The 72,089-nt window shown below is 37.4% G+C and overlaps 6 protein-coding genes across 8 annotated transcripts in view; 2 read left to right on the forward strand and 4 right to left on the reverse strand.

The window, feature by feature from the left end:
* Positions 1 to 18,511: 18,511 nt before the first annotated feature.
* On the reverse strand, positions 18,512 to 21,066 carry LOC111776316 (putative ADP-ribosylation factor GTPase-activating protein AGD9). Its single transcript, XM_023655739.2, has 7 exons — positions 20,809 to 21,066; positions 20,593 to 20,711; positions 19,753 to 20,176; positions 19,384 to 19,653; positions 19,183 to 19,308; positions 18,983 to 19,084; positions 18,512 to 18,909 (listed from the first exon to the last, which is right to left on the reverse strand). The coding sequence occupies exons 1-7, from the start codon at positions 20,875 to 20,877 to the stop codon at positions 18,802 to 18,804; spliced, it is 1,218 nt and encodes a 405-aa protein (XP_023511507.2). The 5' UTR covers positions 20,878 to 21,066; the 3' UTR covers positions 18,512 to 18,801.
* Positions 21,067 to 27,344: 6,278 nt separating this feature from the next.
* On the forward strand, positions 27,345 to 29,690 carry LOC111811610 (transcription factor MYC2). Its single transcript, XM_023698545.2, has one exon. The coding sequence runs from the start codon at positions 27,572 to 27,574 to the stop codon at positions 29,432 to 29,434; it is 1,863 nt and encodes a 620-aa protein (XP_023554313.2). The 5' UTR covers positions 27,345 to 27,571; the 3' UTR covers positions 29,435 to 29,690.
* Positions 29,691 to 34,442: 4,752 nt separating this feature from the next.
* LOC147789169 (uncharacterized) lies at positions 34,443 to 35,019 on the forward strand. Its single transcript, XM_087118271.1, has one exon. The coding sequence runs from the start codon at positions 34,524 to 34,526 to the stop codon at positions 34,845 to 34,847; it is 324 nt and encodes a 107-aa protein (XP_086974397.1). The 5' UTR covers positions 34,443 to 34,523; the 3' UTR covers positions 34,848 to 35,019.
* Positions 35,020 to 36,680: 1,661 nt separating this feature from the next.
* On the reverse strand, positions 36,681 to 39,443 carry LOC147789170 (uncharacterized). 3 transcript variants are annotated; one of them, XM_087117809.1, is made up of 2 exons: positions 39,306 to 39,443; positions 36,681 to 37,629 (listed from the first exon to the last, which is right to left on the reverse strand). In XM_087117809.1, the coding sequence occupies exon 2, from the start codon at positions 37,547 to 37,549 to the stop codon at positions 37,028 to 37,030; it is 522 nt and encodes a 173-aa protein (XP_086973935.1). In that variant the 5' UTR covers positions 37,550 to 37,629; positions 39,306 to 39,443; the 3' UTR covers positions 36,681 to 37,027. The 3 variants fall into 3 exon arrangements, with proteins under 3 accessions (XP_086973935.1, XP_086973937.1, XP_086973936.1); XM_087117811.1 differs by lacking the exon at positions 39,306 to 39,443 and adding an exon at positions 38,360 to 39,264; XM_087117810.1 differs by lacking the exon at positions 39,306 to 39,443 and adding an exon at positions 37,786 to 38,350.
* Positions 39,444 to 65,455: 26,012 nt separating this feature from the next.
* On the reverse strand, positions 65,456 to 66,853 carry LOC111811932 (abscisic acid receptor PYR1). Its single transcript, XM_087118014.1, has 3 exons — positions 66,100 to 66,853; positions 65,656 to 65,736; positions 65,456 to 65,552 (listed from the first exon to the last, which is right to left on the reverse strand). Exons 1-2 carry the CDS (start codon positions 66,791 to 66,793, stop codon positions 65,672 to 65,674), a joined length of 759 nt encoding a protein of 252 aa, XP_086974140.1. The 5' UTR covers positions 66,794 to 66,853; the 3' UTR covers positions 65,456 to 65,552; positions 65,656 to 65,671.
* A 4,880-nt stretch (positions 66,854 to 71,733) lies between these two features.
* Positions 71,734 to 72,089, reverse strand: part of LOC111811551 (mitochondrial carnitine/acylcarnitine carrier-like protein) — a 4,094-nt gene continuing 3,738 nt past the window's right edge. Inside the window, exon 3 of the mRNA XM_023698453.2 lies at positions 71,734 to 72,089. This exon is cut by the window's right edge and continues 396 nt beyond it. Coding sequence (XP_023554221.1) covers positions 71,987 to 72,089 — 103 coding nt within the window. The 3' untranslated portion in view covers positions 71,734 to 71,986.

The following is a 72,089-nucleotide window of genomic DNA, read 5'->3' on the forward strand; positions in this document are numbered from 1 at the left end:
GATGGAAAAAACTATGAAGGATATGGCGGAGGTAAGCGCGAGGAATACGGTGAACACAGCGATGCACCTTGAGAAACACATTTTCAGTACTACCCTATGAACATATAGTAGATAATATCATGAAGGAATAAAAATGAGCATCCATGTTCAAAATAAAATAAATAACAGAGATGGGGAATGGTTACAATTTTGGGATGTTCAAATGTGAGCTCTTCTTCTTGTACTTTCTCTTGAAATAAATAAATAAGAGCTCTTCTTGTGAACAAATGATGTGACGATGTTACTTCTAACATGTAATCTAGCCGTAACCTATAAACATGTAGTAGAATTTTAAACCGATTCAAGAATGACTTTAGGCGCTACTTCTAACATATATACATACGGTCCACGTACATGCACATGAACCCACTAGATTGTTGATGTGCTCTTTTTTGCTTTCACCGAGTTCAGTTTGGTTGAGTCACTTCTTGCTCATTAACAATAGTGTCATTTGGATCTTCAAACACAACAACACTTGATCAAATGTGTGAAGTTTGCTCCCTCATCTTCTGTTGTAGAATGTCTTCAATGTTGTTCGAGTCTAGTAAGACTTTCTTTTGCAAGGACCACCACGAAGATGCTTCATCAAAAACTAATCTCTTGAAGTGTAGCATCTTTCACTTGTTGGATCACAACACTTTCATCTTTTTCTTTGATTCTCATATCCAGCAAATATACACGTGTTGTGTCCCATAAGATATAAAATGGTGAGATGAAACTTAATCTTGGCTGGGTGGGGAAGCTTGTTGACCATATAGTTCGCAGTTGGCATAGCTTCCGCCGAAAATTTTCTTGGAACATTCTTCACATGTAGTATGCTTCAACAAATCTTTGCAAAATGTCTGTTTTTTTTTTTTTTTCCTACTACACTATTTTGTTGTGGCGTGTTGGCACATGTAAACTGATGACGTATTCCGCACTTGTGTAAATATTGATCAAACTCATCAAATGTGTATTTTGTACCATTGTCTAAGCGTAGGCAATGAACATTCATTCCTACTTCTTTTCCGATCGTCATTTTGAATTATTGAAATTTATAAATGTGTCAGAATTTTCTTTCATGAAGAAAAATCACACATATCTCGAGTAGTCGTCAATGAACGTTAATATGTATCGCATTCCACTGATTGATGTTTGCTTGGCTAGACTGAACAAATTAGAGTGAATTAGTTCTAATGGTTTCTTTGCTCTTAAATTTGACCTTGTATGGTAATTGATGAGCTTTACCACACTGACATCCCGTGCAAATGATATATGTTTTGACTTCAAGTTGGGTAAGCATTTGTGGTAGCCAACATGTTCCAACTTTGATGTCATAGATCTACTACTTAATTCTTTGAGTCTTGCCTACATAGGGAGACTATAGGGAAACTCGGTAAATAGAATAACTCTAAACCTAAACAAGACATAGTTGCATAATGTGGTTAGTTGTGACATTAATAACAAGTTCTTCTTTATACTCAGTACATGACAGATATTATGTCGTGACACCATGTCAGAATTATTATCAGGCACGATCGTTATGTTGTTGATTTGAGCAATCAGTAACTGTGTTTTGTTGGTTAAGCATCCTAAATTAACGAAATTGACTAGTCCTTGTCTTGCAGTTTTCTTTGATCACCAGTCATGTGGTTTGAGCATCCTAGGTCAACGTTCTGGTCATTCTCATAATCGATATATTCTCCCACCATCACCATAAATGTTAGCTCATTTTCTTCTAAGGCACATAATACTTTGGCATCCCATTTATCTTCCATCTACTTTTTGGACGTTGCCGCATTACTTTCGATGAACTTTTTCTTGGATCCACAATTATTGGTCATGTGGCCCTTCTTTCTATGTTGTAACAAATGCCTTTAAGCAAATTGTGGGAAGTTTGATGTACTTAGCTTCAACAAGACAAAACATCATGTATGCAGTTAGTATGTTAAGTTGCTACATTAAGCATCCAACGGAAAAACATCTCAATGCAGCAAGAAGGATACTACGTTATGTGCGAGGAACTTTTGATTTGGAGGTATTCTACAAGAAAGGATATGATTCGAAGTTGGTTGGCTATACAGATAGCGACTATGTAGGTGATATAGATGATCGTAAAAGTACTTCAGGAAATATTTTCATAATGAGTTTAGAAGTTATTTGTTGGTCTTTAAAGAAGCAACTTATTGTAACACTCTCAACTACAGAAGTAGAGTTTGTGGCAGTAGCAGTATGCTCGTGCCAAGCAATTTAGTTAAGAAAGATGCTTGAAATTCTTAATCAGAAGCAACCAGGTATGACGATTATATATTGTGATAATATGTCAACTATTAAATTGTCTAAAAATCTTGTGTTGCACGGGAGGAGTAAGCACATCGATGTTTGGTTTCATTGCCTACATGATTTGTGTAAAGAAGGCACTATTGAACTCAATATTTGCCGAAGTGATAAACAAATCGCAGACCTATTCACAAAGCCCTTGAAACAACCATTGTTCGAGAAACTTAGAAGAAAGATGGGAATGTGCATAATCCAATATATAGTTCAAGAAGATGTCCTAAACTGATTTCTGCATAATTCAATTTAAGGGAGGGTGTTGAAGGGTCACTTGTAGATACATGTATGAATAGATACATGTGTTGAAGGGTCACTTGTAGATACATGTATGAATAGATACATGTGTTGAAGGGTCACTTGTAGATACATGTAAAGATACATGTATAAGGACATCTATGAATACATGTAGGTCCTTTAGTTCATAATTAATTAGGTGCATGACTTTTGAATAATGAATGGTATTGGGGAATATCCAAAATTACCTATAGGTAGGGGTGTACATGGTCTGAGTTGGGTTGAAGGATTTTTTTTGACCCAACCCAAAAGTTCGGGTTGGTTGGTCCGAAAAAACTTTAAAAAATTTAATTTGTATGACCTTAAATGATAAAGCAATTACTACTAAGTTGTAGATCAAAAATATCAAACTCTCTATTACATTCATATTATCATCTATAAATATGTAAAAAATATGTAAAAAAATATGCAATGAATCAATTCCAAAGTTACTCCATCTAATTAAATTATCTACATTTACAGTATATAATCATTCAACAAAATGCCTAAAAATTCACCTATAACTATGTAAAGAATATTCAATGAATTAATTCCAAAGTTACAACATCCAACAAAATGCCTAAAAATTTAAAACTATCCAACCTCTATTGCATTCTTAATTCCTACAAAAGAAAAATAGCATCTTGAAAGTTAGTACTGTTTTAAGATTGTTTGGATAAAGCATATTGTAACTTCAAATATTTTACTTACATTAAAAATAATTATTCTTGCATGACATTGGTGGAGCTTGAAGGTCTTAAATCATCTGAAAAATAAAATATCAATTGTGATATAACATTATAGAATACATCTTAACAAATAGACAATAAATAGATTTGTAGTTACATGTCTCAATCTTAGAACAAATCTCCAAATCTTCAAGTTGTTGAAGAATATCTAACGATACTGATCTTCTACCGATCCAATTTTGTGTACATATCAGAGCTTTTACTGTTTTAGGTGTCAAACAACTCCTAAAAGAATCAAGAATCCTCCAACCCGTACTAAATGTTGATTCGAAAGATACAGTCGACACTGGAACGGCCAAAACATCTTGGGCAATTTTCGATAAAACTCTATATTTAAACTCATTTGCTTTCCACCATGCCAAAACATCAAAATTATCATCAAGTTCTTCACTAGGGTCAGATAAATATCGATCCACATCATTATTTAACTCGAGTGAATTTTGCTCTTCTCTTCTTCGTTTGTATCTTGATAATACTAATATTGAACCACTCAAATTCTCTTCATCAATTGTGTCCATCTCCATACTCATGGACTTAGAAGTGAGTCTTGATTCAGATTGATGATGATCTTGAGAATTATCATAAAACTTGCAGTAATCATACAAACGAATTAAATAATTATGTATGTCATCCACCATCACTTTAGCCATAGCATCCTCATAAATATTCGAAAAGCAAAATGATATGTAATCCAATTTGTAACGAGGATCGAGTATCACTGCTATCAATATCAACTTATTAATTCTTTCCACTGAGCCCCAATATTTGTTATACTTAACTTTCATATTTGAACTCATGTTACTTAAAACAAAGTTCACATTTGTACTCCACTGAATTAAAAGTTCTCAAATACCCCAAAGTTCATGAAAATAAGAATTAGAAGTCATATATAAAGAATCACTTATCTTTGTAGTGACATCATAGAAAACCTTCAAAAACTTTACTAACACTCCAACATTTTTCCAATCATCAATGGTTGGTGGCCCTATTCTTTTGTTTCTATAATCTCCCTTTTTGAAGTAATCAACATAATCTAATTCTTCTTCCGCTAATACTTTGGAAGCTTTTTCAAATTTCAAGGCATGATCAAGCATCAAATAAGTGGAATTCCATGAGTCGCCACATCTAAACAAACAAGTGCTTTACATTTAATTTTTTCTTGTTCAAAACGATCTTTAAATTTTGTCAATCTCTTGGGGATGATCTAACATACCTCACGGCATTGCAAACACTAGACATGGAGTATGCATTTCTTTAAGCCCTTCATTCACAATCAAATTAATTATGTGAGCACAACACCTCATGAGTAATATTTCTCCATCTAAGACAAGTGAATTCCAACTTCTAAGCCTTCTCATAATATATGAAATAGTTATATCATTGGAACTTGCATTATCAACTGTGATAGAGAAGACCTTATCGATTCTCCATTCCAATAAACTCTCAATAATCTTGCCAATAGTCTCTCCCTTGTGGTTAGCAACTTGACAAAAGTTGAGAATTCTTTTATGCAAATTTCATTCTGAATCAATAAAATGTGCGATGATTACCATATAATTAATGTTTTGCAACGAAGTCCATGTGTCAGTGGTAAGGCAAACCCTCTTGGAATGGCTGACTAAAAAATCTTTCAACTTCTTTTTTCTTCCTGATAGAGCTGAAATATATCTCTAGCAATGTTACTTTTGACGGAGGGTCAAACTTAGAACATGCAATACTACAAAACAATTTGAAACCCTCATTCTCTACCAATTTAAATGATAGTTCATCCATAATTATCATCTTGGCACATGCTGCTCTGCATCTTGTTTGACTAATTAATGAAGTAACAATATTACTACCACCATTTCCATCTATTGAACGTTGAAAACTTAGAGTGGTTTGTCCTTTGTTCTCCACCTTATATGTGTACTTTCTACACTAATTTTTTAAGTGCTTCCATAACGTGCTAGTTCCACAAGAATTAGTATCACAAGCATACTTCTTAGAACAATAGTTGCACTTGCACCTCTTATTATTGTTCTCTAATCTTGTAAAGTGATCCCACACAGTTGATTTACTGGGTTTCTTCTTCTTAAACTCAGATTGTGCAGCCAATGGTGGTTTCGATGCATTATAATTACTAGAGCTACTTGCATATACAGTTGCGTTGTTGTTTTCCATCTATAAAAAAGTAAAATAGAACTATTATGATTCAAACATTTAACCCAATATGAACAATTATCATAAAATGCATCAAAGTTAAAATATACAATCAGTCTTTGCAAGGGGATATAACAAAAAGAGAAAAAATTTACCCGTTATAGCGTTCCAGGAGACTAAAGAGAGAAAGACCGCGCGCGAGAATGAAACAAGACAAAAAAACACGAGAGAATGCTATGGAGATCAAATTCCTTGTGAGAGACTAAGTATGAGAGATTTGTATTTTGACTTAAAGTTTGTATTTTGGCTGGCTGTGAAAGAGAGAAAGAGAGAAAAATGCTATGAAGTGAGGTTGTGAGAGAAGAAGATGAGAAAATTTTGTATATGGCTGAAAGAGAAGGAGAGAAAGAATCAGAAGAGAGAATAATCAAAGAGAGAGAGGGAGAGGGAGAGAGAGGTAGATTTCTTTAGTTTTATGTAGAACTTGAGCTTAGAGGTAGAAATGAGGCATAGAGATAGAAATGGCTTGAGAGGAGAGAGGTAGTGGAGAGAGCGTATGAATTTAGTGGAGAGAGCAAATGGATTTAGGTAAAAATTTAAAATAACAACCACCATTTCTCAAGAGAGAAAAGAGGGAGGCATTTCCCTCGAGCTAAAGGACGCAAAGAGCAGGGGAGGGTGCCTACCGCTACCGCCTAGAACGCAGAGCAGGGGGAGAGAAATTTCTTTCACTAATGAAGTAATTATTGGGTTTTGAAGTGTTAGGCTTAGGCTTGGGCTTCGATCAGATACTCTACAAGATTGTAGATTGGGCTTTGAGTTTAGGCCTTTGGGCTTTAATTTATATATATATATATATATATATATTTGGATTGGGTCGGGTTAACCCAATCATTTTCTTTTGGTACACAAACCCAACTCAAATCAGATCGGGTTAAAAAAAATGGACCCAACCCAAACTCGAAATCCAACACAACCCAACCTAACCCTTATATTTCGGGTTGGGTCGAGTTGGGTTCTCAGGTTTTCGGGTTGGGTGTACACCCCTACCTATATATATATATATATATATATATATATATATATATATATATATGTATGTTGGCATTGGTGGAAGAACTAGAAAATCAATTAAGCATTCCTCTACAATGATATAAAGTTCTCTTCTCCCAATAAATCCACCAAATTTCTCCGTTGTAACCAACGTATATATCCCCTTAGGCAAAGCTAGATTTCTCCGTTGTAACCAACATATATATCCCCTTAGGCAAAGCTTTAAAAATGTACTTTCTGTATTCTCTTTGTTCTCTATTACTGTACTGACTGAAATCATCAATATAAACCTTTAATCAAAGTTCCTTCTTGCATTTTCTCTTTTATGTTCTTTCTGTTTATTTAGTTCGAGTGTGTGTATTGTTGTGTGATCCTAACAGAGCATCCATAAGATACTCAATCCTGAAGAGGGTCATGTTACCTTGGTGTCTGTTCAAGGAGGCTCATCTTCAGAAGTATTACCCTATTGTCGCTAGGATTGCTTGTTAGACGGCATTCTTGGAACTAAAACAGTGGCACAGGTCAATTGAAGAATATGACCTAGAATTCAATAAGCTGGCAAGATTTACTCCAGAATTTGTCAGTACTGAAAAGATAAAGCGAAGACAGACCGCTTCATCGCAGGCCTCAAGGAAGAAATACAAGGTTTTGTCTTAGCGCGGGCTTCCTTTGAATATGCAGAAGCATTGTGTTTCGCCATTCTGATTAACATGCATAGACCGAAGGGAAAACAGACAGAGGTCACTCAAAATGTCAAGACACCCCAAGCTAAGACTAGATAGGAATGCCAATAAAATAGACCATAGCATGAAATTGAAGGTACACCTAGGTGCCCTAAGTACAGCCTCAAGCACAAAGGTGAGTGCTTGATGGGGACTGGAGTATGTTTCTGTCACGACTCGATTTTCGAGGCTTCCAAAATCAGACCATGACCCCAAAGACGAAATCGAAAACAAACAAAAAGAAAAGAAAAGAAAATAAGAGTAAAAGATAAAAATACCATTGAATTAAAACAAAAGAGAGAGTTGTTTTATTATTACAAAAGGAATTACAAATACAAAATGAAATACAAAAGACTCTAAAAGACTAACAAGGGACTGACGTCCGAAATGACCCCCTCTGTGACCGCACAGCTCTCGAACGCTCCACCTCGACCGCTACCTGAAAAAAAAAAAAGAGTAGAAAGGAATGAGTATAAATATTATACTCAATAAGCCACCTACGTGTAGACTCTCATTGTATACTAAGCTTAACAAATTTCCACAGACTTCTCTTTGGTTCTAAGACATTTGGTTCTGGTCTTATCTCTTTAGGGCATACCCCTTGGGACTTGTCCCTTGGGGCTTCTTTGGTTCTTAGTCCTTTCATTTAAACCCTAAGAATTCCCTTATGCAAACCTATGTATGACTGGTGTTCTATGAGTAGCTACCTCGGCATGGCTCTGAGACCACGTGGTATCTTACCCAAGAAGTGAGCTGCAACTCCCTAGGTCCATGTTAGTCCCCCTGGTCGGGGAGAGCTACCCCCCTTAACCCATCTAGCTAAATGGTCTATACGACGTGGGCACACGTTTCCCATGCTAAAACGGCTAAGAGCAGTCGAGTTCTGATCAGGAACCCCCTGGTCCCCCACGAAGCTATGACACCAATCACACACATGCAGCCTAAGGGTACTCTAGAGATGGTTCGTATGCCGTGGTGGTCTGTTAGACTACTAAGGGAAAGGTTATCATCCAGCATCATCATACAAAATTCATGCAAAATAACATGCTCAACGGGGCGATAACATCCATCAACTCCCGGGGCGCAGAGTTCACAAGTTCTCATCCTTCTTTCAGCATGAATTATAATATACATATAAAGCGGAAGCTTAAAACATAATTCCAACACTCAGATAATTCTCATAATACTACACATAATACATCCATACTCTTAACAAACAAATTACATACATTCAATCATGGAAAGCTACCACCTAAGGTAATAAAACTAGCATGCATGCAGAACCAAGCGACTCCTACAAGTATTTCTTCCTAAAGTTTCGTGTGGTGACTTACATGATTGACGTGTGTTCTTCGTTTAGTGTTTCTACACCAATAGCGTGTCTACAAATACTGATTTCTCCATTTAAGTCCTATTTCATATAAAAATTGGGTTAGAGTTGGAATCAGGAGGAAATTCGGGAAAACAGAAGTTGAACGGGCTCACACGCGCCTGAAAAAGTATTACACGCACACGGCCACACGCGCGTACAGACGCGCATGAGGGAAGGAAGACGCGCGCTAAGGTACTGCCACATGGCGCCCGCTGAACGGTCAACCGAGGTCGAGGTCGTCGGATCCTACCCGATGCGAAGTATTACTTTGATTTTCTTCGCCAATGGATGCTTGGCCCTCCTTCTCCGGCGAAGCAAAGCCTCCTCTGCCTGACACGTGTTCCATCGTCGTCTGCGTTCTCCTTTCTCCTACGATTTCTAGGATACGATTACTTTTTTTTTTCATTTTCTTTGCATTTTCATATTTCTTTCTACTTAACTCCGATCAACATGGTTCCTTTATGAGGCAGGTATTTTTCTTGTAATTTATTTATAATCCCCGGGATAATTATCTTAGTCCGAAGATGGCAAGAAACATCAATACCTACCTCTTTGACGAACGCCAGAACTCCCATTTCCGATCTGAATCGATTACAACTTCCTTCACAAGTTTTGAGTGTAATCCCTCCCTCGATTAACATACTCAAATTTTAGGTTCTAACTCTTACTATATCTCACAAATCTGAAGGAAATCCGAGAATCTAGATTTAAGAACTTTACTTTTAGATTTTTCCTCGTTTCTTGACAGTTTTGGACAATTTAAGAGTCAAGAATGTTCTCCTCTTTGTTTTGTTAAGATTTCGTGAAGAAGGCTCGACCGGAACCGGACTCCTCGTGGCCGGAGTAGCGGTTACCTCCCTCTCTCTCTCTCGAACTCTTTCTCTCTCTCTTCCCTTTTCTATTCTTTTCTTTTCCCCTCTTTTCCTCCTTTTTCTTCTAATGAAATGTCACTACCTCAATTTCAGGTGTTTAATGAGAATGGAGGGTATAATGTCCAAATTACCCTCTCGGGTTGACTTTGACCATATTTCTAATTTTCTATAATTTTTATTTTATATTTTTACTAAGTTCCTCTACTATTTCCAAGCATTTTTCTCTATTGTCTCATCTCCAAATTTGGTCTCTAAGACCCTCAATAAAATCTTAGAAGTTCGACATAAAAGAAAATTTAGATTTTAAACCTTCCATCGGGGCTCAAGTCTTACAAATTCTTCCCTCCTTAAAAATTTTCATCCTAAAAAATTGGCATCTCTCAGAAGAACTTTGAATAGACACTCCTCATGTCTTCTTCTTGTTCCCAAGTTGCCTCTTCATCACCGTGGTTACAGCATAAGACTTTTACTATGGAAACTAATTTGTTGAGCAAGCGCCTAATGTCACTGTCTGACACAATACAGACGGACACCTCTTCAAGCATACTATCTTTTGACGTATAATAGATCTTATCTATCTACTAGATATGTAGTCTCGCCGGGAATGAAGTAATCTATCTTGGTTGGTCTGTCCTCAACTACCCAAATGTTAAGTATATTTTATAGTTTACCATATATATTATATTTGATATTTTACTATAAGGAAAATATTAGATATTTGTCTTATTAGTGTAGGTATCTTTCCATTTATTGTTATTTCCATTTATTACTATTTTCATATCCTTGTAATTTATTTGATTATAAATAATAAGATAACTCTCACACCATTTAGGTCCGGTGGATTAATCAAACATTCACATGGTATCAGAGCCATTTTGGTTTAGCAACCTAGATCCTTTCTTTTCAATGGCTTTTGAAATCTTCTACGGTTCTTCTCCACCACCACTGCTGTCTTTGACGCTGCAGGGGCAGTCGTCATGGCTGCCACATGCAAAGCCGATTGATTACTGTTCGGCTCCACCCTTTTGACTTCCAAATCATCGTTCGCCATACTTTGTACATACAACCTCACCTTTTCCAAACATAGCCTCTTTCATTTTCTTCCTAATTTTTCCTTCATCTTTCATCCTTCATCCTTCACAGAAACCCTAATCTTAGAATCTTCATCAGCGTTCTCTTCGAAAATATATAGAATCTTGATAATCCCATAGACCTTATGCAGAGATTTACCTTTGGTTGGGCGCCGCACTGGCCTCTTCGCCAACCAAGTTGCCGCCGCCCTTCTCGCCAAAATTGGCTCATTCGCCCAATGTGGCGACTCTTCCGGCTTCAACATTGTCTTTGTCCCTTGCTCTAGGATTCCCCTTCTATTTCTTGGGGTTAGACATATTCTCACCAGAGCCAAGGTAGCATCATCGCTAAGCGACAATCCCTCTTCATGGGTTAGACATATTCTCGTCAAAGCCAAGGCAGCATCGCCGCTGAGCGGCGATCCCTCTGCAATTTTCGATGGTCAAGAAAGTGTTTTTCTACGCCTCCTCTGAACCAGGTTGTTGACATCTTCATGAAAAGTGTTTCTTAACCTCTTTGAATTTTTCAGATCCAAGCTTCACGTTCGTTCAAATCCGACGCTCAGCTTGCGGTGGGGTGTTAAGGATATTTAGTAATAAATTATAGTTTACCATATATATTATATTTGATATTTTATTATAAGGCAAATATTAGATATTTGCTTTATTACTGTAGGTATCTTTCCATCTATTGTTATTTCCATTTATTACTATTTCCATATCCTTGTAATTTATTTGATTATAAATAAGATAACTCTCACACCATTTAGCTGTGGTGGATTAATCAAACATTCACACCAAATCTTGTTAAAACTCTGCTTTGTCCTTGGCAAACTCGAGATAAAACCCATACACACTGCTTCCCATTTAAGGGGTTGTAGTAATCATGTTGGGCGATGTTTAGGGGTCTTCACCTACTAACAGGCCAAGCAACGTCCTGTGAAATTCATTATGTCCTTCATCCCTAGCCACTAATAGAATCCTTTCAAATTCCGATACATTTCGTATTTCCTTGGCAGAATATATAAGATATATCATGAGCTCGGTCATAATCTCTTACAAGATTTTCTCGTCTTGAGGAACTCTCAGGCGGTCTTGTCATAGCAAACTCACATTAGAAGAGTTTGTATACCCCTCTGGTCTCTCTGTTTCTGTCTGATTCTACACTTTACTGAGGTGCTCTTTAGGCTTTTAGGCGTCAACAACTCATTTTCGTAGGGTAGGTGCTAGGTGCACGATCATTTGTGCTATCATAGGGGTACCACCTTCACTACTTTATTTTTTTATTATTTTTTTTTTCTTTGCTTTCTTCCTCTTATCTTGTAAATTCTCTTGCTTGGTGATCATTGTAAAAGTACTAGCAGTCATCCTACTCAAGGCATCACTACAACTTTGGTCTTTTGATACAGAGTCTCGATGTCTTTCTCAATTTCAACCATCTTCTCCATCTCGTATTCAATCCATTCCGTATATGGTACTTGAGACTCTTGAGGTCAGTGTATACTTGCATTTTTTTTCCTCCTTACAGGTAATGTCGCCACGTCATCGAGGCAAACACTACGCTACTAATTCATTGTCATAAGTAGGGTAATATCGTTCGTGCTCCTTCAGCTGCTTTGAAACATAAGCTACTTACCCTTCTAAATGAGCACGCACTCTAAACCCTTACTTGGGGTGTCTCTATACGCTACAAGATTGTCTATTCCATCTGGTACTAGGAGGACTAATGCAGTCATCAATCTTTTCTTAAGTTCATATAAACTTTGTTCGCATGCTGGTGTCCCAACAAAGACTTGCCCTTCTTGGTTCCTGGTGTAAGCGATGCAGAGGTCCTGTAAAACCTATGTGCTAACCTTCTGTAATACCCCCATTGAGGAACAGAATCGAAAACGGAGCCATTTCCTTGGACTATGGCCGATGGATTACGCATGTCTTTGCAGCTAAGTAAAATTCATAGCCATCAACGAAATGGGTGTTCTGTAAAACAAAAATTGGAAGGATCCCACGCACAAGGCAGGTGAAAGATTTGCAGGAGAGTATCATTCCGAATTAGAATGAAGAAATTAAAAAGATGTTGAAGTTCATTAAGAGGGACCTTCTGCCTCTACTTCGCAGCAACAAATAGAAGGTGGAGCGAAATGTGGCGCTTGTGGATGCGTCTTTTGATTGCGCCAAGTTTATGCCCTTTCTACGCTGGGCATCAAAATGGCGCCTAGTTTTAGCATCTCTGCACTCCGCAATTTCGTAGACTCCATTGGAATGGAAATTGATACTTAAACATTATCGGATGAGGGATACGAAACTCACTGTAATCGCCAAGTCCACCGTGCAAACCTAAACCTTAGCAACACATTGATCAGGTCAAAAGACTTATCAATAATCCTTCCTTCCTCGTGATTGCTCCTAGTAGTTGTCTTTGCTATATCTCTCCCCTTGATCCTCATAAGAGGTGTCCTAAACTTTTCGAGACCCTTACAATCCTACTACTTCACCAAGAATGGTCTCGTAATTACCTCTCAATTGGCCAACATAGGTCTTTCCTCACAACGAGGTAACTTGTCATGTAGCTCACCTGAGTACTAATACTCACCCAAGCTAAATGCAGGCTCTTTTGAAGGCAAAGGTTCCTTGCGTAAGTCCTCTACATTCACCTAAGCCATCTCTTGCAGTGTTTTATGGTTGATCAAGTCACGCTTCCTTTCCTTTCGTAGTGATATCTCATACTGACTCGTGCATGTGCATCTCTCAAGTTCTTGTAAAGGATCCTATGAAACTCTCTACAAACTCCTGTTTGGTAGCTAGCCTTCCTCAAGCTCTGAGGATATTTTCTCTATGTCTAGGGTTTTCTCTAAGACACATTATGTCTTCTGCTTTCCTTGCTTGTGTATAATCACCATCTCACTAATCTTCAAGTAGTTTCCAAAATCACGTTATCTAGCATCTCTCTATCTCTGTTTGAGCATGCTTCAAAAGTATGGCGTTACACTCTTGTGTGAAGATAGAGTTCTACTTTGTCTTATGCTTCATAAGTATAACGTTACCAATCTGTTACGATCTAATTTTCTAATACCAATCTGTTACAATCTAATTTTCGAGATTTAGAGAAATTGGACTGCGACGAAAGACAAAATCAAATACAAACAAAACAACATCAAAATAAAGCAAAACATTTTGAAAATGTGGAAAGTGCAGTAAAATTTCGCATGATTTCAAAAGACATACAATGTCACTGTCAAACCTATTTACAAACGGGGAAAAGAGGTATGGGTTACATAAAAATACAAAATCAACTAAAAAAGAATACAACTGACTGACTCCCCAGGTCGACACCCCTCTGTGATAAAGCAGCTCTTGAGCATCTCCCCACCTCAAACGTTACTTGAAAAAAGAAAGGAAAAAGGTATGAGTATAAAAATATACTCAGTAAGCAACCTACTTGTAGCTCTCATCGCTTCCTTCTTCTAGTAGGTTTCCACGGCTATCCTTTGATCTAAACGATGTTCCAAGTGGTTCCTCATTATTCATCTACCTGTGTAGTCCCTAGCCCCTCATCAAGACTGGTTTATAGTGTCACGGCTTCGGCCTTGACTGTTTCTACACTCAATAGAAGTTGTTCATGCTAAACCACCTACCCGCATAGTCTTTGATCTATTCCAAGAGCGGTTTACAAAGTTGCATCATTGACCTTGACTCATTTCTACTCTCAACAGGGGCTTTCATCTTGACACCTACCCGTGTAGTCCCTAGCCCAACAAGGACTGGTTTACAAGTTCACCTGTTTCTACACTCAATAGTGTTCATGTCTTGAACTAACTACCTATGTAGTCCCTAGTCCTTAAGAACTGGTTTCATGGGATTAGAGCGTCGACCTTGTTCCTATTCTACACTCAATAGTAGCTCAACTAGTTTCGTGATCCTGTAGGCTACTTAAATCATGTTAATACACTGTGGTCTACTAGATTCTTAGGGGTATTCATGTAGTTTAATTTCCATTTTCTCAATTCCAGGTCGTTCTAGGTTAGCTTCTCAGCTTAGCCAATCCCTGGATGCACATAGGTATAAACCTCAATTCTACATGTAAACTGCACTATGTATAGCGCCCTACTCTTGATTGTGATCTTAATGCATGCTCTACTAGAATAATGTGTCTATCAACAATTTCTAACGAGTGTATCATGTCTATTCGTTCACATATGTTATTAAGAAGGTATTCTTACCAAGCCTTAATGCATGAAAACCATAACATAAATCATACAAACAATCAAACAAGCTGGGAGATAACATCCATCAATCGTCCAGAGCACAAATCAAAATATCCCTTCCTCCATTGGTAGAAGACATTAAAATAAGCATGTTTCTCAATTCCTTTGTTTCAAAGACAATTTCATAATTTTATCATGTACATGTAGTAATTATCCAAATTGTTCCTTTTATGTTCTAATCATACATATTCCAGCCACCTAGGGTACAATATGCTCACACGCTAGATTTTCCTAGTGATCCCTACAAGTATCGCTTGCCTCTTTAACACGAAAAAGTTTATATATTTTTTATTTCTTATTAGTAGAAAAAAATATATTAACCTAACATCATCTCAAGCATAAGCATGATCCAAGTTAGACGTTAATAACCCGCTTAGAATTAACACACAAGATTGAGTTTAAAGGATGAACAAGTGCTTTAAAAGACATAGCATAGACATTGACATATCAACACAAAAAGTGTTAAATTAGACATTGATATATACATACTACTTGGGATGATTGATTAACTAAAATGGGTAAATAGCAATAAAAATAAGAAATATGAAGCAAATGTGCAGATGCATGCAGATTTGAATGACTAAATTATGCTTTGATTTGAAGAAAATAGTTCAGAAAAGAAATTTGGTATTGTTCATATAACTTAGAATATCACAATGAGAGCTACGGAGAAGGTGAGGTGCAAAATCATGTGTATAAGATTGGTAGCCCTAAACGTAGATTTTGGGCCAAACCCATTTTCTGCCTTTTGCGTGTATTGAGTGAGGTAGTGATATTTAGGCCCCATGCTCTCCTTATATATACCTATTTAGTCTCCCACCCTTTCCACTCCAAGCATTCACATGCACTTGCAAATGGCTTCCCATAAACTTTCTTCTCTTGTGTTCTTTCTTTTCTTTGTTATAGGAATTTGTTCTGCAGCCAGAAGTTTGACAAGTTCTTATGAAGGATATGGTGTTGAAAATTATGGGAATCGATATGGATATGATGGAGGAAAACACGAGGGATATTATGGTGGAAACTATGGAGGATACGGCGGAGGTAAACACGAGGAATATTATGGAGGAAACTATGGGAGATACGGCGGATATAAGCATGAGGAATACGGCAAAGATAAGCACGAGGGATACGATGGAAGAAACTATGGGGGATACGGCGGAGGAAACTATGGGGGATACGGCGGATATAAGCATGAGGAATACGACAAAGATAAACATGAAGGATATGATGGAAGAAACTACGGAGGATACGGAAGTAAGTATGAGGAATACGGTGGAGGTAAACACGAGGAATATGACAAATATAAACATGACGGATACGATGGAAGAAACTATGGAGGATATGGCGGAGGTAAGCATGAGGAGTACGGCGAACACGGCTATGGCCACAGTGGGTATGCACCATGAGAAACATGTTTTCAGCACTACCATATGAACATATAGTAAATAATATCATGAAGAATAAAAAGGAGCATCCATGTTCAAAATAAAATAAATAATAAAGATGGGGAATGGTTACCATATTGGGATGTTCAAATGTGAGCTCTTCTTGTAGTTTCACTTGGAATAAATAAATAAGAGCTTTTTTTTAATCTTACTTCGAACGTGTGATCTAGTCGTTACCTATAAGCCTGTAGTAGAATTTCAAATCGATTCAAGAATGACCTTAGGCGCTACTTCTAACATGTATACACACGGTCCACGTACATGCGCAAGAACCCACTAGGTTGTTGATGTGCTTGTTTTTTTTTCTTTTTCACCGAGTTCACTTTGGTTGAGTCACTTCTTGCTCACTAATACCAGTGTCATTTGGATCTTCAAACACAACAACACTTGATCAAAGTGTGTGAAGTTTGCTCTCTTATCTTCCGTTGTAGAATGTCTTCAATGTTGGTCGAGTCTAGTAAGACTTTCTTTTGCGAGGACTACCACGAAGATGCTTCATCGAAAACTAATCTCTTGAAGTGTTGCTTTCTTGTCAAACGTGCTACATAGATGATGAAGTACAAATACTTGGAAGTAGTTAATTATAGGTTTCATGTTCCATAATATATCAAATGGTGAGATGAAACCTAATCTTGACGGGGTGGGGAAGCTTGTTGATCATATGGCTAGCAGTTTGCATAGCTTCAGCCCAAAATTTTCTTGGAACATTCTTCACATGTAGTATGCTTCAACAAATCTCTGCAAAATGTCTGTTCTTTTTTTTTTTTTTCCTACTACACTATTTTGTTGTGGCGTGTTGGCACATGTAAACTGATGACGTATTCCGCACTTGTGTAAGTATTGATCGAACTTATTTAATGTGTATTTTATATCATTGTCTAAGCGTAGGTAACGATCTTACTTCTCCTTTGATCGTCATTTTGAATGAAAATTCACATATCTCGAATAGTCGTCAATGAACGTTGATATGTACCGCATTCCACTGATTGATGTTTGCTTGACTAAACCGAAAAAGTTAGAGTGAATTAGTTCTAATGGTTTCTTTGCTCTGAAATTTGACTTTGTATGGTAATTGATGAGCTTTACACACTGACATCCGGTGCAAATAATATATGTTTTGACTTCAAGTTCAAATAAGCATTTGAGCATGGATTTTTCCATAATCACCTTCAACTTGTGATAGTCAACATGTCCCAACTTTACATGTCATATATCTACTATCTTTCGAGTCTTGTCTACATAGGGAGACTCTGTAAATAGCATGTAGATGGACTCCACTCTTCGCCCTTCCATCGTTGGCTTTCCCAATATCTTAACATATTCATAGACTTTTATATTTTTCGACCCAAACAAGACATAGTTGCATGATGTTGTTAGTTGTGACACTAACTACAAGTTCTTTATACCCGGTACATGATGAACATTATGTCGTTGTGTTGTCGATCTGAACAATCAGTAACTACTTTTTGTTGGTTGAGCATCCTAAATCCATGATATTGATTAGTTCTTGTCTCGCAGTTTTCTCTGATCACCGGTCATTTGGTTTGAGAATTCTAAATCAATGTTCTAGTCATTCTCATAATCGATATGTTCTCCCCACCATCACCATAATGATTGAGTGGGCCATCCTTGTACAACAAAAAACGAAGTTTCTACATTCTGGTCGCAATCCATTGATGATTATCATCTTCATTCAAGCTTCTCAAATGACAGATTTTGGATCTAGTTTAGTAATCTTCCGACAAATCGACTTAATCCTATGGAAGTACTAAGCAATCGTTATGTTGCATTGTAAGATTGATAAGAGCTCGTGTTTGCTTCTTTCAACGATCTCCCAAAGATCATGTCCTTTTAAATAGGACATCATGCATATTGCCCACGTGTTATAGTTATTGTTGTTGAGTTTCTTGATTCCTCTAACGACTTGAAGATCACACATTGTGTTGCCAGTGCTTAGTAAAATACCAAACAACCTAGTTTTTAACACATAACTTGCAGATCGAACTACCTATACCAACTTTGATCTAGTATCATATTGATGTACTCAACTCTTCTGTGAGAAACACTCACTCCTTTAGTAATAAGTACAATTAAAAAGAGATTACACGACAATTTATATGAACTACTAAACTTTACTTAGATTGTTTGGAATACAAAAACTTTATTACGAGGGATGTCTAGAGAAAGTAGAGAAGCTTTACAAGGAAGAACAAGTTTATTAATGTTTCGAAAACAATAACAACAATAATTTGTAATGCACAATTCTTTGCTAAGTAAAAAGGTACATAGTTCAGCTGGTTTAGGCATATGTCATCGATCATCCACGACTCCAAATATGGTTGAACTAAAAAATAAAAATGAAAAAACACTATGTGGGAAAAATATATATATAATTGGTAATTTGCAAAAGAAAAAAAAAAAACAAAGTTCTTCTGAGAATAATAGTGTAGTAATTTGCAGTCCCCATATGTCCATGGAGTTTGAAATCAAAGAATCCTGTCTTGAATATCAGTAATCAACGTTGATGCCAAGGAGCTCAGCTTCCTCCCTGTCTCCCCCGCCATGTTCTTCAACGAAGATATATCCTGCGAAGCCTGCATCAGATTCAAAAAAAGCTCACACACCAACCCTTTTAATGTTCTTCTTAATCGATTCTAGATCGTATACCTGTAAAGAAATCCGACTGATGAACTCGTTTGCAGCGAGATCCAGAGTCGAATCATCCATGCCCTGCCCGAACAGATCGGCACTCGAGATCGCCGATGAACTCTAGATTCCACAAACAAAAGTCCCATTCAGTTCATTCAACTCAACAATTTAGAACCAAATCAAACACAACAACAACAACGACAACAAAAACTTCGTACTGAAAACTTCTTCAACGAAGCCTTGGCATTGGACTCGGCAGATTTGTTCTGATCGCCAAAGAATTGAGCAGACGAAATGGATTTTGCATTTGAGAACTTCTTCCTCGCTTCTTCAGTTTCCTCCACCTGCAAATTCATACACATCGATGAGCATTCGTTCCTGTTCGGCACAAGTTTGAAGGCATTTTGGTGTGTTTTAACCTGGATTTTGGTGGAATTTGAGCTTGATTTCTTTGAATACCCACCACCATTGTGAGGGTCCATTCCAAATTCAGAAAAGAAGCTGGAGGCTTTTGGTGGAGCAACATGCCCCAACACAGGGGACCCATTGGAGTTCACCTCAGAAGATTGTGAATTCTCAACATAATCGAATCGAGAAACCGAAGACGAGACCGTAGTACCATTCGTCACCGACGACGAAACTGGTGTCGGGGGGTCTTCCGGTTTCTGATCATACAAATTCTCAGTTGGCTGCATTCACAATACAATCATTTAAAAAAAAAAAATCAAACCCAACAACCCCAAAAAACAGAGGGAATTCAATTCATTTCGAGACAGAGTAACCGTAACCTTAGAGGTAAGCTTCCGAGCGCCAAGTCCACCAGTCTTGCCCATCTTTTTGGCACCGAGGGGTTTTTTTATAACAACAGAATGAGAGGCTTTTGGAGAAGAATGGACGATTTCAGGGGCTTCTTGTTTAGTGGTTTTGATGAAGGAGAGGCCATTGCCATTGCTATTGCTATTGCTATTGCCATTGCCATTGGAGAGAGATGAAACAGTGGACGAGGGAAGGGTGGGTTCTTCAGCCATGGTTTTAGCAATCTCTTTAGAAAGGGTTTGTTTGTACAATTCTGCAGCTCTGGAAGTGTATTTGGCTTCAATTTTGCCATCGTCACTCCAGCCGTGCTGCTTGAAGAACACCTGAGCACGGTTGTTTCCGCCGTAGCTCATCATTTTCAGCTGCTCCGTTGACCATGAGTCCAAATTCGTTGACCTATTTAACAATGTGGTTCATCAATTACTGTGTTTTCTCTCTTTGGTTTAACACATTGAATTCTTATTAATCAAAAGTCAGACAATGAGTTTGAAAATTTGACTTATGTTTGAATTTCCATATTCGTTCTATTTTGGTTTATATTTTACTTTCATCTTAGAATTCAGTATGATACCATCACCGAGAACAAAAATTACTAGGTCTAACGAACTTTCCGTATCTACTCATAATTTCAACCCACAAATTTGAAAATTCAAGAATCTATTAGAACATAGTTCATAGATCGGATATGAAATTCGTAAAACCAGCCATTTGAAGGTTGACCTAATCCCCAAATTAGGAGGAACAAAAATGAAGATCCATGGAACAATAACGCGGATGAACGAAAACGAAGGTTTAGAAAGATTGAACAAAACCTGACGAAGCTTATATGAACGCCGAGGCTCCGATGAACGGCGGAGCAATCAATGCAAAGGAAGATCCCAAACGTAACCGACGCCCAAGTAGGGTTCTTCGCATTACAATCGAAACAGATCTGAACAAAAAAAAAAACAAAAAAAAAAAAAAAAAAAACAAAAACCAACTCAACTCCGATCCGAAAACCCCCAAAATGTCAAGATCAAGTCACTCACCTTGTTCTCAGGCTTGGCCTTCAACCTCCTGAAAACCGCGTTCTTGTCGGTGAAGCTATCAGACGCCATTGAAGCCGGAGAGAACGGAAGAGAGAAACAGAGAAAGAGAGATGGAAACTCGAAATTGAACTGGATTTCTCTCTGGAGGAAGAAGATTAGGGGATTAAGGAGAGGGAGGAGAGAGGAAGAGAGATGAAACGGAAACCACTAATTGAATTTTTGGGAATTTGAGATCTTACGGTTCTCTTCCTTTCTGCCATAGACGCAGCTTTTATTAGCATGTTAATGGCGGTACCGTACGTTTCATATATTTTTTTATGACGAAATTGCCCTTTAAGGTTCAGGTTGAACCGGGGGCTGTTTGGGAATTTAGAAATGTTTTTCAACGGTAGTTGAGAGAGGTAGTTCATTTGTACCCATCTCCGTCTGCTTATAAATTTCAGTTCAATTTGGTAACTTTTTTTTTTACCCTGAAAACGAAGTTACTTTCTAGTAAGTTACCGTTACGCGTTAGGTTAAAACTTGAAGTCGATTTACCGTTGACCTTGCAAGTCCGACACGAGACATCCCAATTGTTGGGACTTTTTTATTTTTTTTATTTAATTATTTCAACCGAATTAATAAAAATATTATTTTTATCTTTAAAAAAATTAAATGTAGTATTAAGGGGATTTTTTAACTTTTAATTCACCTTTTTTTCAAGAATTTAGGCCTGTTGACCTATATTTGGTCTCTCCAGTTCTCAACCCTTTTAAGATTACATGTTTAAACTATTTTATTTATTTATTTTCGGTACCTGAATCACATGGGGTTGAAACTTCGAACTTCATAGTACAAATCAATTGCTTTGTTGTAAAAAAAATTGGGACCTTGAACGGGCGTGCACGGTGAGTTGAAGAAAATGGTGATGTTTGTCCTAATTATCGGCACACTGTTTAAGGTCTCAACTTTTTTTTATAATTCTTATAGATTTCTACTCCCGTGATAGTTTTAATATTATAATTTTTTTTTTTAAGAATGATTATTTTTTTAAATCATTGGAAAATTTGGAAGGATTTTAAATTTTATAATTAATTTTAGGAAAAAATTAATAAAAAATACTTTTTGGGCCTGAGTCCAGACAAGTTGGGTTATATTTTTCGTTGGGCTTTTCATAAGGCCCAAAAGAAAACACAACTTAGAGCTTCAGATGGTCACGGTGGTAATTGGGCATTTTTTATATAATTTTCTTTTAATAAATAACTCTCTAGAAAATAATTAAAAAATAGAATTATATTTACAAAATGGATATTTTCGTTCAACATAAACTTTGTATTTTATCTAAAAGAAAATATTCTTAAATTTAAAAAAATATATATATTACCAATAATTTATTTCAAAAATTTTAAAATAGCATTAACATTATTTACCTTTATTTAAAAAATGTAGCTCATAGATTATCTCTAAACTTTTTATATTTAGACGGTAAAATTCAATATATTTTTATTAATTTAACATTTAATTAATAATATAAACTATATTCATATGATAATGACTTATCATGAGATTTAAGAGTTTTTTTTAATTTTTTAATTTTTAGTATTTAATTTAATTTTCTTTACTTTATAGGATGATGACTTCCCATCTTATCTTTATTAACTTTACAGCCAGACAAGATCGTCCATTCTGAGGCATACGAATTTAAATTCTTTTGTCCCTATCGATTACGACAAAAATAATTATATATATATATATAATATTAAATAAATAAAAAGGATCGTGGGCCGGCCAAAAGCCCTAATGTACGGCCCATACTGGCCCTAAAAGCCAGCCATCCACGTGGCAATATTCTTTTTGATTTAGTTGTTTTATGTTATTTTCAAATATTGGACCTCTCACAAATATTAATTCAAATATTTGGAGACATCGAGCACATATATTGAAGTATGTTGATTTGAACGTTATTCTAAAGAGATCAAAGGTGGTTACTTCTACGAGTATTTGTTCAAATGAAGTAAATGTCAATGAAGCTACTAATACGACAACAAGAATTGCTGATAATTTCATTACATTGGATACGTAGATACACTCATGTGCAAGAATTATGAACGTCTCGTCATAGTAAGAGAGTTATGAAATTGTTGGGAATGAATCGACTTTGAATTTATTTAGAATTAAATAAAACTAAGGGTTGAGAAAATTTACGTTGAAGAAATACGGAGAAAGTTTCAGTGAGTACCTTTAACTCTACTTGTTTCAGCTCCTCTAACGGTTGAATCTCCTCCATAAATATTATCAAAATGAAACCACATTCACTGTAGTCACATCCCTTTACTCGGGTTATACGTTAGCAAAATTGTAGTTATACGCATTTCCTCACTCGCGTTTTCTAAGAACATTTCTCTCAAACGTGACTCGAATCTCGAGCATACACCATTATTGCTCGCAAAGTCCAAATCTTGCATGGTTGGGTCGATTTGTTGGATGGGTTAGAACAAGTGTTGCACAATCGCTATCTCGTTGCCATGACAAATAAAATGGCAATCTATAAGAATGACAAGACACCAAATCTTGTTTACCATATTGGAGAAAACCATGAAATTTAACCTTAACTAGGTAGGCAAGTGTTTTGTTTTTTGTCTCATGCTATCCAAACAAAACCACTATTTATTATTATTTATTATTATTATTATTTGGGATATTAAATTATTTTTAAAGCATGTGACATTAAAAAACATTAAAAAAAAAATATAAAAATGTAAATGAAAGAGATAAGGCAAATAATTGAGTGCAATGATGGTTGAAAATGAAAATTGAGGCCAAGGAAGAGGCCCATCAACTATGGCCCACAAATGTATGGCCCTCATAATTTGTATTTTTTTTATAATTAATTTATTTATTTTGCTTGAATCCAAAGCTTGCACTAACCCCTTTCATTAATTATTATTTTTGTTAAGTTACTATTTTAGTCCTCGAGCGTATAATTGCCCTCGCTCGAACAGGTTTCAAATTATCGACTCTATCACTAATTATTTTCTTATGTTACGTACGTTTTGATGAGATTTAGTGATATAAACTTGTTTTGTTTGATAGAATAGCGTTAGGATGTAATAATAGTTCCTTTTAATAAAAATAATATATATTGTTGGTGAGAAGATTTGACCGGTCGGGTATGTATGATGTTGGCATGGATGAGTCAAATCATCTCTTGAGTACCTGCACGTCGTATCTACTCATACTAGTGTAAGATACCATGTTGAATACATTTCACATTCTTTGGCAACGTTCCTTTCCTTCTCTGGATTTGCAAGCTTGATGGGTCGTTTGGTCCTCATCCTTGGCTTGGGAGCCTTTAAACGGTTATCCTCATGATGAGCTAGCTTGGTACCTCGAGCTCGAGTCATAATTAACGAAATCGCTGTCGTGCCTTTTGAGAGGTGGTGATTTGCCTCTACACTTGAGGAGCGTAGATGGAAGTTGATCCAATGACCTAATAACTAGGCTCCTACTTTTTTTTTTTGCTTGAAGTTATAACTCACCATGGACGAGTAGTAGGTTTGTTTATCTTCTTTTGTTTTCTCTCTTTTCTTGTCGAAGCCTAGATGGAAGATCTCCACCCTTGATTCCTAATACGAGCTGAGGTGGTGTGGTCTGCCTAACCAAGCTTTTTTCAAGTGAGTTAGACCACACTCATATACGTAACATGTCTCTTATCCCATCTGTCTTCCATTATCGAGACGAGGGGAAGCAATCTAGAATCTACAAGTAGGAAATGTCGACATGTGTAAAAAGCATTTGAGGCTGGTGTCTAACTCCCACTGCTACATTGTCTAAGCGTCTTTCGAGTCAGCTCAAATTGGCTTAGTCACTCGAATTGGCTAGTGACTCTATCTTAGCCCATTTGTTGAGGTTTTCAACAACGATACTAACCTACGGTTGGTGAGTCAATGTGGTTGACTCTCCACTACGCAAAGGGCCATGAACTCAACACAAGGTGAGCGACTTGGTTGGCTAGCGATGCACCATGACAAGCTGTTTATGGTTCTTTGTGAAGTATAGTTTCCACATGGAATAAGACGAGTTTTTCACCTATTTAGCCGATGAAGATGTACCTTTTACTTTTGTCATCTAACTTTGTTCTTCTTTGATCCAATACATGCATATAGGCTACACTTCCGAACACTTTTAAATGAGACACTGCAGGCTTTTGTTCGCTCCGTGTTTCTTGCGGTGTCTGGTCTCCCAATTCCACATGAAGACACTGATTCTACACATAAATCGTACAAAATATTACATCAGCACGAAACTCCTACGACATTTCTTTACTCTTTATCATCAACTAGACCATGCCAAGAATAATTCGATTTTTCTCTCGACCACACCATTTTGTTGAGGCGAGTATGGTGCAATCAAGAATCGTCTAATGCCTTGTTCTTTGTAAAACTAAAAGTTTCTTCGATCTATTATTCAATTATCATCCAATATTTTCAGAAGTTTTAAAAGGATTAGGAAAATGTGAAAATCAAAGTAAAAATATGTGAAAATCATGGTAAAAAAAAATTCAACGACCTTCGTTAAAGTAAACTAAAAATCAAACCGAGTCTAAACTAGAAAAAAAAATCGAAAATACTCTTATTTTTAATTTTACATGGAAATTTTTAATATTTTATTAAAAAAAATATCTTCAAATATAATATATAATTTTCAAAATTTTCAAAAAAATTTAAAATTTTAAAAATATTTTTTTGGACGATATTTTATTTATTAATTTAACCTAAAATAATAATAATAATAAGAGAAGAAGGCAAGGATGACGTGGATTAGAGAAACCCTATCAGCATGAAAAACGTGTAATTTCAACTCGAAAATAATTAAATAAATATTTATTTTCAAAATAATAATAATAATTCTTTTTTCTTTTTTTAATTTTTTAAGAAAGAAAAGACAATTACCTTTTTTGGCTGTATTACGTGAAACCCATAGCTCGTCATCCATGTTTGCTTCTCCTATTCCACTGTCCCTAATTCATTTATTTATATATTTATTTATATATTTTCATTTTTCTTTTCTAGAAATAAATTTAAAATTCATCCAAATCAACCCTTAATTTGTAGGTCCGAAATTGGTTCGGAGAGTTTAAATAACCGAGCGTTCAAAGAAATGGTCGATCAATTCAAACAAGGGGATCTGATTCTGGAAGAGACCTATCGAATCACACTGAAAAGGAGATGAGCAGTAGACAACCTATTAGAAGGGTCTTCGGTCAAGGTCCAATCGGCCATACATATGCTAATATTTAATATGGTATAACCATTTGAAGGGCTTTTGAGTGAGGTCCAAACGACCATACATACATACTATTATTTGCCGATACAAAAAAAGGACAAAAAAGTCTCGAGCCAACAAACATATCATTAGATCTGTCGTGATATCGCTCTCATTAGCATTGTCAAACCCACGTAACTTACTTTCACTGCCAAATTAGATTAAGAGTATCATTTGACAACAATCACGTACTAATGTCAAAAAAAAACACACCATTATTGTAAATGATTAAGCTCTTTTAACACGTTCTTCACCGCATCGTCCATTTCAACTTTACATTATAATTCAATTTAATATTATTTTTTAAGAAACGATAAATTCAAGTTACTTAAATTATAATTTAGGATAATAATTTTAATTCAAAAAGTAATTTAAATGTGATAATATTTAAATAAATTTAGATTTGAAATTGTTTGCTTCTTAGGAAGTAGGTGGGAATTGGAATTTCATTAAACCAAGTTTATTATTTATTTATTTATTTATTTATGTATTTATTTACGGGTTTAATTATTGAACAGATCAGGTGTAATGTTTTTGAGTTGGTAAAGTTATGAACAGTGACAGAGGGAACACTTGGGTGAGGCCTTGTTTGACGAAATTTCATCACGGTCTCCAATTGGAACCTGCCACGTGTATAAGGTCACCATAACACCAACAACAGAATCTCCAGAAACATAACAGACCAATCAACGTAAGAGCGCGTGTTTCATCGCATTAATGTCATTCATCCACTCCAAATGAAGACTGCCTCGTAGGATGCCAAGTAATTCCAACCCATCTTGAAGTGTTTGTATATTGAATTAGGCTAGTTTGCAAGATTCCACGTCGATTAGAGAAGGGAACGAAACATTTTTTATAACAACGTGAAAACCTATCCTTAAAAAACACGTTTCAAAACATTGGGAGGTGCGGAAGGGAATATTCAAATAAGACAATATCTATTAGCGATGAGCTTGAGATGTTACAAATGGTATCAAACTGGGTTCGGGCAATGTACCAACGAGGAAGTTAAGCTCTAAAGAGAACGCTGGGCCTCGAGGCTCGAAGGGGGTGGATTGGGGGTCCCACATAGACTGGAAAGGGGAACGAGTGCCAGTGATGATGCTGGGTCTCGAGTAGATTGTGAAATCTCACATAATAGTAGCGGGTTTGAGCAACCTAACCATAAATGTTTTGGATTGAATTGGTTCGAGTTATTTGTTCGTTAGCCGGCTGCTATACGTCTCTCTCCTCCACTTGCCTTTGGTCGTACATTTTATTTTCTCTCTCTAAACTAAAATTCAACTAAAATAAATGATAATATCAGACGCAGCCCAAATTTTGTCTCCCTCCAATCCCTAGCACCATTTATTTTCTGCCTCTATCAGCTTAGCCGCGGGAACCGTACGGTAATTTCACCACTTCTCCGGTGACAATCCGGCGAATCTGATTCGACACTGGACTCCGATCAGTGTATGGAATGACAGACTACCGACTGCCGCAGGCGATGAATCTTTGGGCGGATGAGAACGCATCGATGATGGACGTGTTCACAAGCACCGATCTGAGTTCCTTATGGGTTACGCCGCCGCTGCCGCAGCCACAGCCACAGCCACAGCCGCTTTATTCCTCTGTTTCCACGGCGATTGAACCAAGTAAACCCGTCGGTCAAGAGCCGCCGCCGCCGCCGCCGCCGTCCTTGGCGGTTTTCAACCAGGAGACTCTGATGCAGCGCCTCCAAGTGTTGATTGAAGGCGCTCAAGAGAGCTGGACTTACGCTATCTTCTGGCAATCTTCGTACTACTCTGGTAGTAACCTCTTAGGGTGGGGCGATGGATACTACAAAGGCGAAGAAGATAAAGAGAAAGCTAAATCGAGCACCTCAAAAACAGAGCAAGAGCGCCGGAAGACGGTACTTCGCGAACTCAACTCTCTCATTTCTGGTTCCCCTGCCTCCGATGACGACGCCGTCGACGAGGTCGTCACCGACACCGAGTGGTTCTTCTTGGTGTCGATGACTCAATCGTTCGTCTCGGGTGTCGGATTACCGGGACAAGCGTTTTTAGATTCGAACCCTATTTGGATTAGCGGTTCCGATCGGCTTGCGAGCTCGTTCTGTGAACGAGCTCGTCAGGGTCAGATTTTTGGATTGCAAACAATGGTTTGTATTCCGTTGGTGAACGGCGTTGTTGAATTAGGGTCGAGCGATTTGATTTTCCTGAACTCTGAGCTGATGAATAGGGTTAGGGTTTTGTTTAATTTCAATAATCTGGAGGCGGAGACTTGGCCAATTAGTGGCGAGAATGACCCGTCGCTTTGGATCACTGAGCCATTATCAAACGCCATTGAAATTAAGGGCGCCATTGAAACTCCAAGTTCTTCTGTTCCTCCTCCGCCTCAAAAGAGTAACCGGCAGCCGCAGCCGGTTCAGAAACAGAGCTTCTTAACCCCCAAGGAATTGAACTTCTCTGAATTTGGGTTTGAGAATGGCAGCTTGAAGGCGGAATCCGGGGAGATTCTTAATTTTAGTGGCACCAAGAGGAATTCTCACCCCAACACAGACAACATCTTGCCTTCCAGCAACCTGGGCGGTGGCGGCGGCGGCGATGAGAACAAGAAGAAGACATCCAGTAACGAAGAGGGGATGCTTTCTTTTACATCTGGTGTGATTCTTCCATCCTCTGGCACTGCGAAATCGACCGGTTGCATTGTCGATTCCGATCACTCCGACCTCGAAGCTTCGGTGATACGTGAGGTGGAGAGTAATAGAGCGGTGGAGCCGGAGAAACGGCCGCGAAAACGAGGTCGAAAACCAGCAAATGGTAGAGAAGAACCATTGAATCATGTTGAAGCAGAGAGGCAGAGAAGAGAAAAACTAAACCAAAGATTCTATGCTCTTAGAGCTGTGGTTCCAAATGTATCAAAAATGGACAAAGCTTCACTTCTAGGCGATGCTATTTCTTACATTAATGAGCTCAAAGGGAAGCTTCAGACAGCAGAATCAGATAAGGAGGAGCTACAAAAGCAATTGGATTCAGTGAAGAAGTTCATATCAAGCTCAGATCAAGACGTAAAAGCATCGAATTATGGCATCGAAACCGATATCGACGTGAAGATAATCAGCTGGGACGCAATGATCCGGATCCAATCAAGTAAGAAGAACCATCCCGCTGCACGGCTGATGGCGGCATTGGAGGAACTGGATTTGGATATCAGCCATGCGAGCATTTCAGTTGTGAATGATCTGATGATCCAACAAGCAACTGTGAAGATGGGCAGTCGGTTGTACACTCAGGAGCAGCTCAGGATAGCTCTGTCGTCGAAAATGGCCGCCGCTCGGTAGCTCCCTAACTCGGTAGCCATTGTTGGGTTAGAAGAGCTCCGACCAAGCTCTGTAAAACACTGTTCTTTACTTGTTCTTAGGTAGATGATTCACATGAAGAAAGAAGAAGGTAGTGGCTTTGCTTGGCTCCATTCACGTGAACAGTTAAAACAACTTTCAATTATTGTATATATACAAAGCCATAAAAAATGTGAACTCAAATAAAACTCGATTAATTAAAGAGTTTAATTAATTTACTTTGTATCATTAAAGGTTATAGTTGGTTCATAATGTTTCGTAGTTAGCTCGTAACAACTCTAAGTGTCTATGTGGGTACTGCTATGAGTTTTGTTTGGTCGGTGGACATATCAACTCCGAGTTTACACTTTAGTCACTTTTGACTACACCTTCGATGCTCACATTTCAGTTCTATTGACATGGCTAAGTTTAAGGCATGACTTTGATGCCATGTTAGAAATCACGACTCTCCACAATGGTATGATATTATCCACTTTGAGTATAAGCTCTCATGGATTTGCTCTGTGTTTTCCCAAAAGGTCTCGTACCAATGAAGATAGTATTCCTTACGTATAAACCCATGATCTTCCACTAAATTAACCCATGTGAGACTCACTCCCAATAATCCTCGATTCTCAATAAGTTATGCATTAACGGTTTTGAGATTTTAATTAAGGGTATTAAAAAAAAAAATGATGACCCAAAAATGTCGATTAGTCCAATTGAACCCGAACCATTTATGAGTTAAGTTTGTTCATAAATTTCTTTAAAATTAGATTGGTTGAATGGAAACGTAACATTTAATTTTATTAAAAATAAAAAAATTTAGAGATAAAAATGAATGTTTGTGAATAAATAAAGAAAAGAAAAAGAAAAGAAAAATGAAATATAGCGTAATAAATACGACATTCACGAGTCAAAAATGAAATAAAACTTGCTGAATGTGTGTAGCATATTTGATTTAAACAATTTAATGTCAAATCATAATAAAATAATGTTGAAAAAGAACGCAATAAAAATAAAAATAATTTATTTATTTATTTGTGTTGATTCCCTTTATGAACTTTTAATTTAAAAAGGCGGCCCAACTCAAAGTGGGTGACAGAACATATTCAATTAATCTTTAAAATCAAATTCACCAGAGATGAATTGTTTGTTTAAGTGACCCGAGCGACTTAAATAGACTCAAATAGAGTTCAAAACTCAATTATTTATTTTCGGGTCGGGTTGAATTAAGTTGTTTTTTTAATTGTTTTAAAAAATTATACTTATCTACCGTAAAATCTCATACAACTCAAATATCAAACATTCACAAGTCACACGTATCACTAGCATCAGTTATAAAAGTACAGTAAGGTTGGGTTGGATTGCAACTCTATTATCGAGTTGGTTGGGTTGACCTTACAATAAAAAGATCTATCCCGCCAACTGATCCAATTTCTATTTATTTTTTAAATTCAACCCAATAATAAAAAATAAAAAAAACTTACGGTAGTCCGATTATTCTTTAGTCATATGAACACTTCTGTTGAACGAATATTTCTTTTTTTAGTTTGATTTAATAAGTTATTTATTATTCTTTTGAAGCATGAGACATAATTTCAGCTTTTTAGCTTCGAAATCTTTCGATATCAAATTCAAATTCATTTAATGTGAAAAAGGTAATATAACTTTTTAAATTTCTCATTAAACACATTTTTTTTTTAATGATGGGTATCATTTAATGTGAAAAAGGTAATATAACTTTTTAAATTTCTCATTAAACACATTTTTTTTTTTAATGATGGGTATCTAAGTCAATCGTCTGACCAATAAATTCTATTTTATCGAAAAAAAAATTAAAAATTTGAATTCATTAAATATTTTTAAAATTTTATTTTCTCCTCCCTGTCATAATCCCATGACCTAATTCAATATTGTTGCTTTTAAATATAAGTTATATATATAATTAATGTAGAGAATAAATCCTTAGTTATCTTTAATTAGTTTTAGGGAAAAATAAATAAATAAATAATTCAATTTTTTTCTTTAAAAATAATTTTGAAACCCGACCAACTGAAACCAAATATATTCATGAACGTACCCATTTTCCTAATTTGTAATTATTACAAAATCGGAAATTAGGAAAACAAAAACGTATACATATTTTCAATAATCGACCGAATTTCAAAGTTTTAAGGGTATTATTGAAACTTTTGAAAGTTTCGAAGGATATTTTTATTAATTTAATCTTAATTATTTAATGTTTTATTTGTAATTTAATGTTATTTATAGTAAGCATGAGTATAATCTTAAATAATACAGGGTTGATATATATAATGATCATGTTCAAGTAATAATTTAGAAATTTGGTATATGAATAAGGTTGAGTTTCTTATCCGAGTAATACAATGGAGACAGTCCTCTTTAAAATTGTTACAAATAATTTGGTCTAAATCGTTCATGTAGATATATGTGAATGGAAGTACCATTTAAGACTGGATTATAAAATAGTTAATCTTTATTTATAAATCATATTTTTACAAGAAGATCATACACAATTCGCTCTGGACGACGACGATAATAATAATAAAAATTATTATTATTATTATTATTATTATTCAATTATTTTTAGCTCGAAATTTTTGAGCAATTATAATTAATAATTTTATTCAGATTAATTTTATTAAATATTCTTCTAAAACAAACAAAATAATTTTTTTTATAATGATAATGCATCATCCTCGTTGAATATGTGATGTGCAATATTAATTTAATTAGGTTAGGTTGAATGACACTGTGATCTATATGGGTCATGACTGTATTTATAGATGTGTATTGTAACAAATCCGAATTACATGGTAACAAACCAGTAAATCATAGATTCTTCTTTAATTCATGGTAACAAGTAAATCAGTAAATTATCTTAAAATATGATCTATTCTACTTTTAACCAATTATATCCTCAAACAACAATCCAATAAAAAGTTTTACATCCAATAAAAAAAAGATTGATAACGAGACGAAGGGTTGTATGGCTATACTAAGTTCACGAGACTTAGATCGATCAAGTTCGTTACCAAGTTCATGCCGACATCATTTTTAAATTGAAAACGACAGAAAACAGAAAGCTCTATAAACGTATATGTTGAGTTTACAAACGAGTTAAAAGAGGGTCTAATACCGTTCAAAGTAAAATTACTAAAATTGAGCTAAATGGGAGGTAAATATATGTTGAAATTTATTTTATAAACACTCGTGACTAATAATAATTTTGATTATTTTATTTTCAATATAATATTATTCATTATATGAAAACTTTAAAGTTATTATTAATGTAAACATGTATAATCATAAACCACTCTAACAATGCATCATAAAGCAATCCTCCAAAATTCTACGATGTAGGACTTAAGATTCGTCAATGAAATGAGCAATGATTATCATATATCCTTTCTTCTCGTTACTTGCCGTCCACATGTCAGTAGTAAATTGTTGTAGAGTCTCAACAGACTTAAGATTCATTAATGAAATGAACAATGATTATCATATATCCTTTCTTCTCGTTACTTGCCGTTCACATGTCAGTAGTAAATTGTTGTAGAGTCTCAACACTATCCATTCGCAACAAAAATATATGTGCTTGGAGTATTGAACAGTGTCAAAAGGGGATAGCAACAACGAGTAATTATTCAACCTTTATCTTTGTAGCATTGAGACACTCATTTGTAGCACCATCCTAAACAAATTATAAAAAAAACTAAATTACCCGAGACATATAAATTACCTTAAAACCTACTCTATAGGACTTAAGATTCATCAATGAAATGAGCAGTGATTATCATATATCCCTTCTTCTGGTTACTTGCAGTCACCAGAATATTGAACAATGAACGAAGAAAGACATGAGAGAAAAACATATTGGCTAGTGATTGTGATGCCCCAATTCTTGACTGGAGGGGACACCAAAGGCCTCTGCTCTTCCATCCCTGGATAGATAGAGAGGGAGGGCAGAGCTTCGAAGAGTTGAACAATGAAAATAGATGGCAAGTGCCTAATCGAGTTGATCGGGTCATGTAGGAACAAGGTTCAAGTCTACCGGTCTGTTAGGATGCCTCAACTGCATACATCACTGCACTTCCACTTGACACCTATCGTGATGATAAACGGCTCATCTCGCCGTGACCTAGTAAATTATTGTAGTGTCTCAACATAAAACATACGTGTTTGGAGCATCGAACAGTGTCGAAAGGGTATCAACAACACTGAGCAACTGTTGAACAACCTTCATCTTTATAGCATTGAGACACTCTGTTGCATCATCTCGATGTTATAAATGTCCTCCACAATGGTATGATATTGTCCACTCTGAGCATAAGCTCTCATGGCTTTGCTTTGGGCTTCCCCAAAAGGTCTCATTCCAAGAGAGTTAGTATTCCTCACTTATAAACCCCATGATCATTCCCTAAATTAGCCGATGTGGGACTTCCATCATCCAACATCCTCAACTCATAGTTTTGCAGCGTTGAGATGCAATGTCCTCGACTAGCAATGTCCTCGACTATGGAGCCCATGCCAATCAATCAAATTAAAAATTACATATTGGTTTAAATCCTATCCATATTTCTACAATATACCCTCTTAAGATCAATAATGTGAGATCCCACATCAGTTAGTGAGGAAACAAAACATTAAACTTCTCCTAGCACGCCCTTTCAAAAACTTTGTACCAAAACAAAAAAAACTGACAGCACCCACAGCACAAAGAAGACAATATAGGGCACGAGTGGGCTTGAGCTATTACAAATATGAACCTGTGACGAGCATTTTTTTTTAGACAAATGGGATGAAAACCAAGCTTAAAATGGATAGCTATTTGTGGTGAGAGCTATAATTAGGGTTAGTCAAAGCAAAGATATCGGGTATGATAGGTATATGAACTGAAACTCAAACAAAAACTAGTTTGGTTGTTACCATTCCAACCCAAAACCCAAGCTTTGATCTCATGAGTCATGACTCCTTTCTCTCTTAATCTCTCCCAATCTCTCTCTTTGCTATACATTCCAAAGGAAGCTCCATAAACAAACAAACCCTTAACAAACATTGTGTAAACATGAATTGCCTATCATGCCAAGCCCTTCCAAGGACCCAATCTGATAGGGAGGATGAAGCTCACGAGACCTCGTCTAGCGTAGGCAAATCGTGTTGCCTACACATATCACGACGGTGGTCGACCGAACTCGCACCTCGGTCGTATGAGTCGATCAAGTCCAACAACAATATTGCCTCGTCTTTGCACCAGAAGGCTAAGAATCGTCGTATTCAGAGCGATTGTGGCCGGAAAGAACCGAGGTTGATTCGGTGCTCCGGGATGAGAAGGAATTGGAGCTTTGAGGAGTTGGGGTTGAGAGATCAAAAGAAAGGGAGGTTCCATTGAGGTCTCGTTTTTCCCCACGTTTCTTCTTTCTCTCGGTGTTTATATTTCGTTAATAATGTTCATACTTCATTGGCTAAACGTTCTAAATGTTTTAGGTATGAATTTCCACATTTTTAACTCAAAAGAAAGAAAATAATAATAAACTAATCGGGCACAAGAAATATCTCGTTCACCTTTCCCTTGTTTAACCAATGCAAACAACGGATTTTTCCATCCAATACAAACTAGAGTTAGCTTATCGAGCGTATAAGGAGTATCGTCGATGTATATATATACATATGTATGTGTATACATATGTATATACACATATGTATACATATACATATATCTATATATATATACATATATATATATATATATATATATTAATATTAATGTCCAACATCCTTAGATGATCTTACTTGAAAATTTCTATAGGGGAATACCTTAAAATGATGTATTAATACAACAATAATTGATATATTAATTTAATATAATTTAAATTTGTATAACATTTTTGTGTCTTTAATAATTTAATATTTTATTGTAATGAATTTAGTTTTATATGTTATTTTGTAAAACAAGTTAATTTATATTGCTTTTAATTTTCTTTTTATTAATTTCAATTTTAATGTAAAATTCTATTGGACTGATCCCAATTGGTTGTAAAATAAATTAAAATGAAAATAAGAAAATTTTATTATGCATTTTTTAGGTTAAAAATAATAAAATAATACTTTCGTTTCTATTTTTGAGAAAAAATTAAAGAACAAAAATAAAAAGTATTAAAAAAAAAATTGAGTTTGTTATTTACGAAATTTCTACTGAATTCGGGGAATGTTTATGCAAAAACGAGAAACAAGAAAACATAAAGATCAATCAATGTTCGCGCATTGAGATGTCAGTATCCAGGAGTAAATGTGTTCCTCGGTTTATCATCAACATTCTAGTGCAAATGTGTTTCGGGGTCTAGTGCAAATCATATCTCTATCCTTTTCAAAGCACATCAAGACCAAAACAATATGTCATAATCACAATGCTTTCATGTTCCTTGATAGTTTGGTTGGGCAAGGGCGGAAGATATTATTAAATGAGTGAATATCGATCTCTTCTAGAGTGAATATCGATCTCTTCTAGCTCTTCGTACTCATATTCCTTTGTTGTCCATGTCTCTTACAAAAAATATATAAAAAGCTCTACCAAAGTAGTTTGCATATCTCGTACCACGAGCACGGAAAATAGTTTGCATATCTCAGTCTACAACTGGATTTCGTATAGATTCTAAATGCTCATATAGGGCTACACGAAAAGCTCCCTTAAGACTGGATCATTATAGATTTGGTATCAATCGTAACATTTGAGAAACTTGTCTATAACTGATTGCGCCTTTTTCTAGTGTCTACAATTTGTTTCCCAAACATATTAATAGCCCAAGGCCACCGCGATATTGTCCAAACTTGTCTATAACTGATTGCGCCTTTTTCTAGTGTCTACAATTTGTTTCCCAAACATATTAATAGCCCAAGGCCACCGCGATATTGTCCTCTTTGGGCTTTCACGTCTATAGGGATAAGTTTCCACAACCTCATAAAAAATGCTTCATTCTTCATATCTCATAATCAATCCCCCCTTCAAGCCCAAAGTCCCCGCTAGCACTCATTCAGCAATATCATTTGTAACAGATATCGTTTCTTTGAACTTTCCTTGACTTCCCTCTCAAAGTTTTTAAAACGTGTCTGCTAGGATAGATCTCACTGTAACATTATCTAATAGGCACTCCATGGGAGACTTACATTAGACTAAAACAAACACAAACAGCTGATCACATATTGAACCAAGCAAGATGCTATAAAATTAGAATGAACAAACTGTGTGACATTAATATAAGGGATATCCATATTCAACAGGGATAAATAAACATGTATATCTACACCTCCAGAATTTTTACCCAATCACTCTTTAACTAATATAAAAACTTACACATATTTGAAAACGCTTCCGATCGCGCTCAACCCGGGAGAGTTCTACCTTCTTTCTCAACCCAACCTATGCATACAACGCCATCGTCATCGTCATCGGTTGAACGTTCGTTCCAGACGATACGAAATCACAGCAAAATCCCCAACTACAACAGCGAAATCATAAGAATAATGTCATACATGTTATCAATAATTTAGGAATGCGAACTCGAGCTCAGCTCTTTAATTCTTCTTCTTTCTCGCATCTGCTTTCCAATTTCTTCGACCGAGCACCTTTTTCGCTGTCTCTGAGACGAGCTGTTCGGTAGGTGGCTCCGAGTGTGATCGTGTTTCTGATTGTGGTTCGGGATTAGAGGGCTGGCACTGGATTTGACCCTCACTGGTTGATGATTTTGCAGCCATATTAGAACTATTACAAGAGGCTTCTTCTAACCCTCTTGATACACTAACACTTCTTGCTTCCTTCTTCCAATTTCGACTACAATGAACTCGAGTCAAGGGATTGTTCGCAATGCCATTTGGTTGAAAATATGTTCCTGTTTGAGTAGGGTGTTTTATGGTTGAAGCCTTCTTTATTTCTTCTTCTAAACGTTTCCGAGCTCTATATCTGCGTTGCCTTTCTCGATTTTTCAGTCGACGAGTCATGATATCGTTGTCTATTCTGATGTATTTTTCTTGATCTGTGAGCTTCATTGGAAAACTACTCTCTGCTTCAGCAACGTGCTTATTTTGCACGATTTCCATTTCGAGGAAGGTCAGATTCGAATCACTGCTTCATCGCCTAACCCTCTATCTTTCAGACGACTTGCCAACAGTCTACGAACCTAATACACAAAAATGAATGTTCTGTCAATATACAACGAATAATATAACACAAAATTCAAGATTCTACAAAAATACAAAAGATTATTACAATAAAAAGCAAAATATGTTCATAAACTACACTTTTAGAGTCAATCTACTAAAAGATTCGAGCTAACCGACGCAGCGTTCCAACTAGTTCAAAGGCGCTATAACCGAACTGGTAAAACGAGAAATTTTCTTCAGTTTTTGCTAAATCAAACCATTCGATGTTATTACTACAAAACGCACAAAACGCTCGACTTCTCTTCACCGTGCTGCATACATGTATGCAGATGTTTCTGTTCAATAGAATATTAGAAATCAAGCACTTGAAATTCGCACATCAGTATAACAATCGAGCAACTTACAGATATGAAACACAATCTGCTAGAAACAATGCAACATTTAACAATATGATATTATCTACTTTAAGCATAAACCACCTAGACTTTATTTTTTGTTTCACCCAAAAGGTCACATATCAATGAGGATGGTCTTCCCCTTATCTAGCCAAGGCGGGACTTCGGTTGCATTCACAACAATCTTTTCCTTGAACAAAGAAACATCCAGCCGGGTGAGTGTATCACATAATCAGACCAAGTCCTCTTCACACGATACACACCACCTGTTCGATAAGCTCGAACACAAAACACTATGACCATGCCATCGATGCACACTAACACAACTAAATTAGAACTAAGACTTTGATACCATTTGTTAAGGGCACAGAACCATGCACATATCTCCATAATTGTATGACTGTCTACTTTGGGCATAAGCCCTCATGGTTCCGTTTCGGAAACACCCCAAATGTCTCATACTATGCAGGCCTTTTCATTCTTATTACAACATCCTCGACCATAGAATTCGGCCTGAGGGGTCAACCCAGAGTGGCTTCTATGAGGAAAGCGGCACAAAGAAGGCTCCAGGGCTTGTTAAGGAAGGCGGCAAGGCTAATTGAACCCCGCCCAGTAGACTCCCAGCTTGGCTCATCCCCTTCGTCAGCTCTATTATCGGGGTGCTATTACCTAGGTTAGTAAAGTTTGAATGTATGGCTGTTTTCCAAAACAATATATACTCGAATTTAAAGAATAAACGAGATGCTGTAGATATGAGTAAAACAGGGCTTTTGTGTTCCTTTTACAAAAGCTTCCATTTCCATATGGGAAGAGTAGCAGAACAACTTGGAATCCAATTATAAAATGTTAAAAGAGAAAGGTATAGGAATATAATTCACTATGAGAAAGCGAAAAGATAATAGAAATTAGGGCATCAATTTGACCAATAGCTACCAAATACAAACATCTTCCTCATTTCAACACCATAATAGAGGCTTTTTGTGTAAAAAATTCACCGATTCAGAAGCTAGAATTTGGGGATTCACATTTGGGATTTGAAAACAGAAAAAGAACCTAAGAACCAGGAAGATCCAGAAATAACCGAGAAGGGGAATACGAGATAGCCAATAAATATTGAATCAAATCACTAAAACGAAAAACAGGAAGAGAAATATTGAATCTAGCTAAGGGTGGAGGATGACGGAGGCGAAAAAAGGGGAAAAATCAATCCAGAAATGAAAAATTTGAGGAAAATTACAGCTGAAGAAGATAAAATAGAGAAAATGAAAAAGGAATTGAGAGAAAAGCAATATAAATACCTGGTAAATGAAGATCTGCACGCGTTGATTGGAACTATTCACGGAGGAGATAGAAGAAAGGCTAAAGCTATATATAGAGAATGAGACCAGAACGATGATATATGATTTTGAGACGCACGTAATCGACGGAGGATTTGCTCGAAATGTTTTTTTTTTTTAATTAATTTTAAAAAATACTTCAAAATAATGTTTTTATTCCTATTTTTTTTATATTTTTATCATTAATTTTGAATAAAAAAAATTATTAATATTACTAATATATTTGAAAATTATCTATTTACGATTCATGGATTATTTCTTTTCATTTAACATAGCATAAAATTTTTAAATATTAAAATAATTTTATTTTTTACTAAGATGTCTATGTGAATGTTACATTGTCATTTTTGAAACATACTAACTACTTATATGTTTGTACGAGAGTCTTAGGATAAAACCATGACAAATATTCCATACATACTAAAATAAAAAAAAAAAAAAAATTAAAATAATGTCCTAGAGACCTGAGTTCTACAAAAATAGAAATGCAACTACCTACTCTGGTTCGATGGTATTTGATGCACCGCTGCCTTCAACCGTACATGGATGTCTTGCATTTAAGTGGAATATAAAAGTAGCACAAGATTTACTTTAAGAAATACTTAATATGACCATACTATTGCAGTTAGAGAATACAAACACATGCAACATGAATGAAATCTATTATTTAAAATCGTATTCTCTTAGGTGTCTTTCCAGTCCGAGTCATCAGATGTGTATTTACTACTCTACACAAGACCCACACATGTGATTGTGGACCCACTAGACGGTTCGCCCTGGGCCTCGTGCTGGCCAGGCTAGGGTCTTTGGTGCTGTTGTTAGACACCCAAAAGGAATAGCGACCGTCATAGAATCGTGATAAACATGATGATCATTTTTCATTTCATAACGTACGCGTTCGTACTAATCATAAGCTGAAATATCCCGATGCACGTGAACATATATTTATGCATGAGGTTCAAACATTTATTCGTGTAAATAAATCATACAAAGAACCTCATAGCGACCGTCATAGGATCGTGATAAACATGATGATCATTTTCCATTTCATAACGTATGCGTTCTTACTAATCATAAGCTGAAACATCCCGATGCACGTGAATGTACATTTATGCATGAGGTTCCAACATTTTTTCTTTGTAAATAAATCTTACAAAGAACCCCATTTTCCAATTTCATTTCATTCATAGCATAACCTTTAAAACATGTCTCAGGTTGTCTCGGTTGTATCTCATAAATATCCTTATTTCAAGAGGTTTCATCACATGTCATACATGTCATTTCCAATTTCATTTCATTTCATTCATACCATAATCTTTAAAACATGTCTCTCAAGAGGTTTCATCACATGTCATACATGTCATGACCCAACGTAATTATGTCACAGTATATCATAGCATTTCATAGCCTATTACAAATTTTGGCATAATATGACATCCATATCCATTTGTATTCTAATGTTAGAAGGGCATATCACATTAGAATAATGCATTTGGATCTCACAATCCACCCCTTGGAGGTCAGCGTCCTCGCTGACACATTAGTGATGGCCCAACGTAATTATGTCACAATATATCATAGCATTTCATAGCTCCTCGCTGACACATTAGTCATGGCCCAACGTAATTATGTCACAGTATATCATAGCATCTCATAGCATATTATAATTTTTCAAGGCATAATATGACATCCATTTGTATTCTAATGTTAAAAGGGCATATCATATTAGAATAATGCATTTGGATCTCACAATCCACCCCCTTGGAGGCCAGCGTCCTCGTTGACACATTACCCAGTGTCGGGCTCTAATACCATTTGTAACAGTCCAAGCCCCACCGCTAGCAGATATTGTCCTTTTTGGGCTTTCCCTTCTGGACTTCCTTTAAAACGTGTATGCTAAAGAGAGATTTCCATACCCTCATAAGAAATGCTAATGTGGGATCTCACATAAATTCTAACACCGGAGTCAGAATGACAACACACTGTAAATATGGGAGATATACTCCCACTAAAGGTATGCAACTTAACGTAAGCTCAACTTGACATCTCGTGCACATCAATAGCTTAAGCATCAAAGGTGTTGAATAGATCAAAATCTTTCCTCCTACAATAACAGAAGAATAATAAAATTCTTGATTATGTCATCTGCCAAAGACGTTGATTCAAGAACAAATTTCTTTTCTATTTTTGTTATTTTCTTTCACAAGAGACCTTCGCAACAATATGATCACGATATGTTAGGCTCGGTTGGATTCAAACTCTCATCAAAGTATAACATAGTTTAACTCCGGAGTAAAAAGTTCCATATATATTCGAGTAACAATTGCCTATATTTAGTTATTGGACGTAATTGTATTGTATACGTTTAGATAAATAAAGTTAGAAAATTAAGAATATTTAAACTGTACAGCTCCTTAATCTAACAATGTAACAAGTTTATTTGACTATATATATCAGACAAAACACAAAGTAAATTAAACTTCAAAGAAAATGAAGCCTCAAAACATCTTTTGTTTCATCATATTGCTCACTTTTGAATCAAACATGATTATTAGCTCATGTTTGGCACATTATGATTCTAAATACTCGCTTCCAGGGACCTCGTGTAAAGTGATCATTTTGAATCAAATGAATGGTTTATCTCTGTTGGTTCATTGCAAGTCAAAAGATAACGATTTTGGTGAGCAACAGATCAGCCCTGGAGGCAATTTCAATTGGAGCTTTAAAGAAAACTTTTGGCAGAAACATTGTATTGGTGCAATTTTATGAGCAACCATGGACGTGCTTCTGGTGAAGTATTTTGGCCAGAAAAAAGAAACTGGCTTGGTGCTCGATGTGACCATCATAACTGCATTTGGGTTGCTAGCGAGAATGGTATTTTCTTACGTCTTGGTTCTCAAGATTTGTATCAATTAATGTACCCATGGAAATGATGTAACCCAACACTTACGAACATAATTATCGATCGAGGCATAGTGCTTTATAAATGAAAACTCTTGTGACTTTTTGGAAGGACTACTCCTTAAAACTCCACATAGTTATATTTTTTTTAACTATTTTTTTCTTAATTCATCATTAAATATGTAAGATCCCACATTGAGTGGAGAGGGAACAAAGCATTCCGTGTGGAAACTTTTCCCTAACAGACACGTTTTAAAACAGTAAGGCTTACGACAATAAGTAAATGGCTAAAGCTGACTATATTGTTAGCGGTGGACTTAGGATTATATTTGAAGCATAGCCGTTCTTGATGCTATGATTAAATTTTTAGGTATCAATAATTTTATGTAGTAAAAATTACACGTTTTAGGTTACAAGTACTCCATAAATTTATATTTTTATCATTAATTTTGAATAAAAAACTATTAATATTTTAAAAGTGTTCGCCAATATATTTGAAAATTATCTATTTACACTTCATGGATTATCTCTTTCTTTAATTTGAAAGATCAGCACAAAATTTTTAAATATTAAAAGAAAATAAAAAATAAAATAATAATAAAAAATTAAAATGATGTCCTAGACTGACCTAAGTTCTACAAAATAGAAATACAACTACCCTACTCAAGTTCGATGGTATTTGATGCACCGCCGCTGTCAACCGTACATGGGTGTCTTGCATTTACGTGAAATATAAAATAGCACAAAACTTACTTTAAGAAGTACTTAATAAGTGACCATACTATTGCGGTTAGAGAAGGTAAACAAATGCAACATGAATGAAATTTATCATTTAAAACCATATTCTCTTAAGCGTCTTTCGAGTCCGAGTCATCGGATGTGTATTTACTACTCTACACACGACCCACACATGTAAATGTGGACTCACTAGATGGTTCGCACTGGGCTTCGTGCTGGCCAGGCTAGGGTCTTTGGTGCTGTTGTCAGACACCCAAAAGGAATAGCGACCGTCATAGGATCGTGATAAACATGATGATCATTTTCCATTTCATAATGTACGCGTTCGTACTAATCATAAGCTGAAACATCCCGATGCCCGTAAAAATATATTTATGCATGAGGTTCCAACATTTTTTTCTTTGTAAATAAATCATACAAGACAACCCTATTTTTCAATTTCATTTCATTCATAGCATAACCTTTAAAACATGTCTCTTGTATCTCATAATTTCAATTTCATTTTATTCATAGCATAACCTTTAAAACATGTCTCTTGTATCTCATAAATATCTTTATCTCAAAATGTTTCATCACATATCACACATGTCATGGCCCAATGTAATCATGTCACAGTATATCATAGCATTTCATAGCATAATATGACATCATGTGTATTCTAATGTTAGAAGACATATCACATTAGAATAATGCACGCCTTAATGTGTATTCTAATGTTAGAAGGCATATCACATTAGAATAATGCACACCTCGTGAGGAATCCTTCATTTATCTCTCCAATCGACGTGGGATCTCACAATCCACCTCCTTGGAGGCTAGCGTCTCACAATCCACCCCCTTGGAGCCCAGCGTCCTTCCTGACACATTACCCAATGTCTGGCTCTAATACCATTTTCAACAGTCCAAGCCCCACCGCTAGCAGAGATATTGTCCTTTTTGGGTTTTCCCTTCTGGACTTCCCCACAAGGTTTTAAAACGCATATGGTAGGAGAGGTTTCCACACCCTTATAAGGAATGCTTCGTTCCCCCTCTTCAATCGATGTAGGATCTCACATAAATTCTAACACCGAGTCAGAATGACATTACACTGTAAATATGGGAGATATACTCCCACTAAAGGTACGCAACTTAACTTAAGCTCAACTTGATATCTCGTGTACATCACTAACTTAAGCATCAAAAGGTGTTGAATAGATCAAAATCTTTCATCCTACAATAATGGAAGAATAATAAGATTCTTGATTATGTCATTGGCTAAAAGGTTGATCCAATAACGAATTTCTTTTATATTTTTGTTAGGCTCGGTTGGATTCAAACTCTCATCAAAGTATAACATAGTTTAACTTTGGAGTAAAAAGTTCCATATATATCCTATTAACAATTTCCTATATTTAGTTATTGCACGAACAATCGTATTGTATATGTCTAGATAAATAAAGTTAGAAAATTAAGAATATTTAGACTGTACAGCTCCTTAATCTAACACTATAACAAGTTTATTCGACTATATATATCAGACAAAACACAAATAGATTGTTAAAAGAAGTGAGTAAATTAAACTCAAAAAAAAAAATGAGGCCTCAAAACATCTTTTGTTTCATCATATTGCTCACTTTTGAATCAAACATGATTATTAACTCATGTTTTACACAATCTGATTCTAAATACTCGCTCCCAGGGACCTCGTGGAAAGTGATAATTTTGAATCAAATGAATGGTTTATCTCTGTTGGTTCATTGCAAGTCAAAAGATAGCGATTTTGGTGAGCAACAGATCAGCCCTGGAGGCCATTTCAATTGGAACTTTAAAGAAAACTTTTGGCAGACAACACTGTATTGGTGCAATTTTATGAGCGACCACGGACGTGCTTCTAGTGAAGTATTTTGGCCAGAAAAAAGGAACTGGCTTGGTGCTCGATGTGACCATCATAACTGCATTTGGGTTGCTAGCGAGAATGGTATTTTCTTACGTCTTGGTTCTCAAGATTTGTATCAATTGATGTACCCATGGAAATGATGTAACCCAACACTTGCGAATATAATTATCGATCGAGGCATAATGCTTTATAAATGAAAACTCTTTGGACTTTTTTAAAGGTCAATCCTTCCCTACTCGTTAAAACTCAACATAGTTATATTTTTTTTTTCTTAATTCATCGTTAAATATGTAATATCCCACATCGACGGGAGAGTAGAACAAAGCATTTGGTGTGGAAACCTTTCCTTAGTAGACGCATTTTAAAACAGTAAGGCTTACGACAATAAGTAAATGGCTAAAGCAGACTATATTGTTAGCGGTGGACTTGGACTATATTTGAAGCATAGTAGTCCTTGATGCTATGATTAAATTTTTAGGTATCACACCGTGGATGTTAATTTTCATGTAGTAAAAGTTACACGTTGTAGGTTTCACGTTCTTCATAAATTTATATTTTTATAATTAATTTTGAATAAAAAACTATTAATATTTTAAAAACTATTCGTAAATATATTTAAAAATTATCTATTTACTCTTCATGGATTATCTCTCCTTTTCATTTTAAAGATCAGCATAAAATTTTTAAATATGAGAAGAATTTTTTTTTTTTTTTTTTTTTTTTTTTTTTTTTGTTAGTGTTAATATTGTATTGGCATTTTTGAAACATCCGAACGACTTATAAATGGTTGTACAAGAGATGACAAATATTCCATACATGAATAAAATTAAAATAAAATAATAAAAAAAAATTAAAATGATGTCCTAGACTTACCTAAGTTCTACAAAATAGAAATGCAACTACCCTACTCATGTTCGATGGTATTTGATGCACCGCCGCCGTCAACCGTACATGGGCGTCTTACATTTACGTGAAATATAAAAGTAGCACAAGACTTACTTTAAGAAATACTTAATAAGTGACCATAATATTGCGGTTAGAGAATGCAAACACATGCAACATGAATGAAAGTTATCATTTAAAACCGTATTCTCTTAGGCGTCTTTCCAGTCCGAGTCATCGGATGTGTATTTACTACTCTACACACGACCCACACATGTGAATGTGGACCCATTAGACGGTTCGCCCTGGGCCTCGTGCTGGCCAGGCTAGGGTCTTTGGTGCTGTTGTCAGACACCCAAAAGGAATAGCGACCGTCATAGGATCGTGATAAACATGATGATCATTTTTCATTTCATAATGTACGCGTTCGTACTAATCATAAGCTGAAACATCCCGATGCACGTGAACATATATTTATGCATGAAGTTCCAACATTTTTTTTCTTTGTAAATAAATCATACAAGACAACCCCATTTTTTAATTTCATTTCATTCATAGCATAACCTTTAAAATATGTCTCGGGTTGTATCTCATAAATATCCTTATCTCAAAACGTTTCATCACATGTCATACATGTCATGGCCCAATCTAATCATGTCACAGTATATCATAGTAGGAGGTGGGATCTCACAATCCACCTCCTTGGAGGCCAGCATCCTCGCTAACACATTACCAAGTGTCGGGCTCTAATACCATTTGTAACAGTAACCTAAGCTCAACTTGACATCTCGTGCACATCACTAACTTAAGCATCAAAAGGTGTTGAATAGATCAAAATCTTTCATCCTACGATACTTCATTATGTCATTGGCTAAAAGGTTGATCCAATAACGAATTTCTTTTATATTTTTGTTAGGCTCGGTTGGATTCAAACTCTCATCAAAGTATAACATAGTTTAACTTTGGAGTAAAAAGTTCCATATATATCCTATTAACAATTTCCTATATTTAGTTATTGCACGAACAATTGTATTGTATATGTCTAGATAAATAAAGTTAGAAAATTAAGAATATTTAGACTGTACAGCTCCTTAATCTAACACTATAACAAGTTTATTCGACTATATATATCAGACAAAACACAAATAGATTGTTAAAAGAAGTGAGTAAATTAAACTCAAAAAAAAAAAAATGAGGCCTCAAAACATCTTTTGTTTCATCATATTGCTCACTTTTGAATCAAACATGATTATTGACTCATGTTTTGCACAATCTGATTCTAAATACTCGCTCCCAGGGACCTCGTGGAAAGTGATCATTTTGAATCAAATGAATGGTTTATCTCTGTTGGTTCATTGCAAGTCAAAAGATAGCGATTTTGGTGCGCAACAGATCAGCCCTGGAGGCCATTTCAATTGGAACTTTAAAGAAAACTTTTGGCAGACAACACTGTATTGGTGCAATTTTATGAGCGACCACGGACGTGCTTCTGGTGAAGTATTTTGGCCAGAAAAAAGGAACTGGCTTGGTGCTCGATGTGACCCTCATAACTGCATTTGGGTTGCTAGCGAGAACGGTATTTTCTTACGTCTTGGTTCTCAAGATTTGTATCAATTAATGTACCCATGGAAATGATGTAACCCAACACTTGCGAATATAATTATCGATCTAGGCATAATGCTTTATAAATGAAAACTCTTTGGACTTTTTTAAAGGTCAATCTTTCCCTACTCTTAAAACTCAACATAGTTACATTTTTTTTTAATTTTTTTTCTTAATTCATTGTTAAATATGTAAGATCCCACATCGGTTGGAGAGCGAAACGAAGCGTTTCGTGTCGAAACCTCTCCCTAATAGACGCGTTTTCAAATCGTGAGGCTTACGACGATTCGTAAATGGCTAAAGCGGACTATATTTATTAGTGGTGAACTTGGACAAACCGTCCTTGATGCTATGAATAAATTTTCAGGTATCACACAGTGGATACTGATTTTCATGTAGTAAAAATTGCACGTTTTAGGTTTCACGTTCTTCATAAATTTATAAATTTCGTTGGGTATTTTTTTTGTTTTTCAAAAAGACATCGAAGAATATGAAGATATTTAATTTGTTCCAATTTTTTGTTGGAGGTTTGATGATACCCACTCCAAATTATAGTGTTGGTTAAAGTGTTTCTTTCTATAATTCAATATTTAAACATGATATTTTTGAGTATAAAAGCTTTTCAGTTATGATATCTATTTTACCCTTTTGCTTTGACGATGTTCATTTTTTTCTTTGCAACTTGCCAACTTGCACACAACCACTGATTATTGCTTACTATTCCCTCTTCTTTCTCAACAAAATGAGGCCCAAAGTCCTTTTCCGCACTCATATCGTCATATTTTTCGATAAACAAATTTATCGTAGGCTAACTGAGAGAACTTCGACCTAATGATACAATTGTTAATTTGTGACAAAGGCATGTTTTCTTAGGGATGTACACAGATTGAGTTAGGTTGGTTGTGTTGGTGACCCGAACAACTCAAATAGAGCTCAAACTGGGTTGGATTGAGTTGTCAAGTTGTTTTCTTGTAACGACCATAATTTTTTGCATGCTCAAATTCGCTGCTAATTTTATCGGATGTTTCCGTCCTCCGTACTGAGACTATGACACGTGCATAGGGTAGACTCATATTTAAATTCATAGTCTTAGGTTAGAATATGTTGTTTTACATTTTATTGTTTTAAATTATTTTATTTTGTAATTGTTTTTATTTTTTTGAATTTCAGCATTTCGTATTTAAACACGTAAGACCATGACGGTGTTCTAGAGAAGATGATGTGTTAAATGTTTTCAACATTTATATTATAGATGATGTTTTCTTTTAAGAGTTATATTTCCGCATTAAACATAAGCATGAGACGTTAGTAGCGACTCTGAGTACATAGAGATTAAGAGTTTACATTTTTTTTAAAAAAAAATCCTACTAATCCATAATATATGTTAAATTAATAACTAAAATTTCATAAAATTTAAATATCAAATATTTGCATAACTAACATCGGTTACTAACATTATATATTCTTAATATTTTTTAAAAGTAGAGTATGATGCATAACTAACATCGATTACAAATGCATAACTAATATCGGTTACAAACGTTACATATTATTAATCTTTTTTATAAATGAAAACTCTTGTGACTTTTTTAAAGGTCAATCCTTCCCTACTCGTTAAAGCTCAACATAGTTATATTTTTTTTTTCTTAATTCATCGTTAAATATGTAAGATCCCACATCGACGGGAGAGTAGAACAAAGCATTTGGTGTGGAAACCTTTCCTTAGTAGATGCATTTTAAAACAGTGAGGATTACGACAATAAGTAAATGGCTAAAGTGGACTATATTTGTTAGCGGTGAACTTGGACAATATTTGAAGCATGAAAGTTGTAACGCCCCTAATTTTCTCTAACCTAATTAGCGACGTTACCTTGTACTTGTATAACGAAAGAACGAGAGTTTACGTAAGACAGTCTCAATAATGACAATATGTTCTTTATTATAAGTAGTTCATACCTAGGGGGAAAACAATAACGACAACCTAACCTAGAAATAATCAACAGATAACTAGAAGAACAATTGCAATAACTATCATCCGAGAGAATCCAACAAGACGCCTACGACACTACAAACCCTCCTTAAGACTTCCATGGCCTTCGCAGCGTTCACCGTCAGCCGTACATGGGGGCCTTGCCCTTACCTGAAAACATAGGTAGCACGTGGCTTGAGTATTATATAAAATATCCAGTAAGTCGCCCCACTATTGGGGTTAAGCATATAATCATACATTAGGATACATGCGATCGCATACAATACACATACATAACCACAAGTGTCAAAAGAAAGAAAACGAGAGAGGGGTCGGTCTTCCATTCCTTCCCATGGCCTTAGGCCCTTGCTTTATCCAGGCAGGGTGGATGCATGGTACTTTCTCCCACATGGCCCACGTGTGTGACTGTGGGCCCACCATGCGAGTTTGCATGCGAACTCCCTGGGCCTTGCTTGGTCGGGTACGTATGACATACAATACCAGACGCCACGAAAAAGGAGGGCATGCATGATATCGTAGCGAACACAATATCGAATGTACGCGTTCGTACCATCATTAGCATAACGGGGGAGTGCCCCATGTACATAACACATAGCGTGCATGAGGTTCTTAAGGTTTACCTCCATGGCATTATACATACAACGTTCCATCCCCTCACCGCATTACATAGACTAACTGGGTTAAACATCGAGTAAGCATATCGTAGCATACTAGTCATCACATTCATGGCATGCGAGGTTCTCATTACAATCATGACATGTCAATCAAGTTCCTACATACAGGATAGCAAACTGTGGCACAAACATCACATACATAAACATGACATACATTAGCGTTTTACGACAAGAACATATAACCTAGCATACATCAACAACACACATGGTGCATGCAAGGGCCATAGGGCACGCACCATCATACACACATAACTAACACCAACAGCACATGGGCCATGTGTGGGAAAGTACCATGCATCCACCCTGCCTGGACAAAGCAAGGGCCTAAGGCCATGGGAAGGAATGGAAGACCGACCCCTCTCTCGTTTTCTTTCTTTTGACACTTGTGCTTATGTATGTGTATTGTATGCGATCGCATGTATCCTAATGTATGATTATATGCTTAACCCGAACAGTGGGGCGACTTACTGGGTATTTTATATAATACTCAAGCCACGTGCTACCCATGTTTTCAGGTAAGGGCAAGGCCCCCATGTACGGCTGACGGTGAACGCTGCGAAGGCCATAGACGTCTTAAGGAGGGTTTGTAATCTCGTAGGCTTCTTGTTGGATTCTCTCGGATGATAGTTATTGCAATTGTTCTTCTAGTTATCTGTTGATTATTTCTAGGTTAGGCTGTCCAGGTATGAACTACTTATAATAGTGAACATATTGTCATTATTGAGACTGTCTTACGTAAACTCTCGTTCTTTCGTTATACAAGTACATGGTAACGTCGCTAATTAGGTTAGAGAAAATTAGGGGCGTTACAGTTGGTATCAGAGCGCTAGGTCACAGGTCTTGTAGACTAGCCTACGATATAGGCCTAAGGCACTTCCATGGTCCTCCAGCAACCACACCGTCACCGTTAGGTATGTGTATATATTGTAAGGAAGAATTACAGTTGTACGCTCTCTTGTCCTGATGTTAATGCGTTCCATAATGTGACAGATATATGCTTGTGTGTGTATCCGGCTAATGCCATTGTATGTGTACGTGACTTTTGCCCTTGTGATTGTTCATAGAAGTGGATAGATTAGTATGTAACCTCACAGCTATTGCTAGGTTTAGATATGCCACCCAGGACGCGAGGAGGGAGTACTAGGAGGCGAACCCCAGTTAGTGGTAGGAGCAGAAGGGGACGGGATCCCAACCGCGAGGACACCGTGGAAGGGCCCGACGTAACGATGACATGCCCGCTGCTAGCGACACCCCAGCCCGCCCGAGACTCAGCAGTGGAATTGGTAGACGTATTGCGGATTGTAGTACGAAACTTGTCCGATGACCAACTGGCTAATGACTCAGCCTCCACTATGGAAGCCAGATGCCTGCAGGATTTTAAGAGAGGTGACCCGCAAACCTTCAAGGGAACTTCTGATGACCCGGCAGAGGCACAGTTGTGGCTGAGTTCCATAGAGATCGTATTTAGGCTGACAAACTGTCCCGAAGACCAAAAGGTGGAATGCGCAGCATTCATGCTGCGTGCCGATGCTCAAGTATGGTGGCGCAGACCCACCAGCTTATCAGACCCGGGGGGGGGGGGGAATCTCATGGACAAAATTTAAGGAGGCCTTTGCAGTGGCGTACTACCCAGAGGACGTGCAGAAACGCAAGCATCAGGAATTCACTCACCTGAAGCAGAGAGGGCGTTCGGTTACTGCCTATGCCAGAGAGTTCACCAAGTTGAAATGCTTCGCCCCGGACTTGGTAGACACCGACTATAGGATGGCCTGCCGATTTGTGCTAGGGTTGGACCGAAAGATCCATAACGTGGTTGAAGCGATAGCACCTACGGCTTATGCTGACGCGCTGAGAGTAGCGCGGGCCATGGAGGGGACCGATGGACCGAGCGAATCCTACTCATCGACCCAAAGACGAAAATGACGCAGTGACTGAGATGACTGTCGCGAATCCCGCTCATCAACTGAGAGACAGAGATGACGCCGTGATTGAGATGACCGCCGCGATTCATCCTCATCCCTGCCACCGAGACGACCAGATAGACGATGCCGCGATTCCAGGCGGGGCCAGCAGGGGAGAGAGGGCAGGTCAGACGATAGACCCAAGTGGAACGAGTGTGGGAAGAACCATTGGGGGCAGTGCCTGGCTCGCTCTGGGGCTTGCTTCTGATGTGGGAAGGAGAGTCACTTAGCCAGAGACTGCCCGGGAGGCCGCGCCAATGACGTCGGGGGTCAGCAGAGACCACTACGCATAGCAGATGCCCCCACTCAAAACCGCCCTCCAGCGAGAGCCTATGCCTCCACTAGTAGGGACTGTTAGATAAAACCTTTGTTTTTCCTTATTTAGATTCACACGTTTACATTTAATTCTCCGTTTGACCATTTGACAAACACGTCGAATGGATTAGCGAATTCTTAGACGGCAATTTTCTAGTAAGTGGCACAGATTCAGTTGGCCACTCTCTACCAATTTTTAGGATAGGTTATATTTAAATAGGAAATCTGTTCAGAAGATTTCATAACCTGATTTTGAAGAGCAGTCAAACTTTCAGTCCTTCTCTCTTTGTTATTTTACGCATTTTATTTTTCTTCCAACAACCTCTTGTCGACAATTTCCTCTCACCGAAAAGAAAGGATTTCCCTGGCCGATTATCGAAATCCAACAAGTGGTATCAGAGCCAGGTTGAAGCCATCGGTGTATATCATTGCGGAGGAGCTATCCTATCAACAATCAAGTTGAATAGCTCAAGTGGTTAGAGTGTCGACCTAACAACACACAGGTCTCAGGTTTGAGTAGAAGAAAATGCAAAGTGCGAAAATAAGCACATCGTGGGGTCCTCCATCCCAGCAGGCTCGCTCACTCCTCCACGCCGCCGCCAAGTGCTGGCATCTCCATCACCACCACGAAGAGGTCGACGTCGTGATGACGGGCGTCGAGGTGTCGTTGAGCAAGTGATCAGGGAGACAACGATCGCCGTCGTTCAGTATCCGATATTGAGAAACGATCGAGTATCGGGAGGATCGACTGGCGTTCGCCGCCATATTACGATCTGTGCCCCCACATCTCTCTCCACCAAGCGCACCGCGCAATCGGCCTGGGAAGGAATTAAATCCCGTCGGATCGGTGTACAGCGAGTGCGGGAATCCAACATTGAGCAGCTGTGGAAGGAGCTCTCGGAGATCCGCTTTAAGGACGGCGAGAATCCGTCGATGATTTTTCAATGCGAATCACAGGGCTCGCCAACAGCATCACCACACTCGGTGGCAGCATCAGCGAGACAGAAATCGTGAAGAAGATGCTGCAGGTCGTCCCCGATCACCTCGAGCAAGTTGCAATTTCAATCGAGACACTGCTTGACGTGAATGACCTAACGGTGGAAGAGGTGACCGGAAGACTGCGTAACGTCGAGCAGCGGAAGAAAAATACAATTTCAGCTGTCGACAAGGAGGGTCGTCTACTCCTCACTGAGGAGGAATGGCTTGCACGCCTAAAGCTCCGTGACGACACCGGCGAGAGCAATGGGCCCTCCAGCCGCAAAGGCGGTAAGAAGCCGTGGAAATCTCGCCGGCGCATGCACGGGAAAGAGGTGAATCAAAAGAAGGAGGAGTCGACTGATGACGGGCCAATCCAGTGCTCGTACTATGGGAAGAGAGGTCACCTGAGTAAGAATTGCTGGAGCAAGCTCAGGAACAAGGAGACGCCCGAAAAGGACCATGTGGCTCAATTCGAGGAGGATGAGCCGGCCCTTTTCATGGTGACTGCATCAGTCCTACCTGACGTCAAACCCGAGGAAGAGCTCCCCAAATCCACAGAGGTAATCAACGACGGCATAACTGCTCCGGTGAGCGTCGAACCCGAGGAAGAGCTCCAACTGTGCATAACAAATGCACCGGCTGGGGAGCCAATTCGACTGAAGGAGGAGCGAGTGCTCGCTTAAATCGGTGAAAGAGGCGAGCAGCAAGAGCACCGGCGATGGGTCCTCGACACGGGGGCAACAAACCATATGACCGGGGCCAAGTCTGCGTTCTCCGAGCTTGACTCGGGGATTCGCAGGACGATGAAATTCGGCGACGGCTCCGTCGTCGAGATCGAAGGGCACGACACCATCTTATTCGTCGGCAAGGGAGGCAATCATCACAAGCTGACCGGCGTCTACTTCATCCCGAGACTCAAGGCTAATATTGTGAGCCTGGGTCAACTCGATAAGGCAGGCTGCCACATTTCCATCAAACGCGGGCTACTTAGGATCCGCGATGATCGACGACGGTTGCTCACGCAAGTTCGGTGCATGACAAACTGCCTTTACATCCTAAAGCTAGAGATAGAGCAACCAGTCAACTTCTCGGCCAGGTACCGGAAGATGGAAGACCTATTAGGAAGAGGTGAACCACCTGGACTGGCGGCGCGCCAACTCGAAGAAGAGGCGACCGAACAAGACGTGGAGTCTGGAGGACATGCCGCCAGGGACACCGAGCAACCGGTCAACCTCTCGGCCAGGTACCGGAAGATGGAAGACCTATTAAGGAGAGGTGAACCACCTGGACTGGCGGCGCGCCAACTCGAAGAAGAGGCGGCCGAACAAGACGTGGAGTCTGGAGGACATGCCGCCAGGGACACCGAGCAACCGGTCAACCTCTCGGCCAGGTACCGGAAGATGGAAGACCTATTAGGGAGAGGTGAACCACCTGGACTGGTGGCGCGCCAACTCGAAGAAGAGGCGGCCGAACAAGACGTGGAGTCTGGAGGACATGCCGCCAGGGACACCGAGCCATAGGGCTCAAAACGGAGTTCAAACGAAACAAAATAAGGCAGATATAACACAGGTTTTAGGAGGAGATTGTTAGATAAAACCTTTGTTTTTCCTTATTTAGATTCACACGTTTACATTTAATTCTCCATTTGACCATTTGACAAACACGTCGAATGGATTAGCGAATTCTTAGACGGCAATTTTCTAGTAAGTGGCACAGATTCAGTTAGCCACTCTCTACCCATTTTTAGGATAGGTTATATTTAAATAGGAAATCTGTTCAGAAGATTTCATAACATGATTTTGAAGAGCAGTCAAACTTTCAGTCCTTCTCTCTCTCTATTATTTTACGCATTTTATTTTTCTTCCAACAACCTCTTGTCGACAATTTCCTCTCACCGAAAAGAAAGGATTTCCCTGGCCGATTATCGAAATCCAACAGGGACGTGGAAAACCCGGATGCGGCGGTGATAGGTACACTATCCGTCCTTGGCCATTTTGCTTTGACGTTATTTGACTCCGGGTCTACGCACTCCTTTATTTCCACTGATTTTGTTAGTCAAGCAAGGATCGTATTAGAACCCTTGTTACATGATTTTCTAGTAGGCACCCTGGCAGGGGTGGATATGGTTGCCGCCTATAGGGTAAGGAATGGTCACGTAGTAGTATCAAGGGTTAGCTTGGGTGTAAACTTAATGGTGGTCGATATGACCGTGTATGATGTAATCCTAGGCATGGACTGGTTAGCAGAAAACCATGCTAGCATAGATTGTCACAAGAAGGAGGTCATTTTCACGTCACCGTCGAGGACTAGGTTTAGATTCAAGGGCACCAATCTGGGTACAATGTCCAAGGTGATATCGATGATGAAGGCGAAGAAGCTGGTCCAGCACGGGGCCTGGGCGATACTAGCCAACGTGGCAAGGATCAAGGAAGAAGGCGTCTCCCTAACCGCGTTGCCTGTAGTAAGTGAGTTCCCAGAGGACTTGCCAGGGATTCCCCCATCCCGAGATGTCGACTTTTCTATAGAACTGGAACCAGGAACCGACCCCATATACAAGGCCCCGTATCACATGGCACCAGCAGAGCTGAAAGAACTTAAGATGCAACTACAAGAACTGCTAGACAAGGGGTTTATCAGACCGAGCGTGTCACCTTGGGGTGCACTGGTATTATTCATCAAGAAAAAAGGCGGTTCCATGCGCTTGTGTATTGATTACAGGGAACTGAATAAGAGGACGGTGAAGAATAGGTACCCCCTCTCACGCTCGAGGACTTGTTTGATCAGCTCAGAGAGGCCACAGTGTTTTCAAAAATTGATTTTCGTTCAGGTTACCACCAGATCAAGATAAAAAACGAGGGCGTGCCAAAAACAGCTTTCAGAACAAGGTACGGCCATTATGAGTTTGTGGAAATGTCATTTGGACTCACTAATGCTCCTATAGTGTTTATAGAATTGATGAATCGGGTGTTCAAGGAATATTTGGATACCTTTGTCATTGTATTCATAGATGACATCCTGGTGTATTCAAGGACGAATCAGGAACACCAAACGCACCTGAGGAAGGCTTTGACAGTCTTGAGGGAAAATAGGTTCTATGCCAAATTCTCGAAGTGTGAGTTTTGGTTACGAGAAGTCTCGTTCCTGGGACATGTGATATCGGCGAAAGGAGTATCAGTTGACCCTGCCAAGGGGGAAGCGGTCACCGGCTGGGCCCGTCCAACTACTGTGATTGAGGTACGGAGTTTTCTGGGTCTGGCAGGCTACTACCGACGCTTCGTGCAAGACTTTTCCAAGATAGTGGCACCCCTCTTACGACTAACTCGAAAGGCTACAGCGTTCGTATGGACTGAGGAGTGCGAGGCAAGCTTCCGGGACCTGAAGGAGAGACTTACGACCACACCCGTGCTCACAATGCCTGATGGTACAGGGAACTATGTCATTTTCAGTGATGCTTCCAAGAAGGGTCTGGGGTGCGTGTTAATGCAACCTGGGAAGGTTATTGCCTACTCCTTCAGACAGCTGAAGGACTATGAAAAGAACTACCCTGTGCATGACTTGGAACTGACAGCAGTAGTCTTCGCGTTAAAGATATGGCGACACTACCTGTATGGGGAGAGGACTCAGATCTATACCGACCATAAGAGCCTGAAGTACTTCTTCACCCAGAAGGAGTTGAATATGAGACAATGACGGTGGCTAGAACTAGTCAAGGATTATGATATAGATATCCAGTACCACGTCGGGAAGGCCAACGTAGTTGCAGATGCCCTAAGTAGGAAGACAGCGCATTCGTCGGCACTAATCACGAAAGAACCCAGAGTGCAGGTAGACTTCAAGCGAGCAGAAATAGCAGTAGCCTTGGAAGGTATTAAGGTGTAACTGGCTCGGCTAACTGTACAACCCACCCTTCGGCAGAGAATTATTGAGGCGCAGGCAAGGGACTCTAGTTTAGCGAGGGCACTTAACGAAATGGAGACAGAACCAGGTGGTGGGTACTCCAAGTCAGCAGATGGTGGGTTACTGTACTGGCTTGTGTGTACCGGCGATAGGGGAATTGAGGGGTGAAATACTGAGAGAAGCGCGCATAACTCCCCATTCGTCATGCACCCTGGCGGTACGAAGATGTATCAGGACCTCAGACCCCACTTCTGGTGGTGTGGCTTGAAGAAGATATCGTACAGTTTGTCGGCAAATGCTTAGTTTGCCAACAGGTTAAAGCACCCAGACATAGACCAGCAGGATTACTACAACCCCTCAATATACCAGAATGGAAGTGGGAGAACATCGCCATGGATTTCATAGTGGGCCTACCTAAGACGTTGAAGGGTTACACTGTCATATGGGTGGTCGTGGACAGATTGACAAAGTCAATGTTAAATAAAACCTGAGTTTTTCCTTATTTACATTCACACGATTTCATTAGTTGATTGAATACCTCCGTTTGACCATTTGACAAACACGTCGAATGGATTACCAAAGTTTTAGACGGCAATTTTGTAGGAAGTGATAGATTTAGTTGGCCACTCTCCAACCATTTTTACGATAAATTATATTTAAATAGTTAAATCTGTTCAGAAGATTTAACAACCTGATTTTAAGCACAGTCAAAATTTTAGCAATTCTCTCTCTTTGTTATTTTACGCGTTTTATTTTCTTCCAACAACTTCCTGTCAACGATTTCCTCTCACCGAAAAGAAAAGGATTTCCCTATCGAAATACAACAGTCAGCACATTTCCTCCCCAGCAAGGCCACCTATACAGTAGACAATTGGGCACAACTGTACATGAAGGAAATCGTCAGATTACATGGGGTCCCCGTGTCGATTGTATCAGACCGAGACCCACGTTTTACTTCAGCATATTGGCGTGGACTCTAGAAAGCGTTGGGCACTCGATTGGACTTCAGCATAGTGTATCACCCACAGACCGATGGACAGATGGAACGCTTGAACCAAATTCTAGAGGACATGTTGGGGGCCTGTGTACTTGATTTCACTGGGAGTTGGGACTTGAAATTGCACCTTATCGAATTCGCTTATAATAACAACTACCCGGCGACAATCGGTATGGCACCGTACGAGGCATTGTATGGAAGGCGGTGTAGGACACCATTATGCTAGGGCGAGGTAGGAGAACGGGAACTGGTGGGTACAGAGCTGGTCCAAGTCACGAACGAGGCGATGCAGCAGATCAGGGGGAGGATGCGCATTGCTCAAATTAGACAGAAGAGTTACGCGAACTCAAGACGAAGAAACCTGGAGTTCGAAGTGGGCGACATGGTATTCCTGAAGGTGGCCCCCATGAAGGGTGTTCTAAGGTTCGGACGCAAGGGCAAACTAAGTCCGCGCTTCATAGGACCCTTCGAGATTTTGGAGCGAATCGAACCCGTTGCGTATAGGTTAGCCCTACCCCCGTCTCTCTCATCCATACACAACGTGTTCCATGTATCGACACTTCGTAGGTACTTAGCGAACCCCACGCACGTGATAGATTATTCGACTCTGGACGTGACCGAAGACTTAAGATACAAGGAGAAACCAGTGGGGGTCCTACCTCGCAAGATAAAAACCTTGCGCACCAGAGAAATTGCATTTATCAAGGTGTGGTAGGGGAACCAATCAGCAGAGGAGGCCACCTAGGAATGAGAGGATGAGATGAGGGAGAAGTACCTAGAGTTGTTCATGGATGCAAACCCTTTCGAGAACGAAAGTCCTTAACAGGGAGGAGTGATGTAACGATACACATTCCAAAACAAAAAAAAAAGGGCGTGCCAAAAATCTCGCGATTTTCGGTGGGATTCCCTCGGACCCCATTAAACCCTAGGGTCACAGTGGCTGCCTCTCGGTGAGCCAGCCATTGCTGTACCGTGAGCGAGAGCGAGGGGCAGTCAGATCGGGTTGGGAGATTGATAACGCCGCGAGCTTTAGGTAGGAGCGGGCGCTAGTGTACGTCGGGGCAAGGGGAGACAGACGCGCCACCGGAGACAGACGAACGACGATCCCACCGGTGATAGTAGTCAAGTCCCGTGATTAGGGTTGTCAAGGCTTCAGAGCGAGGAAGACGAAGCGGCGGGCACGGGTCGACCCTCGGCACTCTACAAGTTCGTCTCGGCTAGCATGCAGCCCGCACCTCGTAGGCCGCGCTCGAACACCACCACTGGGCCTCATTCCCTTTCAACCCAAACCAGAGACGCATCCAGAAACCCTGCGCCGTCAGTGTTTTTCGCAGCTCGTCGGTTTTGGCTTCATCGGCGGCTCCGTTGCACTCTCAGCTTAGCGGCTTGATGTTCAAATAATATACTGATTTCTAGGTTTTCGACCCTTCTGAAGCCATTCCCACCCTTGTTTCAACCATCTGAGGTCAGTATAACTCCATTTTGATAAAACAGCCTGTGATAGGGACGTACCTTGGTAGCTAGGCATAAGAGCTAGTTGTGAAAGGGCTCTAAGTGTATCATGTTATCTTATAGGAGGTAGTTAGGCGCCGGAGTTAGCATTGTGGGTGACTTCAGCCAAGGCCAAGGAGGTAAGTAACCTTACTGTTGGTGTTAGTTATGTATGTATGATGGTGCGTGCCCTGTGGCCCTTGCATGCACCATATGTGTTGTTGATGTATGCTAGGTTATATGTTCTTGCTGTGAAACGCTGATGTAGGCCATATTTATGTATGTGATGTTTGTGCCACGGTTTGCTACCCTGTATGTATGAGCTTGATTGACATGTCATGATTGTAATGAGAACCTCACATGCCATGAATGTGATGACTAGTATGCTACGATATGCTTACTCGATGTTTAACCCAGTTATGCTATGTAATGCAGTGAGGGGATGGAACGTTGTATGTATAATGACATGGAGGTAAACCTTAAGGACCTCATGCACGCTATGTGTTATGTACATGGAGCTTCCCCCGTTATGCTAATGATGGTACGGACGCGTACATTCGATATTGTGTTCGCTACGATATCATGCAGGCCCTCATTTTTCGTGGCGTCCGGTATTGTATGTCATACGTACCCGACTAAGTCAAGCCCAGGGAGTTCGCATGCGAACTCGCCTGGTGGTCCCACAGTCACGCACGTGGGCCATGTGTGGGAAAGTACCATGCATCCACCCTGCCTGGACAAAGCAAGGGTCTAAGGCCATGGGAAGGAATGGAAGACCGACCTCTCTCTCGTTTTCTTTCTTTTGACACTTGTGCTTATGTATGTGTATTGTATGCAATCGAATGTATCCTAATGTATGATTATATGCTTAACCCCAACAGTGGGGCGACTTACCGGGTATTTTATATAATACTCAAGCCACGTGCTACCCATGTTTTTAGGTAAGGGCAAGACCTCCATGTACAGCTGACAGTGAACGCTGCAAAGGCCATGAAAGTCTTAAGAAGGGTTTGTAGTGTCGTAGGCGTCTTGTTGGATTCTCTCGGATGATAGTTATTGCAATTGTTCTTCTAGTTAACTGTTGATTATTTCTAGGTTAGGCTGTCGTTATTGTTTTTCCCCAGGTATGAACTACTTATAATAATGAACGTATTGTCATTATTGAGACTATCTTACGTAAACTCTCGTTCTTTCGTTATACAAGTACAAGGTAACGTCATTAATTAGGTTAGAGAAAATTAGGGACGCTACCGTATGAAAGTCCTTGATGCTATGATTAAATTTTCAGGTATCACACAATGGATGTTGATTTTCATGTAGTAAAAATTACACGTTCTAGGTTTCACGTTATTCATAAATTTATAAATTTCCTTGGTTTGATGATACCCACTCCAAATTATAGTGTTCGTTAAGGTGTTACTTTCTATATGCCAATATTCAAACATGATCTTTTTGAGTATCAAAAGCTTTCCACTTATGATATCTATTTACCCTTTTGCTTCCCTAGATGTTCATTTTTTCTTTGCAACTTGCCAACTTGCACACACCCACTCATTATTGCCTACTACTCCCTCTTCTTTCTCAACAAAATGAGGCCCAAAGTCCTTTTCGACGCTCTTATTGTCATATTTTTCGATAAACAAATTGATCGTAAGCTAATTGAGAAAACTTCGACCTAATGATACCATTGTTAATTTGTGACAAAACGCATATTTTCTTAGGGATGTACATAGATTGAGTTAGGTTGGTTATGTTGGTGACCCAAACAACTCGAATAGAATTCAGATTGGGTTGGATTGGGTTGTCAAGTTGTTTTTCTATAACGACCCTAAATTTCTACCTACTCAAATTCGCTGCTAATTTTATCGGATGTCTCTGTCCTCTATATAGAGACTATGCACGTGCATAAGGTAGACTCATATTCAAACTCCTAGTCTTAAGTTAAAATAAGTTGTTTTGCATTTAATTGTTTTAAATTATTTTATTTTGTAATTGTTTTTATTTTTTTGAAATTCAATATTTTATATTTAAACAGGTAAGACCATGACATGACTGTGTTTTTCTAGAAAAGATAATGTTTTAAATGTTTTCGACTTTTATTATAGATGGTGCTTTCTTTTAGGAGTTATATTTTCGCATTAGACATAAGCACGAGACATTAGCAGCGACTCTGAGTAGGTAGAAATCTAGGGTCGTTACATTTTCTTTTAAAAAATCTTACTAATCCATAATATATATTAAATTAATAACTAAAATTTTATAAAATTTAAATATCAAATATTTACCATTGACAGCATAACTTACCTTGGTTGCAAAAGTTACTTAAAAAGTAGAGTATGATTGTGTTGGACTCTAACTCTATTTTCAGGTTGGTCGAGTGAACCCGACCAAAAAAAATTCAACCTACAAACTAATATGAATCATCAATTTTCCAAAAATTCAACCGAACCTAAACGAAAAAAAAAAAAAAATCTAACCGGTTAGTTCAAATGGGAGAAGTCGAACATGGGGCAACTCTAACATCTTTATGTTTTTCTCTAGCATAAGAGGTTTCCACGTTGAGTTTAATTATTTGTTCAAGTTTTGTCGAACTATTTGCTTAAATTAGAAAAGGGTATCTCCACAATCGTATGATATTGTCCACTTAGAAGTTTAAGCTCTCAGCTTTACTTTGGGCTTCCCCAAAAGAACTCGTACGAATAGAGATAGTATTCCCCACTTGTAAACTCATGATCTTTGAGTTGTTACACACTGGAAGGTACACTTTATGCGTATAGATAGTAACTTTCAATTATTTTTAGTCTTTCTTAACTATTATATCTTTAGGATCACTCTCTTTCGACTGTGATCTGGATTCTTCCATGTATCTCTCGTTTACTCTAGCATAACAAATGATCTCGTCAATCTGAATATGACGCTTTTTCCATGTTAAACCCAGCTTTTTCACTTTTGAATAGTGAAACCCGAGTTCAAGAGTTCAATCTGTCAAACTAATCTTCGTTTAGCTTCTAGAATCTATTTCTTAGTTCAAGATCCCTCTTACTAACTGGAATCAAAGAATTAGTAGACCTGTTCCGCCCAAAATGGGAGAAGAATAGCCCGTACCAGTTCCTTTAGTAGTTCAGGCAATGGGATTGTTCAACCGACAGGTGAATGAGTTTACCCAGTGATTCTCTCCTACCCCTCTCCCTTCAAACACTGTAACCAATCTGATCTCCCCTTTATTCATTTTTTTGGGACAAAGGAAACCTCCTTTAGTCTCGGCTGAAACTCAAGAAGGTTCAAAAGGCAATGGACTTGCTTTACCGAGTGAAAGAAGGCAAGGGAATAGAAGGGCTGGCGCTTTACCTTGTTCAATCAGGGAATTCAATCGAATTAATCTTTCATTTGATTCTCCCTTTGTAAACTCTATCTTCGTCTTCTGACTTAGCTCAATTATGTTCAAACTTATAATAGTAATATAAATTACAAATATTTAAATGTTGATCCCAGAATAACTCGTTCATTTGGTCGTGGTTCAAATGTTTCCTTCATTTTTTTCTCTCTATATTTAATATCTTTAAATATATTAATACATGAAGTTAATAAATAAATAAAGAAGGTAAAATAATTAAGATTAAATAGTTTGATGTAGAACTTTCAAGATAGAACATCTAGATCTAAACTTTTGTACTAAGAATAAAATATTTCACATTACTTTATGCTTTAAAAGATTCTATTTATTCTATTTTATATATTTATTGCTAAAAAGACCATAAACTTTAAAAACAGTAGACAAAATATTGGATGAAGTCTAAGTTTAGAAACATATTAGAAACTTTGTAATTTGAACTACGCTTCCCTTTTGTAAAAATTCAAATTTAAGAATTAACTAGAAACTTTTGATCGTTCATAGACTAGATAAACAAAAACAAAATATCAAAATTCAGAGACTAAACTTATAATCTAACCTAAAAGATCATTGACATATCAGTTCAAGAATGAGAGACTAAACTTAAAATTTAACGGGATTTGAAATAATTCTTTCAAGAAGAAAGGGGGCATTAGGTGGGTTTCTAATATCAAACTGAAAGAGGAAGGAAACCCTAATGAGGTGAGGAGGTATACCAAACTTGGAGTCTTATAACTTGGGGATTGGTTTTTGAATCAAGAGGAGAGGAAGTGTAACACCTCAAAATCGTGAACTTGACAACGATAATAATGGGCCAAAATAAATAATATTTATTAGCGGTGGGTTTGGACTATTACAAGTGGTATCAGAGCCAGATACTGGACAATGTACCAGCGAGGACGTTGGGCTCCCAAGAAACATATGACAGAGAGGGAAACGGAGCATTTTTTACAAGAGTGGAAATCTCTCTCTATTAAACCCGTTTTAAAATCGTGAGATTGACGACGATAAGTGATAGACCAAAACGGACAATATCTACTAACGGTGGGCTTAGGTCATAATGGACAATATCCGCTGACAGTGGGTTTAGGATGTTACACGAGAGATTCTAAGCTTGACAACGATAAGTGATGGGCCAAAACAAAGAATATCTACTAACGGTGGGTTTGGGCTGTTACAAGTGGTATCAGAGCAAGATATCGAACAATGTACCAGCGGGACGTTGGGCTCCCAAGAAACATCTGATGGAGAGGGAAACGGAGCATTGTTTACAAGGGTGTGGAAACCTCTCTCTAGTAAATCCGTTTTAAAACCGTGAGACTAACGGCGATACATAACGGGTCAAAACGGACAATATCTGCTAGTAGTGGGCTTGGGCCATAACGGACAATATCCGCTGACGGTGGGTTTAGGATGTTACCCGAGAGATTCTAAGCTTGACAACGGTAAGTAATGAGCCAAAACAAATAATATCTACTACTGGTGGGTTTGGGCTTTTCCAAATGGTATCAAAGCTAGATATCGAACAATTTACCAGCGAGGACGTTGGGCTCCCAAGAAACATCTGATAAAGAGGGAAACGGAGCATTTTTTACAAGAGTGTGGAAACCTCTCTCTATTAAATCCGTTTTAAAACCGTGAGGTTGACGACGACAAGTAATACGCTAAAACGGATAATATCTGCTAACAGTGGGCTTGGACCATAACAGACAATATCCACTGACGGTGGGTTTAGGATGTTACACGAGAGATTCTAAGCTTGACAACGGTAAGTAATGAGCCAAAACAAATAATATCTAGTGACGATAGGTTTGGGCTGTTACAAGTGATATTAGAGCCAGATATCGGACAATGTACTAGTGAGGATACTGGGCTCCCAAGGAACACCTATTGGAGAAGGGAACAGAGCATTTTTTACAAGGGTGTGGAAACCTCTCCCTAATAGATTTGTTTTAAAACCGTGAGACATACGACGATATGTAACGAATCAAAACGGACAATATCTATTATCGGAGGGCTTGGGAAGGTCGGTTTGGGGTCTTACACTAAAAGGGGGAAATTGCACATGCCCAAGTGCAGAAAAGGTTGGGTCAACAACAACAGATTTCTCTCATTTTTAGTGTTTGTTGGGAGCTTTAAGACAAAAGGGTCCTATGGCCTACTCATTGCTGTCCCCATTTTAGCATAGCCATGGATTCATTTGTTCATCCATAATGCTCTCCCCTCCTCCTCCTCCTCCTCCTCATCTACATCCATTCAACCCTAAACCCTCTGCCCATCTTCTCTCAAAAATCACTATCAACTAATCAATGCACTGACTTAGCCACACAAACTAACCTTCTCTCTTTTTCTTTAAGGATGAACATTCAAGAACCCTAAGAAAACTCATTACATACTTTCCAATTTCAGCCCCAAACACAGGAAAAACAGAGTAAATTACAGAGAGATCAATGGTACAGAGTACATACATGTATGTCCAGAAGCGCAACCGCCATTCAGATTTTGCATATATGGCCTGAAATGTCACTGTTATACTTGATTCCTATCATAATCATTCAAATTTTGAACTGAAGCACACGGAATGAAAGCAAAAAATGAGTAACGAAATTGAAGGATACTTGATCAATATCAATATCAGTTGAGGCTATTTTGTTGTTCTTCATTCAAGAAATCCATACTCAGTCGCACACCAAATTCCCCTAACACAACGAGAAGAAACGAGTGAGAACAAATTAAGAACAAAATCAAGGAAGAATGAGTAAGGAAATTAAAGAATACTTGATAAATATCAATATCAGTTCGTTTTCTTGTTGGAAGTAGAAGCTATTTCGTTGTTCTTCATTCAAGAAATCCATACTCACAGTCGCACACCAGATTCCCCCAACACAACGAGAAGACAAAATTAAGAAGGAAGATGAAGCAGAAGAAGAAGAAATTAAGAAATATGATGTCTCTCTATCATTTTCTTTTTCAATAGTTCTTTCGTTTGTTCTTCTTTTTCCGAGAATCTTTCGTTCTCTCTTTCTGAAATCTGTGTGGTGATTAAGATGTAGATGTAGTACCTGCAGCAGTAGTAGCAGCAGCAGTAGCAGCAGCAGCAGCAGCAGCAGCACGAGCCATTCCTTCCGTGACGGATGTAAGCTTCTGCAGATTCAATTTCACAACCGTATCTGCAAATAGACGCGTATCCTCTTCCGTATTCCCTTCCGGCACATCAACGATGTACGATTCCAAAACGACAGTCCAGATCTGACCATCGCGCTCCATCTCGTGCACCGTCGTTACGGACCGGTAGTTCCTCAATCGATGGTCGCCGCCTGTGATACTAAAACCTGTCACATATTGATCGTCGTCGAGTATATCGAGTCGCTCTGTACTCGTCGCCGCCGGGAGGCCGGAGATTACATAGACATCTCTGGTGCATCCTACGGTCATTATGAAGTCTTCGGCGACGGAACAGCTCTTAATGAAGTGCTTGTAAATCTGAGGCTTATCGAAGCGGCGGACGACGGACCAAACGACATCGCGCGGCGCTCGGATGAGTTGAGAGAGGAGAGAGGAGCATTGGCCTGGGCGGAGTTCGTAGGAGTGAAATTGGAAGACGAGATGCTTCAGGTCGTCAAACTCGTGCTGAGATAATCCGGCCGGGACGTTGAGGTGGTGGGTTGTGGCGGTGGTGGAGGCGGTGGCGGTGGCGGCGGCGGTGGCGGAGTCGAGGTGGTGGTGGTCGATTTCTGACGGTTCACCCATTTCCATTTATGTTTTAAGCGCTTTTCTTGTCCAAATGTCGGGCTTTAGACGGATGAGCGAAGACTTTTTGTTCTTTTTTTCTTTTTTTTTTTTTTTTTATTTTAAATATAAATTTTAAAAAATGAATTTTGTTTTATAAAATTTCTGGTTGGAGCGTTAAACGGTTAAACAAAAATTTTAAAAAATAAGAGATGTTTCAAGAAATTTCTTATTTTTATTTATTTTTTAAATATTCTCTTGCAAAGATTTTTTTGTAATAAATAATTTTATTTTAAAAGTTTAAATATAATATATATATATATATATATATATATATATATATATATATATATGTATGTATGTATGTATGTATAGATATAGATATATATAAAAGTTGAGCGAGAATGAGACGTAGGGTCAGGACGGAGAATGTAATCGTTGTCCCCGTCTTTTTTAGCTTGAAAATATATTTTTTAATTTTTTTTTAAATTCAATATTAATCAAATTTATTAAATTTATATTTTTTATTTAATGTATTTTAAAATTTTGATATTTTTATTATTTATATCTAATAAATTAATGAAAATTTAGATTATTTTATTCTAAACACTTTTTAAAATTTTATATTAAATTAAAACTATTATATTTAAATTATAAAAATATCAAAATTTAACTTTTTATTAAAATATTTAAATTTTAATAATATTTAAATTTAATATATTAAGTTGACAATTGAAAATTCAATCAGCTGGTCTGACGATCTATCTAAATATGGTCGACACAAGCGAATTTATTTTCAAAATGACGATCCATATAAATCAATGAATTAATCGGTTGGGTCACGTCAAATTAGTCAAAATTCAACTTTAAACCGAGCTTAAATTAGGCTAAGATCGACCTCTGAGCCCGTTGATAAAGCTTAATTTTATTGAATTGAAATGAAAAAGGTAGGAATGCTTATAATAACAAAGAAATTATTTTTATTTTTATTATTTTGTTGCCTTTTGTTTTCATAAAATAATTGTAGAAAATCATTTGATTAATTAAAAGACACAAAAATGACGTGGAAAAGAGGATGAGGTGGAATCCATTGTAAGGAGTCAGCATCATATGCCACGTCTTTTCCAGCTAATCAAATTATTTAGCCCAATTCCCTAAGCATATCCATAATATATTATCATTTTCTTTTTTCTTTTTTTTTAATAATTCTTGTCCCCATAAACTTATTTTAATTTGATTCCATTTGCTTTCACATTACCTTCCAACAATTATTGCATTATAAATTTCCTCAATTTGAATATTATTTCTAGTTGGCTTTGACATAAAATAATAATAATAATAATAATTATTATTATTATTATTATTATTATTATTATTATATATATATTTTGTCTTACTATTGATTAGGGAGAAAATTGGTATAAAGCTGTTTTAAATGGTCGTTGAGCTAAAAGTCATTGTTATTTGATTAAACGAAAAAAAAACGACATGGGTTCGATGGAAAATTAGAGCTTTCGAGTAGCAACGATGAAAAGAAATGGAAAAAAGTCTGACTTCGTTCCGAAGATGAGATCTAATGGCAGCTTGGTCAAATTTGTTCAAATTTTCAATGAGAATATAAAGATAAACTAGACGAGGAAGAGAATTGATTAATCTCATAAATTCGTTGTCGAGTCCAGCGCCACATTATTAAAATTTGTCATCGTACTTACTCTACAGCATTTTCCGTTAGTCAACTAACAGTCAACTTAACACTGACTAAATAATATTTTAATCTTAAATTTAGCATTAAAATTATTTTAGTATTTTCTATTAATTTTTAAAATAATTTTATAAATCAATTAAAAAATAGATAAAATAACTTTTAATCAATTTTAGAAAATAAAATAAATTTGTTTTGAAAAAAAAAATATATATTAAAGCATCCAGCTGACATCTTCAAGTCAGCTTCCCACCCATAACTTGTCTGCTCCCCACTTCATATTTTATATTAAAATAAAATATTAATCAAAATAAATAAATAAATAAAATCTCTCTCTAATATTTAATTTAATATAATTAGCCCTAATTCTTTATTATTAGTGGGACATAATGTTACATAATCCATTCAGTTGATTGATTTAGTTATTTATTTTAAGAATAAAATAGTTGTTTAGTTGACTAAATAATATTAATTTTTGGGAAATTAAAAATATATATATTTATAAATCTAGCCATGATTTTTAAGATTTGCAAGTAAAAAAAAACTATATTTTCGTAAAATATCTTTTTATTTACTTTTAAATATTTAATTAAAATTTATTTTTAAATAGTTAAAATTTATTGGAGAATAAATAATAAAAAAATTATTATGAAATTAAATAAAAATAAAATAAATATATTTTAAAAATTATTATCAATACATCAATTTTATAGTTAAAATTATAAAATGAATTTTGAAAAACACCGATGTTAGATGACTAAGTTTTTAGGTCCTTCGATTTACGTTATCTTTTACTGTACGTGTGTGTTTAATTTTAACAGTGGAGTTATTTACGGAATATTTTTTATTTTTAGGAGAGTTCCTGTCCACGTGCTATTTATTTACTTCTGTAATTATAACACTTTTTCAATAATGACGAACTAGGCTCATTTTTTGAGATATGTCGGTACTAATTATTGTGCATTTATTTTGTTTTGAAGTTGGTAGACCCGAAAAGTTAAAGTAATAGAATACGATATATTTAATCATTCATTTGTATTCTTAACGATTTCAAAGCTTTATGTTCTTGTATTAAGTGAAAGTTGACTTTTTTGGAAGGTTAGACGCTGAATTTACATACCAAACGAATACCGCCAAGTAATCAGACCTTACCGATGCTCGCTCGGTGTCGATGTCGTCATGAACTTAGCATCCCGTCTTCCAACGAACATAAAAAAGAATTGGCTCAAAGGACTCAACTTGACACAAGAAGTTTAGAAAAGGAAAAGCATAATGCTTAATTCAGTATCCCTCCAAGTTGAGGCAAGAGAATATAATTACTAGTGAAAGAGCTTGTTGGTTTGTTAATTGTTTTCTTGTTTGGAAATCTGTCTAATAGCAATTATTGATAGAACTCATCAACTTTTGATTTGTGTTGTTTTTGTTCTTCTTTTTAGTCTTTTGGGCTAACCCATTTCTATGTTTTAGGTAGCTATCAGCTACTCGGTTTTGATCGATAGATACTAAGAGACTAAATTATAAAAGATATCTATAAGCTTCGACTTTGTTTTAAAAATATAATACTGATTTCTTTGAACTTTCATAAAAATTTCAAAAGTATGGTTAGAAAGTAAAAACTCATTAGAATTTTAGATGAACATTGGGATTTTTGGAACAGAGTATAGTAGTGACTTAGAATGGTATGTCATCGCCACACTTTTGGAAGTGAGTCCCACATTGGCTAATTTAAATAGTGATCATGGGTTTAGAAGTAAAAGAATACATCTCTATTGGAATAAGGTCTTTCAGGAAGTCCAAAACAAAGCATGAGAACTTATACTCAAAGTGGACAATATCATACCATTGTGAAGAGTCGTGATTCCTAACAACTTAGCCATGACAATAGAATCCTCAAATATCAAACAAAAAATTGCGAGTCTCAAGGTGTAGTTAAAAGTGACTAAAGTGTAGAACAAAAGGTGTACTTTGTTCGAGGACAACAAAGAAAGGAGTCGAGCCTCAATTAAGGGGAGGTTGTTCGAGAGCTCCATACTAGTGTACTTTGTTCGAGGGGAAGATTGTTGGAGAGTCGTGATTCCTAACACACAATTTCAAGTATTAAGTTTTCATCGAACTCTAAAAGGATCATAATTTTAACTCCATGATAGTTCTGACATCTTATCATTGCTTCAAACATCGTCCACTAATTGTAGCTTTGATACGAACTCACTTGGATTCACAATAACTTCAAAGAGTCATCAAGTTCCAAGTTGTAGCAAAAGTAGTGAAAGAGAGAACATATCATAAAAAACAAAAGATAAAAGAGGAATATTTGAACCTAATATTTGAACCTGAAAAAGTGTATGCTCAAGAGCTACCACACGATCCAGCAATGAACCTTTAAAGTGAGTATCTTTTAGTGCAACATCCAATGATATACACCTTCTTTCCTTCTTGCACCAAATTCTTCATCTATGGGAGAATTAACCACAACCCCACAAGAACAAAACAACATAATATTTGCCAATTATCCTCTAAATCCAAATGATTAAAGAAAGAACGGTTGATACCACTTGTTGTGCGCCGTAACGCCACAACCTTCAATGCTTTGATACTAATTGTTGTGCCCTAATGCCACAACTAAAATATTCTGATACCCAATTGTTGTAGTACAATGTCACAACCAAAAATGCTATGATGCCCAATTGTTGCAAAAGCTGGAGCAAGATCGGTCAAACTCACACACCCACAAATAAACAAACAGACACAAAGATGTATGTGGTTTAGAGATAAGAAATTCTCCCTACATCCACAAGTGGTAGCCAATCACTATAACCAAAATGTTTATAAGTGTATCTCTCACATTCTTACACTACAAAATCTCTCTTATAAAGTTCTCTCTCACATTCTTACACTACAAAATCTCTCTTACAAAGTTCTCTCCTAATTGTGTTTAGGTAAATACAAAATGACAATAACTTCACTCAAAATAATGCTAGACAAGCCTTTTATACAGGCATAGCAATACTAATTCTCATCCATGAACCAAATAAATGAGAATATTAATCAAAATGGTTAGAGCTAAATAGGAGTTAATAACCAAAATAAATAAGAATATTAATGAACATGAATATAAACTAAATGAGATTCAATAACCAAAAAATGAAACCTAATGTAACTTGACTTTTATCGGAGGTAATTTGAGCAACATTTTTCACAACTTCATTCAAATTCATATTGTATAATTGAGAGATCTTTGTTCATAGAATCGTGGAAGTCTAGCACATAATATAACATAATTGCCTTTTATTCATATTTCATATTCTTTTTCCCCCAAATACAAACAATCAAATGCAGAAGTTGATGACTTCAGTTTTACTTCTCGCAACACCCAAGTCGAATAAGAGCACATGAAAAGGAAGAAAATGAACTGTGGTGCCTAGGGAGGAGGCTACATTGAATTACCCTAATATGGCTTTTCTTTTAATTAAGTGAAACCAACATACATATAACAGAACCAGAACAAAAGAATTGATTGACTAACCGAAGCTAGATCTGGTGATTTCGTATACCAAGAAGCATGCTGCATTAGCTGGGGCACTACGAACAATCGCTGGTCCAAAGCCTTTGTATAGCCCTTTA

This window comes from Cucurbita pepo, chromosome 15 (genome assembly GCF_057944985.1).
Source record: "Cucurbita pepo subsp. pepo isolate OVF chromosome 15, ASM5794498v1, whole genome shotgun sequence".
In the NCBI taxonomy this organism is placed as follows: domain Eukaryota; kingdom Viridiplantae; phylum Streptophyta; class Magnoliopsida; order Cucurbitales; family Cucurbitaceae; genus Cucurbita; species Cucurbita pepo.

What these genes read in the sequence shown, in the direction of transcription:
- LOC111776316 (XM_023655739.2), bottom strand. Translation starts at nt 20,877, where the DNA reads ATGGCGTCTGATAGCTTCACCGACAAGAACGCGGTTTTCAGGAGGTTG. An exon ending in CTCGGAAGCTTACCTCTAAG is followed by an intron (nt 19,654 to 19,752) that starts GTTACGGTTACT and finishes TTGTGAATGCAG; the next exon opens with CCAACTGAGAATTTGTATGA. An exon ending in TCAGTCGGATTTCTTTACAG is followed by an intron (nt 18,910 to 18,982) that starts GTATACGATCTA and finishes AATCTGATGCAG; the next exon opens with GCTTCGCAGGATATATCTTC.
- LOC111811932 (XM_087118014.1), bottom strand. Translation starts at nt 66,793, where the DNA reads ATGGAAATGGGTGAACCGTCAGAAATCGACCACCACCACCTCGACTCC. An exon ending in TGCTGCTACTACTGCTGCAG is followed by an intron (nt 65,737 to 66,099) that starts GTACTACATCTA and finishes TCGTTGTGTTAG; the next exon opens with GGGAATTTGGTGTGCGACTG.
- LOC147789170 (XM_087117809.1), bottom strand. Translation starts at nt 37,549, where the DNA reads ATGGAAATCGTGCAAAATAAGCACGTTGCTGAAGCAGAGAGTAGTTTT.
- LOC111811610 (XM_023698545.2), top strand. Translation starts at nt 27,572, where the DNA reads ATGACAGACTACCGACTGCCGCAGGCGATGAATCTTTGGGCGGATGAG.
- LOC147789169 (XM_087118271.1), top strand. Translation starts at nt 34,524, where the DNA reads ATGAATTGCCTATCATGCCAAGCCCTTCCAAGGACCCAATCTGATAGG.